We start from the raw sequence: 60,948 nt of genomic DNA, 5'->3' as shown, positions 1-60,948 counted from the left end.
TAGAAAGCTGGTGATCCATAGACAGATTGGGGTGGGCACGGAGAGCTGGGTCAGTTTTGTTGAGCGAAGAACAGGCATGATGATATTGAAGGCTGAACTGAAGTCATCAAATAGGATCCTTGCATAAGTCCCAGGTCTGTTGAGGTGTTGCAGGATATAATGCAGTCCCATAATGACAGCATCATCCACAGACCTGTTTGCTTCATATGAAAACTGAAGGTGGTCCAGCAGGGATCCAGTGATGTTCTTCAGATAGGCCAAAACCAGTCTCTCAAAGGACTTTGTGACCACAGATGTGAAAGCGACAGGTCTGTAGTCATTAAGTCCTGTGATTTTGGTTTTTTTGGGGACCGGAATGATGGTGGAGTGTTTGAAGCAGCAGAGAACTTCACACTGCTCCAGAGATCTATTGAAGATCTGTGTGAAGATGGGGGCCAGTTGATCAGTGCAGACTTTCAGACAGGCAGGTGAAACACCATTTGGGCCTGAAGCTATCCTAGTCTTTTGTTTCTAAAAGACCTGACACACATCCTCCTCACGGATCATAAGTGCAGATTGAGTAGCAGGAGGGAGGTGGGGGGTTCCAGAAGGTGTTGGTGTGTGTGAAGTGAAGTGAAGATCAGAGGGGGTGAGGGGGGTGAGAATGGGCTTTTCAAATCTGCAGTAAAACACATTCAGTTCATCAGCCATTAGTTGACTCCCTACAGGGGTGAGGGGTGGTGCCTTATACTTTGTGATGCTTTTTAGGCCTTTCCACACAAATGCAGGATCGTTGGCTGAAAACTGTTTTTTCAGCTTTTCAGAGTAGCTTCTTTTAGGCACTCTGATTTCTTTAGTAGACTAAGTGTGTTCCTGGCCTTGTTGTTCAATGTTTTATCCCCACTTCTTATTCTGTAAGCATCCTCTTTGGTATAATGAAGCTGCCTTAGTTTTCCTGTAAACCATGGTTTATCGTTATTGAATGATACAAATTAATAATACAAAGTAATAGGGATGCACATATCCTCACAGAAACTGATATATGATGTTAGAGTATCTGTGAGCTCATCCAGGTCTGTGGCTGCAGCTTCAAAAACACTCAAATTACAGTGCAGTCAAAGGAGTCCATTGGTCCACTCTTTACAGTCCTTACTACAGGCTTAGCAGATTTTAGTTTCTGCTTGTAGGTTGGGAGGAGATGAACCAGAGAGTGATCAGAAAGTCCTAAAGCTGCACGTGGGACAGAGCAATATTCATCCTTTACAGTGATGTAGCAGTGGTCCAATATATTTATTTCTCTGGTGGGACATGTGATGTATTGTTTGTATTTTGGCAGTTCATGGGTGAGGTTAGCTTTTTTTTTTTTTTATCTCCCAGAATAATGATAAGAAAGTCCTGGTGTTGTTGCTTCGTGTCTGTGAAGTGATCAGCCAGCTGTTGCAACACTGTGTTCAGGCATGCTTGTGGCAGAATATAAACACTCACCAGAATGAACGTCTTCAAAGCTGTTACATCTAAACACCAACTTTCGTTCACCACCTCTTGTTTTCCCCGATAACACCACGATGCGATCCGCCCTGAACAGCTGGAAGCCCGGCAGAAGCAACATGGACAGATGCAGTCCGGGATGGCTTCAGCCAGGTTTCCGTGAAACAGAGAGCAGCTGAGTTAGGAAAGCACTTATTAGTTTAAGCGAGCAGAAGCAGTTTGTCCGTTTTGTTGGCGAGGGAGCAAATATTCGCCAGATGAATATAGCCTACGGCAGCCGAGTCCTAAAGCCGCGTTGACGAATCTTCACGAGCGCACCGGCTCTTTTCCCTCGCGTGCGTCTTTTGGATCGCTTGTAGAGCAACGCTGCGCCTCCAACTAAGATAATAAAACGTCAGAAATGTATAATCAAACACAGGCAAACAAAATTGTCAGGTATGCTCTGCTGAATATTCAGCAGTTCATCCCTGGTGAAACTGATCGGGTAATAATATTTATTCTATTGCAATTATTTTGCCCTATTGATTATATTCTAATGTAAAACTTGAAGTGATTTTTATTCTATTCTATACGTACAAATTTAAAGGGATGTTCTATTTTAGTCTGTCGCATTTAAAGGAATCGCACTGTATATTGTTTCCTGTCTGTAGTGTAAATCAGAGGCTCGTGCGTCCTCCCCTTTAAAGAGCTTTGTGGAGTCGCAGGGAGGCCAAATCTCCAGCTTCAATGTGCTTCTCATTCTTACACCGTCACATTCACATCGCTCGGGCTAAGCTTTTGCATAAGAAGTCCTGGAGCCTCAGATATCCATCCCAATATCATGCAAATGTTGGATCAGGTTTTAAAAGCATCTCTGGCACTGTCATATCTCGTCGTGAGAGGATGATCGCTGGAGCTCGCGCGCCTCTGGATGCAGTGCGTGTAAATGGATGCGTGCGTGTATGTGTCCTTGAGTTGAGCACCGCCAGGATGGAATGTTTCACCGATGCATGGCCGATTGCATCCTGAAGCAAAAGCTCAAAGAGATAAAATTAGAGTTCGTGTTTACGTTTGCATCCAGATGCGATTTGCATTGCTGGAATACACTTCGTGGCTCTAATGGAGGAGACGAGATGATATAGTCACTGTGTGTGTGTGTGTGTGTGTGTTTTTTTTTTAGAGGAATTCTTCATTTGTGCTGTGCATTATCAGTTACGGTGAAGATGCCTCGGAGTTTGCGCAGGCTGATGCATCTGGTGCTGCTCTGCCCTTTATCGAAGGGCTTACAGGTAACTTTCTTTGGTGAAATAAGACATTTTATATAAAAATATAACACTAACAGATAATAGCATGGTATTACCATGTTTTAGACATGCGCCATGGTAATATCATGGTTCATGAACATGGTTATCGTTCAGTTCCATTGTAGGGGACACTGGGGCAAGTTGTCACTTTTTAGTCCAGTGAATATGTCTTAGGGTTGGTAATTTTAAGTGAATGTCTGTAAATGCATTTACTTTACATTTTTGTCTTAAAAGTTTAATTTAACACAAATTGACCCTTAGTAAGGTCAATAGTGGGGCATGTTGTCACCCTATATAAGGTCTTAATTGGAACCTATCATTAAATAGCCTATTTTCAGGCTTTACAGCTACATTTAACCAGTAAAACAATTCACGAAACAGCTAATACATACAAAAATATCAGAAATTGTCATTCATACATTGTATAGAAGTACCAGATATTAAACACAGGTGACAACTTGCCCCATTAGAAATGTGGCAGCCTACTCTGACCTGGCATTTCTGTAAATATCCTTGTTTGTCCTAATAACACATCAGTGTATATGATGATCAGTGTATGTGTTCAGCCACAACATTAAAACCACTGACAAGTGAAGTGAATATTTTAACAGAATGTATTATACATTATATACAAACCTGTCACATTCATTGCTGAACCTTCTCTGAAGATGTCACAGATGATAGACCCATCTTTTGTCCAGCAAACAGCAGCAATTATGTTTTAGACAATAAAAGCAATTACATTTTTCTCCCCTATAGGTTACCATGGTTTATTGGTTTATTTCACTTTCATTGTTTGGAAAAAAATGCAATGAAAATGATTTTAACTATAAGTAACTAAGGCTAACATAAGGTGAAATACCTTTATTAAAGTATTTAATCAGTGATTTGGACATAATGCTATGCACAAATGAATGTATTTTAAAGTGCTGCGCATAACAGTTGACTGTAACAACAGACAGTAATAAAATGTCTCACAAAACATAACACAAACATGCACTTGCACACACTCTTTCCCACTCAGGCACAGGAAAATGCTAGCTGCTTTCGGCATTCAGTGCCCATTTACACCTGAAACTGTTGAAGAAACAACACATGTTAGCACTCTAACGTCTCTCTTTCTCTCAATGTAACGAAGAGGCTTGTTAGTTGTTTTGTCTCATTGTCTTATATGACCATATACTGTATATAGGTTAATATTGAGTATATACAGAGAAGTATGTTGGCTTGACAAAGCAATGTCTACCAAAGCTGGCACAGACCTTCAGACTGTTCTGCCTCGGGTTACTATGTACTGATCGGACTAACGGTTTTCTTGTAGCAGACAATGAAATATGCTCCAAATCCCTTAAGCCTTGCTGACACTACATGACTCAAGCTCATCTCCTTTGATGTTTTGAGTCGGTGACTGGTCTGTGAAGAGTAGTCCCAGATCTTACGACCAACGGTTGTGTAGTGTGCGCACTCCTGTGACACACACAGATAGGTTGCAGACCCTACAACAGATTTCAAACCAGCTTGATATCAAGAAATCTTGTTGCCAGGTGTGTGCACTGTCCCAACAAGTGAGAGACCAACAACGAGCAACAGCCAATGAAATATAGAGAGAGTGCAAGAGGAGAGCAATGTACTGGGAAGCAGGAGATAAAAAATTATTAGAAAATAAACTAAAACAAAACATCACCACATCTCCTTACCCGCTGTCTTCATTATTTTATTTGTTATTTTTTCCCCTCGGTGCAAATCAGCTCCAAAACGAGAAGTTCTTTCATGTTTGTTGACATGTTATCATGAATCAACTGCATGAATTTGAGAATGAATTTCATTATCGTAATTTTAAGATGCATTTTGGGTGATCTGTTTGAAGATTTGTCCACTTCTAACACATTCAGACATTGGGGTTCATTTAATCTTGCGGATTTAATGGGGAATTACCTTCCGAACGGAAAATTCGAAAATGCGAATGCAAGAAATTCTCATAATTCTTCAGTGCGTCTTATATCAACATGCAGGGACACATATGTGAAGCATGCATATCAGAAGCTCAATTAATACATGAGAATTCTGCCCTAAACTTCATGTTTGCCTTTATATTAAATGCAACTTTGTGCCGGTTTTAGCTCTTTCTTTTAATTCTTTAATTGTTAACATTTTTGCGCTATATTATCATGCAGTAATACACTAATTTATTGACTGATGTATGTACTCAAGAAATCAGAGACTCTCCCTTCGAAATTCAAACACAAGTGGTCAAAAGAGACAGCCCGTTGTAATGGTGATGTGTCTCGCTAGTACTCTTGTGATCGGATCACCCAAAATGCATCTTAATTCCAGGTGTACACGGGGCCTCTGTAGGGACCGAATGGTGGTACAGCTGATGCACCCGGTCTGTGTTCAGTTGTTTGGTGCACTTGACTTTTAATTTCCATTCCAAATTTCTAACTGTATTAACTCCTAAAGGATTGTCCTCCAAACTAAGTTTCAAGTGAGGACATAGTAGTGTGGACCCATCCATCCATCCATCCATCCATCAATCTCTTAGATTTTGAAGAATTCAAAGTGCATAGGGGCACTATGCAACCTTCAAACTTTATAAATGTTTAGGCTTTGTCAAGCCAACCTCAAATTTTGTCTCAACAAATTCATTTTGTAGTTATTATTGTTCTCTGATATTGTTCAATGTCATATTACATAACCAACAGCTTATAATGGTCATGTGTCATATTGTTGAGTTTAAATTGGTTTCTTTCTCTCTTTTAGGCCCATTTGCCTGCAGTAAAGGTCAAGTACCTGTTGGTGGCATGGTTTGGGATTCTGGTGACCAGCTGGGTGATCTACATGCAATATTCCTCTTATTCAGAGCTCTGCAGAGGACATGTTTGTACCATGCTCATTGTAAGTCACCTCTAGTATACACTACCCCTAGATACTCCTTAGGGTTTGATAGAAAGCTGACCTGATGCAAGCAATTGTTCGAGAATTCAAGCAATGTGCTATAGAATGAAGCTTTGGCTATACACTTAACACCATGTTGTAACTAGGCCCTAACCCTAACACAGCCTATATAATATCTAATATACAGCTATGTGGACTAGAGTTCTGACCAATTGGATTTCACTGTGAGCGGGGCAATGCAGCGTGACCCAATAGAAATAGAAACCAAGCGAACAACAAAATGTTTTTGAGCTTGTTGTTTGTCTGTATGGGCCGTGCATCTACAGACTTCTCTGGACTTATATGGATAGTGATGTGTGATCATTTACAATTTATTCACTATTTTTGTACATATATTAAACTCGTCATTGCCATATTTCGTTCTACATTTTAGGGGAAGCCGCTCTTCCATGGATATATATTGTTAATGCTGTTTTGCCCTTTGAAGTTCAAACAGTATTCATCAAAAACAGTAATTCACTGCAAAAAACTGATAGAGAAAAATTAAATAGATGAAGTGAGTTCATAATTATGACAGTATTGAAACTAAATGTAAATAACAAGTTGCCCCAAGAACTCAAACCGGCATTCTTTTAATCTCCACAACACACATAAATAGGGGGCACCTACCTCTTCAACACACTGCTACAAGCTTGACAGGGGCTAAAAAGATATACAAAGCATAGTGTCAGCACACAACATTTCTTATGAGATAATGCTGTTGGTCATGCAGGTTTTGAAATTAATAATTTGGACCCAATTTGGAAATTTTCACTTAGAGGTGTACTCACTTTTGTTGCCAGCAGTTTAGATATTAATGGCTGTGTGTTGAGTTATTTTGAGGGAACAGCAAATTTACACTGTTATACAAGCTGTACTCTCACTACTTGTACATTGTAGCAAAGTGTCATTTCTTCAGAGTTGTCACATGAAAAGATATAATCAAATATTTACAAAAATGTGAAGGGTGTACTCACTTTTGTGAGATACTGTATCAAGATTTGTTTAAATTGACTAATAATTTTGACCACTATGTGGCGCTGTCTCCAAACTGCTCAGGAACCCTCAGGACATGATATCAAAGACATATACCAATTTTCTTTCAAATCAGATAAAGTGTTCAAAAGATACAGTACATGACTTTATATTCAAATTCAAAATGCCGGAGAGCTGATATCATAAAAATTGGTATCGTCAAAATCCACATGACCAAAGGAATCCATATATTCAACCATATGGTTTTAGGAAAAAGTGTTCAAAAGGGCAAAAATGGCAATTTTAGATTTTTTGATCAATAAGTGGCGCTGTCACCAAACCTTGCATCTCAGATCATGGTCCAAATGAATAATATTAAGTTTCGCTTCGATATGATAGTCCACAGAATCCAAGATGACGGCCACTGTTATGTGCAGAGTTTTATTTTAAGGGGTCCATTACAATCTCAATGAGGAAAAAAATATTTTGTTTGTAGACCAAATGGTGCAAATTTTACACGCAAAAGAAAAGTGAATATTTGAACTTGTGGTGGCACTATAGAGTTTGTTCTAGAGACCCTACATTTTGCCAGGGGGCTATTCATACCTACCCCTATCAGTGTGCCAAATTTCAGCATTTTTCTCCATACGGTTCTATGGGCTGTCATAGACTCCAATTGCGAAATATTAATAATAATAAAGCCCAAAGTATTTGTTTAGATGCAGATATCTAGGCATTTGCGTACTTGATGCATGATGCAAATTTCATCATCAGTAGAGTTCTTGAGTACTGAACAGCGGCCAATTTTTTCTAACCGTGCATACTCTGAACGCGCAATATGTGCATGTGCCTGGAGTTATTTGCACTAATTAGTGCTTCCACAAGGTACTCACAGGTACTCACAGTCACAGTTGAGCCATTGCTGTCATGAAGAAGCACTAGAAGATGTCATTGCCCCTAAACAACAGGAGATAAAGATGAAAATAAAAACAGTAAATGTGCACATCAAGAATGTGTGTGTTAGGAGGTCAGAATATATTTGTATTATTTGAGCCTGAAGACGTTTTTATGGGTCTAAACTCCTGAAGGGAAATAACCCAGTCTGTCAAAGCAGTCGCAGTGTGCATGCACCAACCACCTATTTGCGCACAGTCAAATGAAGTATACTTTAAAAGGCTTGTCTTTGACTTTACGCAGACGCAAAGTGTTGCCTTCATATGACATCATAATCCCTGCTGTCCAGTTTGACACACTTGATAATGGCTGCTAAAACAAGTTTATATGATATTTGTGATTAATGTCTTGCTGGTGTTGTGTGTGTGTGTGTGTGTGTGTGTGTGTGTGTGTGTGTGTGTGTGTGTGTGTGTGTGTGTGTGTGTGTGTGTGTGTGTGTGTGTGTGTGTCAGTGTGATCATTACCGCAGGGGCATCATCTCGGGGTCAGTGTGTAAGTCTCTCTGTGAAGAAAAAACTCTTTCGCTTCAACACTGTCTTTCAACGTCACCTACACACCAGGTAATCACTCAAAAAACACACACCCTTGGCCAGGTCACATTTCATTCCAAAATAATTATTATAAATTATGGAAATAAAAATAGAGATACATTTTTTTAAATGATTTTTTATTGTAATTATTTTCAGATATACAGTGCTGTATGGAAGGAGAAAGCCATACTGGTGAAGTGTGGGATTGAAGAGAGTATGAGAGGGGAGAACAGCCCTGACTCGCCACTGCGGCATGACAGCAACCTCTTCGACAAACCCACCCGCGGAACATCCATAGATGAATTCAGAGCCATGCTGCATTCCTTCCTCAAGGTCTCTTCATCTACTAGTCCTCCTTTTGTGTTAATTTATGAGGCCTCACAATAGTAACTCTGCTCATACAGAGTTCTACAATTGCCTGTTTGTAAATTAGGAATGCACAAAACTACATATGTTTTAAAATCTAAAAGGTGATAGGTTAGTTTGGGGTTCAACTGACCCTGATCGGACACACTTCTTATAGACTGTTTGCATAAGACACAGTTAAATGGTGAGCAATAGAATGGAACAGAATGCTGGCGTTGAGACACAGTGTTGTGACTGATATTGGAGATGTCCTGTACAGGAAGAGCTAAAGACGGCCTTAACCTAACACTTATTCCTCAAGGTCCCCTGTAGGAGGGGGACAAATGGAGAGAGAGAGCAGGGGAGGATGTGGGGGAAGGGGAAATAGAAGCCAAAAATATCTGAAGGCGCTTGAAAAGGTCACAGCCAGAACAATACACTCACTTTCAGTGTCACACCGAAGAACGGCGCAAACACACACACACACACACACACACACAAAATGCAGTAAACATCCATTGACGCAAACACTTGTTCTCAATGTTAAAGGGACTTTTCACCCCAAGATGGAAATGAACTCACCCTCATGTTGATCCAAAGCCATCTGACTTTCTTTCTTCGGTGAAACACACAAGGAGATGATTTGCAGAATGCAATAAAAACTGCTATTTTCCAAACAAAGTAAACAGTGTCCAATGGCTGTCAACTCCAAAGAAGACAAAAATATCACCAAAAATGTACCATAAATGTTGTCTATTGTATATTTATCGTACAACACAACAAAACAACACAAATTGCTAACAAATTTCACAAACAATTTCCTACACATTTTCCTCCGTCTCTGACAAGCGTTTGCACGACTAAACAAAACAGCATTCCCATGCTTTATTGCAAAATACAACCCATTTGACAATTTAGATGCACTTCAATAAAGCTGCTTTATCTCACAGCTACTTTATGACTCATTTTAGGTTTTACAGTCTCTTCTTCTCTCTCATTCACTCACAGGACAGTGTCGGGGAGCAGTCGTCTCTTGGCACCCTTGTCACTCGTGTGATTTCTCTGGCAGACGTTAACGGTGATGGCAAAGTTTCGTTAGCGGAAGCTAAATCTGTTTGGGCTTTGCTTCAGATCAACGAATTTGTTCTAATGGTGGCACTACACGATAAAGAACACGCTCCTCGCTTGCTGGGTTTCTGCGGTGACCTTTACGTGACCGAACGCATAGCACATAGTGCCCTTTTCAGACTGGAGGTTCCTGGCTGGCTGCAGCCTGTGTTTCCCGAGCCGCTGGGCGTGGCACTTAACCGATGGCTCGCACCCGCATGGCCACAGCGGGCCCGAATCACTATTGGCCTGCTAGAGTTCATAGAAGAAGTTTTCCATGGTGTGTACGGAAGCTTCTATATTTGTGACGCTAGCCCGCGACGGGTCGGCTACAATGCTAAATACGACTTTAAAATGGCAGATCTCCAAAGCCTAGCATCTGAGGCAACCATCAAGGGGTTTTTACGAGGAAGAACTTGCGAAGCAAATGCAGATTGCACATATGGACAGGATTGTACAGCGACATGTGACCGATTAGCGAGGCAGTGCAATGTGGAAGTGGTGCAGCCTAATTTGGCTAAGATGTGTGCGTTAATGCAGGATTTCCTGTTGTTTGGAGCACCTTTGGATCTGAGAGATGACCTGGAGAAACAGCTACGCACCTGTGTGACGCTCAGCGGACTTGCCTCGCAAATGGAGGTACATCATTCCCTAGTTCTCAACAACCTGAAAACTCTACTGTGGAAGAAGATCTCGAATACCAAGTACTCTTGAGAGATACCAAGTACTCAAAGAGAACGATGACCAAGAGAAGGGCAACTAAAGAAACTAAACTAAAAGAATGAAAGCAGGAACAAGAGAAAGTAATAGATGTAGGGTCAGGACAGAAGCTTCTGAAGGATCAAAAGAATAGCTGAACTGCCAGCCATCATGGACTTGAAATTATTTTAACATCAATCACTTTTGAGAGTGTTGATAAGAAGTTACAGAATGGAAGCCCAGAGTGGACAGTCACTACATCCATTCCTGCTTAATTTTACTTGAGTGACTTAACTGAAGACCCTTTAACCTATGAAAATACCTTTGGAGGATTTAGAGCACATTAATCTCACTTTAGAGCACAACAGTGCCCGTCCACTTTTTCAGCCATCATGGTTCCGAAAGTATTTTTCCCATTAATTTCCTTCCATTGGGATTTCATCAAATCCTTCATCAAATATTTCTGAGCCATGAACCAAACCAGCCCTGATGTGAATCATAACATTATAAACTGTGTTCTGAAGCAAAAGAACAGATACAATAATGTGCACTTAATGTCTGTAATGAGGGAATTACTGTAACTATGATCCCATGAAGCATTGCGAATGACGTACTTGAATGAAAAATTATGGAAACATTTAGATTTTAAAGGGCACCTATTATGGCATTTAAAATGTTCCTAATATTGTTTTGGGAGTCCCTAACAACAGTTTTACATGCATGCAATGACAAAAAACACTTTTGTTGTCTTATAATATGCATTTATGTTTACCTGATTTGCTCACCGACTCCCAAATGATTCGTTCAACGACTCATTTTTCCAAACCCCTCCTTTGCGTGACGCTAATCTGCGGTGATTGGTCAGATGACCCAGTCAGTTGTGATTGGTATACTCTGTGCAGAGATTGTCGGAAACGGAACGCCCATCACCGCTTTGTAGTAAAAAAATCAAAATCAGAGAAGGAATTTGAGTTGATTTATGTTAACGATCATAGCCCAAAGTTCGGTGGTAAACACCCAATCAGTTATTGTTTGCGTTAGCCGAACGCATAAACATATTGATAAAGCACTGCATTACTACAAGTTATTGCTCTCTATTCTTTATGACAACTCCAATAACATCGACAAACATTTCACATATTTAAAAAAAATTGACATTGGAGACCTAGAAGCTGCTCTGAGCGTAACATACACAAAACACACAAATACCTATTAAGCATGCTAAAAAAACACATAAAAGCAACAATTATTAATAATACTTACAGGTTGTGATTCGTCGGAGGAAGCTGATCCAAATAAACTTGTTACTGAACCTTCCTTCAGTATCAACCGCTCATGAATCCACACTTGAAAGCATTCATGTTCAGTAAAGCAATCGTCATTAAAATGAGGCGAACACAGCACAAGGTTCGGGCTATACTTGTGTGGTATAGTTGTAAATATAAACTCTAGCCACTGATTCTTCACATGCTCGTCCCTGGGCAGTGAAAAAAAGGTCGCTTTTGATATGCACTTCAGAACACAGCGTCTTGTTGTCAACATGATGTTTTCAAGTTTTCCCTGGGCCAATTTGATAATTTTTCGTCTTGACGTCACAACGAAAAGGAAAATGACTCATTGGAAAAACGATTCATTAAATTGACTCAGAGTCGACTCCTACTTTTGAGAGACAATAACTTTTCTTACGGTGAACTTTCATATATAAAACTTTGCAGGATGTTTTTGTTCACTTAAATCCATGTTACACACTACATGAAAGGTCATTTTCAAAATTCCATAATAGGTGCCCTTTAAGTATAGAAACAATTTGTTGTGTTTTTTATGCCACATTTTCTGATATTTACTAATATATAAGTTGTTTGAGAGTGTAAAGAATGACTTGATTGCATCATTCACAGTGTGGTCACTGCAGAGCTCTTTTGGTGCACTTAGTTTACTGCAATTCTCTGATTTGTGGAGCATTTTTCTTCAGGATTCATGGGTAGTGTTGTTCTTCACCAGGAATTCTGCTATTAAAGGTGCAGTATGTAACAATTTTCATGTAAAATTCACAGTTTCTTTTGCCAATGTGTGAATGGCTTGTAACACAACTTCCCGGACTTCCTAGTTTGCCTATTAAAGCCTGCGAAGGGAGCGGGTCGGTTTTGCCGGGAAAATTAAAAGGATGTCACGTTTGTGCTTCTGCTATTCAACAATGACAACATACTGCAACACTAGGTAACGTTATCTTAGAGATGGAATCCAGCAAACGTCGCACAACACTGACTCCTACACAAACTCGGAATAAGCCATAAAAAATATTGATATATATATTTATCTAATGAATCCCGACTGGCTAAACGGGAACGTGGTCGTTGTCGAGCGAAAACTAGAGTGAACATCGGCAGGGCATTTGATTCCTGGAGGGACATTTGTTTGGTTTTGGCAATCAAAACCGACCCTGAATTGGCATTCTTCTTAATTGGACAGGTAAGCTTACATAACTGCAAAGCATGTGAAATATAGTGCCATAATGATTGATCTGTGTAATTTTAGCTAACTTGATCTTGCCTGCTAATGCTAACAAATTGCAAGCTACCTTGTTTCAAAACGTTCAAATAATTTCAACTATCTTCTCTTTATACTAAAAGTCATGTATACAGGATATATTTAAGCAAATATGCTGGTTTCTTGATCGTAGTACAACATATGACATACAAGACATACAATAGTGCAACATAACTGCAGTGCAACAGTAAAGTGTCTGGTAGTATGTAGCTGTATGTGTGTATCAGTATACTATGTTCGCTGATAAGTAGTTTGTATTTTTAATTATGCCACCTCAACTGTCAGCATGATGCTGGTGAATCACGTTCAGCCTCTTTGTACGTTACGTCATTGTTTTGGCTGATGCACGCTCGCTCGCGTCCCTATGGATTGTGTGCAAGTGCGCGAGCAACAGGCAGCTGGCTGCAGTTCACTTAACGGCCACAGGTGTCATTAATAACAAGGCTTTCTGAATCTTACATACTGCACCTTTAAAAATAATGAAAAGAAAAAAAGGACTGAAGAAAATACCATCGATTAACAACTTCGGACCTCATGGTTGGTCTGTTTTTAAAGGTTTAATAGTTATTGTTAAAAATGGATTCGCCTATGGAAAAACAATTATTGGATTTTTACATCCGGAAACAGATTGTTGCGCCCTATACCCTTAAGAAACAATGAGACAGAGAACACTTCTGTGAGTTTCTTCTTAATGGACAGAGTACAATCACACCTGTTTTGATTTATTGGATGGAACAAGGATCTGGCATCTTAGCAATGTTTGGAAGCACCATTCATTTTAAGTGAGGAAATGTCAGGAATCTCTGGAAAAACCTGCGAAACACGACTTAAAAGATAGTTCACCTAACAAAAAAACTATTTAAAAATCTGTCATTATTTATTAACCCTCTTTTCTAATGTATATGACTTCCTTTCTTCAGTGAAACACAAAAACGATGATCCTTTTGTGTTCCACGGAAGAAAAAAAGTCACATTTGGTTTGCATCAACATGAAGGTGAGAGAAAACATTTTTGGTTGAACTACCCCTTTAAAAACTGAATGCATGAATGTGAATGAGTAAACTGAGAACATTTGATATATTATGTATTTTTAGTTTTACAGAGTGTATGTTGTGTTTTTGTGATTGTTCTTGTTTTATGATGATGCTTTTCCCCAATTTGTACTGTAGTGTCATTAGAAGGAATTTATTTTTTCCAAGTGGTTTTGCTAATTAATTCGCTAGTTATGCTTGAACTGTGGGGTTATTTTGTGTTTGAATTTGTTTCTTAGGGTTTGTGGATGTCTGAATGTGTTTGTAGTGTGCTACTGTTCACATTAAACATAGCTGAGACAGAATTATGACATTGTATGAGGAATTACGGCCATGTAACTGTGTGTATGCAGGTATACAAACATGTTTGCACATCAACATGAAAGTGTGGGCATTAGTGTCAACACATCTCCCCTTGACTGATGTCATCTATAGTAAGCACTATTACAAACATCCCTCTTACTAGTTTAACTGCATAAAAGACAAAAGTGTACTATATGAGATAATATGAGAGCGTTTTCTAAATGCTCAGCTTTCGCTTAAGTAAAATGGCATTCTAGTGTGGATGTGAGGAATATGTTTACGGTAAGGGTGACAAGCTTCTCTCTTTTAGTATGCACTTGGCTTTAGTACAGTTTACAATACTCCTATGAATGAAGTGGCTTAATAGGCCGTTATGACATGTTTATTCCTTTAACCTGTGTCTCTGTAACACCAATAGCGTTTGGCCTTTTTCAGGCTTGTACACTAATTTATTTGACCTTCATCAAAGGGGTATCTTCATTTTATCTAACTATCACTCCATCAGTAAATGTTTAAGACTGAAATTGTGTGTACGTGTGTTTTATTATTATGCGTGTAAGCTAGAGATGGTTATTTATAGAGAGACGGGGTGGGTAATTTGGTGAATGCACAGACACACAAAGACACAGCACATGGTTGAAGGGTATTTATTTCTAAAGGACAGTCAGATCTGCCTGTATCCTTTTACTGACCTTTGAAATGAAACAAGGAATCAGCATATATTAGTGCAGGGAGGCATCCCAAATCCACCTCACATTTAGAAGGACTACTTACAGGACCAAACCTGTAAACTTATAAACATATTTCAAATTATAAAAAAAAAAAAATTGTATTATTTGTAGTACTTCCAGGAAAACTGGCCAAAATGTTGATGACTCATCCTGCACAACACCAATTTTTGTCCAGGCAAATGCTGTCTAGAATAGAAATGTCCCTTCCACTAGTACCGCCTGCAATTTACTAACAAGTAACAAATCATGGTTCATGGCTTTGTCCCACCCAAACAATCTGTTTTAACAAAAAATACATTAACATGAAAAGGAAAACTGTGCCTGCCCTCCAAATTCATCTTTAAGCACAAAGAATAAAAAGAAAGTTCCTTAATCTTTCATCCATATTACTGTTAGCGGCAACAATGCAAAATACAGTGTAGATGATGTTAAAGTCCCTCTGCAAGAAGGTCTTAAACAATAGTGTTGAAATGAAGAACTTCTCAAGTTCAGCATCTGCTGATATGTTTGAGATATGCCACTTACCTGGTTTAAAGCTTACGGATTAAATGTCAGGAATGTCATGGAGTTTAAACACAAAGGGGAATCAGTTGTGTAATATTAGTCTATAGAGTATTATATAGGATTATATTTAATATTATTACAGTATTTTCTGTACAGCTGTCAGATTTTTAGTATTTTGTAAACACGTGAATGAATAACTGTGTCTTAGCACTGTGCTTCTATCGTGGTGGTGTAGTGGACTAAAGCACATAACTGTTAATCAGAAGGTTGCTGGTTCGATCCCCATGGCCACCACCATTGTGTCCTTGAGCATGGCACTTAAATCCAGGTTGCTCCGGGTGGAATGTCCCTGTAATAAGAGCACTGTAAGTCGCTTTGGATAAAAGCATCTGCCAAATGCATTAATGTAAATGTTCTATAGAGACAGATCAGGATTTCTTTTCTATCAGGAAGACTCACAGCCGGAGTGAAATTAAGATGACATTTATTTGACGAATATAAAACAGAAAAGTAATGTCTCTCTTTGGTCTGACGGTCCGAAGAAGTTGTACTCGGAACCGTCATATCCTGCTGGAGATCGGAGGCAAGGGCGAGGAGCCTTCCCCCATGCAGGACGGGACTCAACCTGTGGTGGTGGGGTGGTGGAGGTTGCCGTGTTAGCACACTGAAACAGCAATGTGATGGATTGTGAGCAGACTTATAAAGCAACGGCTTACATGTGTTTGGCTGGGAATTACCCAGCAAATGGTGCGATGATGTACAGCTGCTAGCTTTCCCGCTAGAACTACGCTGCACTTACATTGAATGTGACCATTAAACAAATATATTTTTGTGCTTTTTCTGTTATGACACATTGCATAGAAAAGAGAGCAGCTACACTTTTAACTTCAGTGTATCAGAGTAAATATGGGAAACCCTCAGGAGAATGAGTCCAAGCTTTAATCAAGTAATGACATTTTTCTTTGTCTCACTTAACAGACAAATGCAAATAAATAAAATAGGTCAGCTTATAGCATAAGGAATGATGTCCTACTGAATATGTATGCATGAATCCCCATAAATAAACACCAAAATGCACAATTACTCCAATTTAGGAAATGTTACACTTGTACACACATGCAGTGTTTTAATTATGTAATTCAATATGTATGTATGTATGAACACTACTGGTCAAAAGTTTAGGGTCACTTACTCATTCTTTATTATTATTTTTCTCTTCACATTTTAGAATAATAGTAGTCATCACAACTATGGAGTAACAGAAATTGAGCTATGGGAATTATGTTGTGACTAATAAATAACAATTTTAAACAGTATTTTAGCATCTTCAAAGCAGCCACCCTTTGCCTAGAGTTTGCAGACATCTTGGCATTTTCTCAACCAACTTCTTGAGGTATCGCCCTGGGATGCTTTTTAAAATCCCATCTATGCTGGCCACTTATTGGCTTCTTTTCTTTATTCTTTTGTATTATATTATGAATTAATATGTAGGCACAATTATATTTTTGTCAACAAAACTCATTTGAAACATTTTAGCATACGCCTTCAGATCAAAAGGTCAGAATCATGAGAAGTATTTCAGTCAAGTGGCCCCAAACTTTTGAACGGCAGTGTATATATATATATAAAAGTTCCTTCCAAAATCTAGTGAGCTGCACTGGTTCGTCTATGACAGTATCCTGACTGAAATGGAACCAGAAGTGACTGATTTTAAATGCTTAAATGTGCGTACACACTGCCAGCGGCATCGCGCGCGACAGCGACTCAATACCATTAATTTTCAATGTGAGCACAGCGACTTCCGGCGACACGAGCTGTCGCGACCGTTGGCGCTAGATGTGGGCGTGTCCAGCGACGCGACAAAGTTGAGAAAAGTTCAACTTTGGAGCGACTAACGGAAGCGACAGCCAATAGGACAGAAGACGGGAGAGCTCACGTGTTCCTTCTCTCTCTCTCAGCTCCTGCAGTAACGGAAAGATGGATGAAAGGCTAATTCTTGCTGTTAGAAATGTTCCAGTGCTCTATGATATGTCTCTTCCCACGTTCAAGGACATTTTTAAGAAAAATACAGCGTGGAAAGGTGTATCTGAGATCGCGGGGATTTTATGGACTCAGACAGACCGGCATTTGCATTTTCGCTGCAGATAAACAGCCGCTATGGCAAACAGCACGCCTTGTTTCTCATTCATCTTTGATTTAAAGCATTTTATGTACTGATTCCATTTATATTTAGTCTTTTCCCTCCAAAATGTTTGTTTTTAGTGGCAAGAAAAGCAATTCGCTGTCAACAGCAATGGAATGGCATCCGTGAATGTAATTTATAAACGTTACTAGGCAACCAGTAGTGGGAATGCCCACTAGCGACTTCACCGCCAGCCACTGGCGACCTGCAGCGATAAAGTCGCTGGCAGTGTGTACGCACCTTAAAGCTGCATACACACTGCCAGCGACATCGCGCGAGACAGCGACAACATCCCATTAATTTTCAATGAGAGCACAGCGACTTCCGGCGACACGAGCTGTCGCGAGCGTTGGCAACTAGATGTGGGCGTGTCCAGCAACGCGACAAAGTTGAGACAAGTTCAACTTTTTTAAAATGAAGAGCGACTTACGGGAGCGACAGCCAATAGGAGAGAAGACAGGAGAGCTCACGTGATCCTTCTCTCTCTCTCAGCTCTTGCAGTAACGGAAAGATGGATGAAAGGCTAATTCTTGCTTTTAGCAATTTTCCAGTGCTCTATGATATGGATATGGTATATCCAGCTGCAGCTCTTGCTCCAGCCAGTGGTACTCACCATGCTGACTCCGAGATTGGATGGTTTTGTGGACCCAGACAGACCGGCGTTTGCGTTTTCGCCACAGATAAACAGCAGCTATGGCAAAGAGCATGCCTTGTTTCTCGTTCATCTTTGATATTAAGCATTTTATGTACTGTTTCCATTTAAATTTAGTCTTTTCCCTCAAAATGTTTGTTTTTAGCGGCAAGAAAAGCGATTCGCTGTCAACAGCAATGTAATTACATCCGTGAATGTAATTTATAAACGTTACTAGGCAACCAGTAGTGGGAACGCCCACTAGCGACTTCACCGCCAGCCACTGGCGACCTGCAGCGACAAAGTCGCTGGCAGTGTGTATGCAGAGAGAGAAGGATCATGTGAGCTCTACCGTCTTCTGTCCTATATCCCGTAAGTCAATCTTCATTTGAATAAAGTTAAACTTGTCTCAAATTTGTCGCGTCGCTGGACACCCCACATCTGGTCGCCAACGGTCGCGACAGCTCGTGACGCCGGAAGTCGCTGTGCTCTCATTGAAAATGAATGGGATGGTGTCGCTGTCTCGCGCGATGTCGCTGGCAGTGTGAACGCAGCTTTAGAATTAGCAGAAAACTAAGTATTTTAGGAGGCAGCATAATTAAGGTAACTGCAATCTACACAGGCCGCTCACTAAGTTTTAGAATGGTCCAACTGTGTATATATTGAGAAAGGTGGTTTATTCAGGAAACATACAGTTTCTTGTAATCTAATAAATGGTTATGTTTTAATGTCTGCACGGCAGGCTTCCCTTACTGGTTTCTTGACCTTTATGTTACTGAACACATATCACCCTCTTCGGGCTGACTGCAGCTGGGATTTCCGGTGTCGCATTTCCTGTACAGAAGATTCTATATGTGGGACAATTCTCAGATGGCTTAACTACAGTGCTAAATAAATATTTTTCAGGGACTCTTATGAGGGAGAATGTATGAGACGAATGCAAACTTCACTTATGAGCCTGAAAGTACAGCGACTGATTGGGGAGGTGGTGCAATTTGGCCAGGAGTGGCCAAATTGAAGGGGTACCTTTATTTTCAGCACCTGGTGGGAAAGTATTTGTAAAGGACAACTAGAACTGCCTGTATCCTTTAACCCACCTTTAGAGAGAAACAAGGAGTCTGCATATTGTAGTACAAGTATACGCCCAAAACCTCCTCACCAGGTTTGGAGGACAAATGACTAACCCGTACACTTAACATGCTGGACTCAAACAGATATAAACTGGAAATGAAACTGTGATTTACTTTATTGCAATATACTTTATTATTGTATTAAGAGTAAAACAAGGTTAATTTCAGAATTAGTCACTGAATTATATCATACTTAAAGCAGTTAGTGTTGTGTCGGTCATACTGATCAGGTGTTGATGTCAATATTTCAGTCTGCATGGTTTGTGTTTTTTTTCCCCATGTCTCTGTAATTATTAAAGAATAAATATTAGTGATGCACCATTTTTCATAAAGTCTAAATAAGTAAACCTCACACAAAGTGTGCCGTTTCATAAGTTTGCAGATTTTGGGCGATACTCTGTGGAATGGAATTAAACATGATAAAATGTGTTAAAAATGTACACAATATATTGAATAAACACTCAAGAGCAGGTCATTTTGCGGACCCAGTACTGTTTTTACTACTCAAATATTTAAAGCCGAACGAGTACTCGATTAATCTCGCACATCTTTAAATTAAAGATGACCCTTTATGATGCCATTTAATCAAGAGCCGAAATTGCTGGTTTAGCTTTATGTGCAGGAATGAACATTAAACTGTTAATGTTCATTCCTGCAATGTTCATTTTGTACATTTTGTACTGACAAAACTTACAATGGAAGTGAATGGGGCCAATTCTTTGAGGATTTAATGGCAGAAATGCAAAGCTTTTTCATTTAAAAAAGTACTTACATTAATTACTTGGTTAAAATGTATTAAACAAAGTATTATTTTAGCTGTGAAGCTGTTTAAATGCAGTTTTATGGTCGTTTTAGGGTTTATGGCATTATATCGTCATGTCAATGAAGTTGTAACTTTACACAGAAAAGGTTAGTCAAACAGTTCATCACACTAAAATCATGTTAACACGCATACTGTTTGCGTCTATGTGGCTAACAGTAAGTATTGTAAGGTTTACGGATTTTCCCCATTTACTTCCACTGTAATGGCCTTACTGGAACCATGATTTTTGCTTTTTATTTTTTAAAGAAAAGGAGGGGGAAATCTAACTGTTATTTGTGGTAATCAACATTATGCCACAAATGCTGTTGATTGAGCTTAACTTGTATTGAACCTGGTATATTCCTTTAAGATTCAGTTCAGAAGCAACACATGCTTAAAGCGAATCATATCATATTGTGTTTGGTGTTTTACATGCATCCATCATGTCATTGACCAGAACTTTGTTGCTCCTAAAGTGTTTGCACTGCAGAGCTCCGTTTACACTCCATTTCACCGTGACGTATTAGCATGCATCACGTGGGCGGGTTCGTCCATTTTTAAGCAGGGAAATTATTATATTTCGTCTGTGATCATGTTATTATATTTACGAAATAACTGGGAAACTTATATAAGTCAGAATAACTTGCTTCATTATGTATTGAGAAATATAAAACCTACTTAAAAATGAACACGTCATTGTTCTCACCTTCATTGTACACGGAAAAACGAACAGCAGTGGCCAAAAATATTTATATATAACTATGGCAAGCAAATGGGTCTAATTGTCCATTTTTGATTTGCACCGTTCTCAAATTTACATTGCATAATGCCTATATGGCATAGGAATATATATATATATATATATATTTGGGTACATAAGTATTCAACGTAAATTAAAGGGCTAGTTTATATGTATATAAATATATATATATTTGGGTACATAAGTATTCAACGTAAATTAAAGGGCTAGTTTATATGTATATAAATATATATATATATATATTTGGGTACATAAGTATTCAACGTAAATTAAAGGGCTAGTTTATATATATATATATATATATATATATATATATATATATAATCTCATCATTTACTCACCCTCATATTGTTCCAAACATTCTTCTGTTGAGCACAAAAGGAAATGTTTGGTAAAATGTTAGAGTCAGTCACTATTCACTTCCAATGGACCTTTATTCATACAATCAAAGTGAATGGTGACCAGGGACAGATTGGGACTAAAAAGTGGCCTGGACTTTCTGGTCGAGAGCGGCCCACCAAATTTGGTCCGCAACACACCACACCATAACACACTGGCTCATTTAATTACATTTTCCAGCTCAATTTCAGAAAAAAAAAAAGGTATTTCTAGTCATGACAACAGGCCCAAAAATTGGAAAACATAAAACTAGGGGCTTGGGTAGCTCAGCAAGTAAAGGCCCTGACTACCACCCGTGGAGTCGCGAGTTCGAATCCAGGGCGTGCTGAGTGACTCCAGCCAGCGACTCATGCCTTTAGTTCTGGGTTCGTCAATGTATTATTTTTATGAGGGTGGTCAAAATGTTAAACAAACAAATATAACACAATATCTGAAACGGTGTCATTTGTTTATTGATTACATTTGCATTTCAGATTCTTAAGGTGTTGAACTTTCAACAACACTCGCTGCATCCCTCCTTCATATGGAGAAGGAGATCCCCTTTAGCAACTCCATCTGCCTCCTCTTGTCCTTTGCCCTGTTGATCGTCATTTTAAACAGCCGACAATACATCTCCATGGCAACAGCAGTGTCATCGTTGCCTGGCACCGGATATGTGAGGAGGCTGGGGTTACAATTGGAGTCAACAATCCCGACCGTGGGAATATTCATCTTGGCCGCGTCCCTGATTCCGACGTGTGGCTGAAAAACGTTATTGAGCGTGGAGAGGAATACAATGAGATCTGGCAGTCGGATGCCGGGACTGTACTGGACAGGGGCGTTGGTGAGCAGTCCGCCCTGCCAGTAGCGTGTATGAGCATACTCTCCGCACTCTCGTGCCATCGTCTCCACCAAATGACTAAACTGCCGTCTTCGGCTGATGAACAGGATGATGCCGCCACGGTACGCCACATGCGCCGTGAAGTTTAGCGCACACTGGAGGTGCTCGGCTGTTTGATCGAGATCAATGATGTCCATATCAAGACGAGAACCAAACAGATACGGTTCCATCAACCTAGAGAAGAGGAGGGAGATTTTAGTATTTTGAAACAAAGGTCAAACTTTTTTTTATTTAGTTTAATAATTTTGAATATGGTTATTATTAATGGAGTTGAAAAAAGTATTGAAACCTAATAAATATAATGTTAAAAAAGAAGGGTCCATTTTTTTTTTATACCTGATTATTTTACAAATAATGTCCAGTAACTTCAAGCCTTTTGATTAAAAATGCTTATGTATAAGAGGTACATTTAAAATATTTTAGGTGCATTAACTAGTCACCATTAAACATTTTTAAGCATATTTTTGCATTCACTTAAATAGTCCTATAGTGTGATGATAAATTCATTTTTAAGTGCACCTTCTCAGAATATTCCATGTCATCCCTCAAATAATTAAGTCATACAAACCAAAAGGGTAATGAAAATAATAATAACAAAAGTTTTAGACCACTAGATTTGTACAAGTGCATTTCATGTTAATTACACACCTATGTCTGCAGCCCTTCTTGTGTCCAAGATGTACACGGGCCTCAAACAGGTCCTTTAAGGTGAAGAGCTCAGACAAGCGGAAATAGTCTGGCTGCGTGAGGGGGAAGTTCAAGATCTTTTCAGTCGCAGCTGCAAATATAAAGCAAACACACAGACACAATCAAGGGGCAAAACAGTTAGTTATTTGTATAATGCTCTTCAAAATGCATATTTTTCCAACGCAGCTTTACAAGCCAATGACAACTTGTGCAAGGAAAAACTCTAATTATATTTAGATCGGATGAGGATGAAAACTAGGGAGGAAATTTCAATAAATCTCCAAATGCCAAATATTAACTAACTACAGAATAAGCATAACTCTATATACAAACTACTTTATACTGCATGTTTATTAGGGTAGTTGATAAATATCATGGCTATGAATGTTTTTAAAATCCAATATCAAGATTTTAATTTGAAAGTCTCTGAATGTATAAGGGAAAGTGTATATCTCCATTTGTTTTAAGTTGCTTCATAATTTTTAATCACTGTTAAAGGGATAGTTCGCCCTAAAATGTATACTCATCATTTACTCACCCTCATGCCATCCCAGATGTGTACGACTTACTTTCTTCTGCAGAACACAAATTAAGATTTTTAGACGAATATCTCAGCTATGTAGGTCCGTACAATGCAAGTGAATGTGACCAAAACTTAGAAGCCCCAAAAAGCACATAAAGGCAGCATTAAAGTAATCCTTATGCCCCCAGTGGTTTGATCAATGTATTCTGAAGTGATCCAGTTGGTTTTAGGTGAGAACAGACCAAAATATAACTCCCTTTTCACTATAAATCTTGCCATTGCAGTCCCTAACATGAAGGTCATTAATTCAAGCTCCATTACACTTCTTATTGCTTGACGCATGCACAGAGTGACGAGTGCTACGCTTGGAGGTATTATCATGAAATCCAAGGAGACGGTTAATGTCAAGATTTATAGTGAAAAAGGAGTTACATTTTAGTCTGTTCTCACCCAAAACCAATTGGATCGCTTCTAAAGACATGGATTAAACCGCTAGAGTTGGATGAATTACTTTCATGCTTCCTTTAGGTGCTTTTTGGAGCTTCAAAGTTTTGGTCGCCATTTACTTGCATTGTATGGACCTACAGAGTGGAGATATTCGTCTAAAAATATTATTTGTGTTCTGCAGAAAAAAATAATGAAGACAAACACATGGCATGGCAGTGAGAAAATGATGAGAATTTAAATATTTTGGTGAACTAACCCTTTCTATTTCTATGGTGTGGCACTTAACAAATATTCTTTGTTGCCTTTCAATTGATTTTAATATATACGAAGTGCATGCATAATTATTATACAATAGTTAAGTACAGCTTGGTGTACGTATAACTAAGTATAACTGCTTGAAATATAATGTAAATTATCTGTTATTTTATGTGAAAAACAGACTTCTCACTTAGAAATGGGTTTAACTCTTCTCTCTGTACTTTAGTTATTCTGTATGCATCCTTCACACTTATTAGCACACATATATATGCAGTCATGTCACACAGTCTCACCGGAGTCATCCCTCGGTGCTGGCGGCGGTTTGACTTCAGCCGCGGCGGTGCTGAATGACTGTCCATGACACGAGAACGCAGCGCCGACCAACCGAGGACACCGGAGAGCCTGGGTTACTAAAACCAATTTTAATGCAATTAAATACATGTGCCTTTTGTTGCAATTAACATGAAAGTCAAGATTACAAGCTTAATATGAAAATCATATTGATCATTTAATAAAATGCACTAAAAATACCTCAACATTTAAGAAACTACATGTTTTATTTCACCTCTAGTCAGGATGCCAGCTGCCATGCTTTATCCTTAAGCTCCTCCCACTGAGCTGCAGGAAGAGCGCAGAACTTTGGGTAATGTAGTTCCATGCAATGTTTTTGCCAGTCAAAACCGCTCAATTACACAACTACATGAACTACAAAGACCACAACGAGTTTAAATTCATAAAAACTTTATTGAATGAACAGTTAATGTTTTCACACTAAACAATTCAAATTATGTGTCATAAAATAAGAAATTGATTTTTTTTCTAAAACAATTATAAAACAACTAACTAACTAATAATGTTTTGCAACTGTTTTTATTTTCAAAAGTAATTAAATCAGATTACAATATTTTTTGAACATAACAACTTCCTTTTCAGAAAAGCTTCCAGTGGCTTCAGTTCATCTGTAATGAAACAAAACATTTCCTGTTACAACTGTTTGAAAGGTAGCCTCAAAAATATTTTGGACACTTAAAATGTCTGACTATCATAGTATTAGATAAAATATTAAACCCAGTGCCATACCCATGCAATTACTTATTACCAACTGTTCCCAGAGTGATTTTTAGTAGACATATAAAGCCAGTACCCATTAATGGGATAGTTCACCCAAAAATGAAAACTCTCATCATCAACTCATCCTCATGCCTTCAAATGATTCACACATCCCAGATGTGAATGACATTCTTCCTTCTGCTAAACGCAAACAAAGATTTTGAGAAAAATGCCTCAGCTCTGTAGTTCCATACAAGGCAAGTGAATGCTGGCCAAAACATTGAAGCTCTAACATTAAGGTAGCATAAAAGTAATCCATATGACTGCAGATCAATATCTCCTGAAGCACTTTTTTACTATAAATCTCCACTTTCACATTCTTTGTGCATATTGCCACCTACTAGGCAAGGAGGAGAATTTATTGATTAAAAGTAACTAAAAAATTGATCTGTTTCTCACCCATATCTATCATATTGCTTCTAAAGACATGGATTAAACCACTGGGGTCTTATGGATTACTTTTATGCTCCCTTTATGTGCTTTTTGGACCTTCAAATTTCTGGCCATCACTTGCATTGTATGGACCTACAGAGCTGAAATATTCTTCTAAAAATCTTCATTTGTGTTCTGCAGAATAAAGAAAGTCATACACATCTGGGATGTGTGGATAATTTTGAACAGTATAGCTGTTGTTTAATCTTTTAAAACATATCTTCTCTAAAAATGTATGCAACTTGATTCATTTTTTATTTCTAATGCAGTGATATTGAGATTTGTAAGTGTGGCTTAAATGTCCAAATATGTTTTGTAGCTACTGTAATTCCATACATAGAATTTCCCTCCATCTCATGCTGATTTACCCAGCATAGGACACCTATAAACTAATCAGTTCTTCACAGCTTCAATCTGTCTATATGAACCATGCATGCATTAATAAAAATGAGCATAAGGCTGGTCAATTTGTGAATTACCTGTGAGTATGGAAACAGGTTAATTTACCTGGTTACACTGACCACAAACTTTAGCTTTCTTTTCACAGTTATGCTGCCCTACAACACACACACACACACACACACACACACACACACACACACACACAGAGAGAGAGAGAGAGAGAGAGAGAGAGAGAGACTCTGAAATACTTTCTCAAGCTTCTTAGCTTATTGGCACAGAACCAAAAACAACTACAAGAAGGAATGTATTCTCTTATATGTACTGTCCATGTAAACCTATTAATTTGGAATATAGTCTTTGAATGTACCTGTAGGCGTCTTGCTTGACATTTCAGAAACATTTCCTCTGTATCCAGGGCGATATATGGACTTAGTAAAAACCCTGGATCTATAGATGTGGACAAAGGCCTGGAGCAAAAAAAGACAAAAAACATTATGTGCGAACACACAATCTAACTGCATGCACCAGAAAGCAAATAAGTAAACTCTTAATTAATAAGAGATCATAAACGATGTGTAATAATTATATTAGATTTAGAAAGTATAGCATGTCTTATAAGTTAAGAACTGAAATTCATCAGCTGCAATAAGAGAATCAATAATGCCCCAAAACAAACACTGTAGATGGGTATAGCCAGTACAATACTTCACATGGATGCACAAACACAATATAATCTGACATAAGACAATATATATATATATATGGAGTGGTGGTGGCGTAGTGGACTAAGCACATCACTGGTAAGCAGAAGGTTGCTGGTTTGATCCCCACAGTCACCACCATTGTGTCCTTGAGCAAGACACTTAACTCCAGGTTGCTCTGGGGGGACTGTCCCTGTAATAAGTGCACTGTAGGTCGCTTAGGATAAAAGCATCTGCCAAATGCATAAATGTAAATGTACTCTATAATGAATATCTTATATTCTTATATCTTATTTATTTTTATTGAAGCATGTGTTGAGTGTTTTAATGGCACTAAAAAAGTAAAAACATTTAATATTTAGCAAGACAGACCTATTAACAATATCTTAATTAGTCTTTGTCGATACAGTCAGTTAAACATTACACAGTTTTGGAGTATTTTTCTTTATAAACTGAAAGGGAGCTAGATTTATAGATAATGATCAACCACCAAACCCTTCGGTTTTTGAGACATCTATGCCAAAGGAAGCTCATTATAAGATACAGATTACAAACATTCACACTTCAATGCACTTTACACACACACACACACACACACACGGAAGACTCATTCAGCCTGGTGTCTCAAAGTCCATTTTTATTATACATCTTAAGACATACAGTTCGAGTTTCTTTTCTCTGTGCAGAGCAGGGGACAAAAAAATCCTTTGTTTCATTTTTGCAAAATATCTATGAAAACTGGCAATGCCCAGCATAGTCAGCATGAGTAATTTTTTAACGTTCTTGTCTTCTATAAAACAAAAATAAATAACATTCTTTTCACATCAGAGACAAATTACATATGATAAGCAACAGAAACAGAGACTAAAAAAACTGGTGCAGAGAGAGAGAGAGAGTGAGAGAGAGAGAGAGGGTGTGACCTATGAATAATGGGTATTGTTAAGTATGCAAATATCTGCTGACCTTTGAGACAACAAGAGACTTCTATTCTTTCAATCTCAAAATAAGCACGTTTTTACACGATTATGCTTAATAAGCCGATAACATGTGTGGTCATGTAAATGCATAAAATGGCTTTCCTTTATCGGTTCAAAAGTTCAAAAACAGCGTAAAAATAAACAGATCGACACAGGTAGATGTTTGCCCATTACCCCGATTTTGCGTTGCATTTACCAGCATTCTTAGTGGCTTATTTAATGTAAGCATGCCTCTTCATGGTTTGACGTCAGAGAATAACTCATTTATTTCAAATATCATGCAATCGCGGGTTTCTTGCTTTGTCTGATTTTTTAAACTAAGCTGATTTTTAGGATCTATCAGCGTATTGGTGCGCATGTAAACTGGCTCATCATCTCAAAGTCCAGTGGTTAGAAGAAAACCTGGTTATGAAGACAAACATACATACGTACAAGAATATAAAGAAAAGCGAACATCACAGAAATGTGTTGTATGGTGAGCAATTATTGGATTGCTGAGAGTAAGTTAGTGATTGAAAATTTACAAATGGCAAGGATAACGATAATTGTAGCTTGACAGCGTTTTTCTGTAAAAAATATTTCATTTTATACCAAATAAATGGCTGTTTTCTTACACATTCTTAGGTAAAGCGAAACATTAAATTAAATGCAACAATTCGCTTAAGAATAGTTTTGAGCAATTTACGCAGAAATTTGTTCGTCTTACATTTCTTGAACGAGGCCCTTTATTTCTTAGTCATTCACTTCTGCACTGATATTTTCCACATTTTAAATGCTTCAGGACAGATTTTGTTACCGATAGGTGACTCAGACCGCCCTCTCAGAGGTCAAGATAATGTGCTATTCTGGATGGAGTCTGAATCACCCATCTGGAACATACTGCAAACATTTCTGACAACAATGTTTCGGTTCATGACTTGAAAATCGTTGAATACAAGAATAACTACTTTCAGTTCCTGATAATAGATGAGTATACATTGGTGCACACAAAAACAATTTCATTCTCTTGGGTTTTACATTCTGCAGTCCTTCAAACATTTTCGTCGTTTAAGATACAATGAGTGTTTTATTTAACTTTTCGTCATGTTTCTGCAAAAACGTCCCTACTGCATGGGGTGAATATGCGATCCCAGGAAAATACAAATGTAAACTCACCGACAATATTGTAATCTTTTCACCTTTAGGCTAGTTAATCATTGCAGTTACGTTTCATAGTCCAGAATAAGACAATATCAAAACAATATGCGTCTAAAAAAGTTGTAAAGCAAACTTTGTAAATTTGAAAAGCAGAAATGTTGCAGCTGCTGCAGAGAAAATACAATAATAAAACAAAGTTTTAATCTTTATTTATGACATCATGTCCGCTCTTAAATATATTTATAAAATGTACAAACATACAAAAAAGAATGTGGTACGCTCAGAGTTCTATGTGACGATCCCAAACATATTACAGAAAGATAGAAACTCTGAAATGTGAGATGTGATGCCGCAGGTCTATTGCAGTCCGTCAGGCTAATGCTATAAGAGTAAAACACAACTAACGCTTAAAGAAATGTTCTGGGTTCAATACAAGTTAAGCACAATCGACAGCATTTATGGTATAATGTTGATTACAGCAAAAATGTATTTCAACTTGTTTTTGGAAAAAAAGCAGTTACAGTAAGACACTTGGAAGTGAATGTGGTCAGTCCATAAACATAAAAATACATACCGTTTCAAAAGTATAGCCACAAGATATAAACACTGTATGTGTAAACATTATTGTAGTGTGATGAAATATACTGGCCTTATTTGCGTATGGTGATCTCCAAAATTACAACTTTTGTCATGACAACGTAACGCCTGTAAACCCTGTAATCCCAGTACGTGATTTTATTACTCTGAAATAATGTAGAACAAAGATTTAATCACACTTAAATCCCCAGGTGTAATGTTTGCGTCTAGTAGCTATACACTTGTAAAAATGTGCATTTCAATGTTTATAGACTGGTCCCATTCAATTCCATTGTAAGTGCCTGTGGCAGGGCGGAGGGCAGGACCGGGTCGTGATTATACACACCCGGTCCCTTATCAGGCTAATCAAGCCTCTGAGAGGGATAAAGGCCAACTGTGGAGGATTGTGTGGGAGAGATGGATAGTTTACGGACATGTCCGGTCATGTGTGTGTTTTGTCTTTTTAAGTTTATCATTAAAAATATTATTTATATTGACAAGCCGGTTCTCGCCTCGTCCTTTCCATTGACTTCTTTGCAGTGCCTTACTGTAACAACCATTTTTGCTTTTTTTTTTTTTTTTTAATTAGGAACGAATCAAGTTTTTTGGTGGTAATCAACATTATGCTGTCAATTGCTGTGCATTGTACCTGCAACCTTCCTTTAAATATATTATATTTTGGCTACAAAGGATACTGAGCTTGAAGCATGAATGGGAATATTGCAAAGATCCATAATTTTGCTCCACCTAAAGGCCAAATCAATAAGGAAAGGCTCAATCAGATAATGAAGTCTTTTGTATCTCAGATGGATGGAACAAGAGCATGGATACATACTGGGCTTTTGGTGACTACAGTTCCCTCAACTGATACAGTATGTGTCTGTGTTTGGAGAGAATGAGTATTTACTCACTGATTGGGAAGCTGCTTCCTCCTGCCTTTTACCTTCTGATCTTTACTTTCCTCATCTGATTCTACATCTGTCTCATCAACACATTTATGTTCCTCATCTTCTTCCTCCTCCTCCTCCTCCTCTCTTGCCTGCACTTTCTCTTCTTTGCTATCACTTCCTCCCTCCCTGTGTCTTTCTTCTAAACTTGTTTTGGACTCACTTGTCTCAGTTTGTCTGACCTGCAGGGGGTTTGCTTTTTGCACTGTTTGGTCCCGCTCTACCTGGTTTTCACTACTGCCCAGGAGGGGCTGCAGTACAAATGAGGGCTGGCACAAGTGAGAGACAGATGGGGACAAGTGTGGTTTATCAGATAGGTATCTGTCCCTTTTTTCAGTCTTCACGTGATTATGTAGGTTAAGCCCCTCTGTCCTGCTCCTAGGGGTCGAGAGGTCACCTGTGGTGACCCCAGGGTTCTCTGTTGGGGAGTTCATGGGAGGTTTCGTTTTGGAGGCTGGTGAGGGACAAACAGAGATGATGACGTCCTTCAAAGGTGTCCTAGGAGCTAATCTACTCTGATGGCTGAAGGCAAGTTCCTTACAGTCTGTTGAGGAACAATCCTTAACTTCGCTCATACTGTTGTTGACAGGCCTCATCAGGAACAGGTTCTGGTGTTGGGGTGTTCCTGAGCCGACAGAGGGCGTTGGGAAGAAGGTGGATATGATGGCATGACTTGCTGGAGTGGCTTTATTGGAAAATACATCTTTTCCTTCCAGTGAGGAGGTGCAATTTTTGGGATCTCTCGTGGTTGACATCTCAAATTTTTGACTTACAGTCCTCCTGAAACCCATTATGCAAGAGCTGCCTGGTGTGAGAACTGGTCCCTTATCGAATTCAGCAGGTGAGTCCGTTTGTCTTTGAGCAACTATGGATTCCTGTCCCCAAAATTCTTCGTCATTCCGTAGTCTACCAGAAGCTTCTGCTGAAGCAGACAGAGGAGTTTCGACTGGAATCTGTTGATGTTCTGATTTAACACCAAACTCTGCAGTTGAGGTCAAGGATTCTCCTACATCCTCTTCTTGTTTGATGCTTGCAGCTGTAGGTGCGGCCACTTTGGCTCTCTGAGCCAAAAACCTTTGGATTTCTTGCTCAATGCTGTCGTCGCTGTCCACAGAACTGTCGTCATCTGGAATGTCATCTGCACGTGGATTGGAAGAGGGTAAGTCACAATCTGGGGTACTTGCATTGAGAAATCCACCATTCCCTGTGACTCTGTCTGTGCGTGTGAGGCTTTCCTGGAATTCTGATTTGCTCTTAACTGTTTTGCTTTTGAGACCCTTGTCATTTTTACCTTGAACGTTCAGTGTTTCTTTGCCACCTTTTAAAACGCTTGATTTTACAGCCTTAACAGGTGGGATGCTTTTCTTGTCTGTCGTAGGTTTATGTTTCATATCCAAAGACGATGTCTCTAAAGTTCTGACACCTTTTCTTGCCTTTATGTCCCTCACTTTCTTTTTCACCTTTTTCTTTGTCTTAAGCAGGTCTTTAATTGCAGCATCCAGATCCTCATCGCTGTCCAATGAGCTGCTTTTGTCACTGCTGTCATTTCTCTCTGAACCAACTAAAGTCCTTAAAGAATTAGTTGGGCTGGACGAACTGTACCTCGAACCTTTGTCTTTGGGTATGAAACCATCTGTAATCTTACGAAAAGGAGAGGTCTGTTTTGGCTTGTTATTTTTCCCGGCAGTTAGACAGCTTGAATGTGATGCCATGGTAGAATGCTCAGCGGATGAAATTTGAGATCTGGTGGTGTCACTATGGACCAGAAGTTTCCCAGATGGCTCCTCTTTAATGTTACAAACCATGTCGCCAACTCTGAAAGGTTTACTTTGCTCCTCTTTGAATTTACGTTTCCTTGACAGGGAGAGCCTTGTGACTTTATTCAGCTGGGTTTCCTTCATCTTTTTCTTGGGCTCTTTACCTGCCATAGGATCTCCTAAACCTGGTGAAGGTGTGCCGGTTGTCGTTGGCAGCTCTTTATTCATCTTTGCTTTCAGCTCCAAAAAATTCCTTATCTCCTGTTCGATTCCGTCCTCACTGTCAACAGAGCTGTCTTCACTTTTATCATCAGATGGTGCAATAGGTGGGAAAGTTGGAGTCTGAAGCAAATTTCTGTTAGTGATGCTTAGGTTGGAATCAAACTCCTCGTGCATGACTGTCTTTGAGATGTCTAAAATGGCTTCTGCACACAACAGTTCAGCAGTATTAACCTTTAAACTGGTGCTGAACTGATGTTCCGTGTGGGTTTGCTTGGGGTTCGTAGGGGACACTGTAAACCCTTTAACTTTGGAGTTCTGGGAGGAACACTTGTTCAAAAAGTGGCTTACGGCCAGTGGTGTAGGGTGAGCAGACTTCTTAGCTGTCAATTTTTTCTTGTTCTTCTTGGACATTGTTTTGACTGGTTGAATGCTTGTGCATTCAGGAGAAACAATGTCCATTTTGCTACGTTGTGCAGGCACAAGTTGGACAGGTTTAAGAGGACTTTTCTTTTTCTTCTGCTGGTGTTTTTCTTCCTGGAAGGAACAGATGGCTTCCTCAATACCTTTTTTGCTGCTGGAAACAGAGTCATCATTTTTTTGCGATGTCAAGGCATCTTTTCCACCTGCCTGTTTATCTTTCTTCTCCTGCTGGAACCTCTGAATCTCCTCTTCAATTCCATCGTCGCTGCTTGAATCGAGCCATTCCTCCTCTTCCTTTATGACAAGACGAGGTGGAGATCTGTCCATTTCAGAAGACGAGGAAGATCCTTTTTTACCTCTGGATGAAGGAGGAATTTTCATGGGCAACACTTTACTAGTGTCTGCTTTTTTAAAGGGATCTTCTTTGCTTAGCTTTTTCTTTTTTACTTTCTTCTTTAAGGGCAACACACCAGTTGAAACTTTCTGGATATGATTGCTAGCAGTTAGCACCTTGCCACTACTGGAATGTGTATGCTGTTTGGCAGTGTCTGGCATGCTTTGTTCCATCCGCTGAAGTTTGGGCACTGGGGATGCATTTGTCACAGGATCCCCTTTGCGCTTATGGTCCACTTTCTCTTTCAAGTACTCCTGGATCGCCTCCTCAATACCCCTGTCCACAGAGTCATCACTATCTGAATCTTCTCCAGTATCAGACCCGTCCTTCCATAGTTTAGTTTCTGTTCCTTGTGGCCGGGATATCACTGACATGTCCATGACTCGCATTTGACTCTTGAAGCCAGTCTCATGGCTGGAGTGAGCAGCCTTTTCGGTCTGCACGTTATCACTCATGTCCGAAGACTGGGTGCTGTGGAGGCTCTCTATGATCATCTGGATCTTTTGTGGGAGGGGGGTGCCACTAGCAGAGGCAAGGTCACTGTCAGAGGCACTGTCATTGAAAAACAAAGGCAGGCTGCAGCTTTTACTGGATCTCCATTCTGTGTGAATAGCCAACACCGGAGGAACCGTCTTCAGGAACATTCTAGAAGGTCTGAATGGAAGGGATGTAGGTGCATGGAGAAGCTCCACTAGTTATCTTGTTCACATTCTAAAATAGAGATAACAGAATTATTCATTTTAACCAAGTCAATTAAATTTACCTAAAAAAACATCTGATCAAACTATAACAGTGGACTTAAACTTGTGCAGAAAACATTTATACTCATCCTACAACTAAAAAAGTGCAAATTTATTACTGGCAACATGTTTTATATTCATCAAAAATGTATTTACATTTTTCATTCTTGACAAAAATAAATAAATACTACAAATAATTCATACGTTTTTCATTTGCAGTGCAAGCAAAAAATAATACAGCTACAATAAAACTAAGAATCAATCTGCCCTCTTTTGTTGGAAAAGGATAGAATATTATGAAAATTATTACTATTGTGCTTGATGCTTCTCTTGTTATTCTGGCAATTTTTCAACAAAACCTCATCCATGTGAGCCATCCTCTGGTCCATGACACTCTCATGCTGGCTTTAATTATTGTTGAGCCCTGTATTACATCCAAACTTATGTTATGTTCCATGTGTTAGGCTGGTACATATATCTTCAGCTGTTGTTTATGCATGTATGAAATTGTAAATTTTCCAATTCAGTCTATGTCATGTTAGTAAATTTGCACATTGTTAGACATAGTAAATATAAGACAATTTAATGTGGTGGTTTTAATATTGTGGCAGATCGATGTATTTCTAAAAGTCACTAGTCAAGGTTATATTAAAGCTGTGGTTTCTGGGTCTGGGTAGCTCAGTGGTACAGACGCTGGCTACCACACCTGGAGTTCACTAGTTCAAATCCCAGGGTGAGCTGAGTGACACCAGCCAGGTCTCCTAAGCAACCAAACTGGCCTGGTTGCTAGGGAGGGTAGAGTCACATGGGGTAACTTCCTCATGGCTGCAATTAAGTGGTTCTCGCTCTCAAAGGGGTGGGTGGTAAGTTATGCATGGATTGCGGAGAGTAGCATTAGTCTCCACATGCTGTGAGTCTCTGTGGTGTCAAGCACAATGAGCCACGTGATAAGATTTGTGGATTGACGGTTTCAGAAGTAGAGGCAACTGAGACTTGTCCTCTGCCACCCGGACTGAGGTGAGTAACTGCACCACAAGGACCTAGTAAATAGTGGGAATTGGGCATTCCAAATTTGGGGAGAAAAGGGGATTCAAAATACATAAATAACCCTTATTATAATGCATGGAAGGTCTGATATAATATTTTTTTGCCGCTGCACCAAAAGGTTATTATTAAATATCATAACTTTTGAAAATTTTAACATAAAGCCTAGCGCAAGTCCACATATTTTAAAAACCATACGGCAAGTCCTGCAATTAGCAACACGTGCATCCGCGCGCACAGGAAGAACAAGCGTTTCAGTGACATACAGTACGATGCTTTACACCCGCCAATACCTTTTTGTTATGAATATATAAACATTGACCACAAAATCTCAAGTGCATACAATTCATTTCTAAAAAAATAAAATAACGCGACACTTACTGAACAACCATGATAACAGAAACATTTTAGTGCATTTCTTAAATATGTTGCATTTCATATACGATGCCCGACCAATAAAGTAGCCATAACCCCCCTCAGCCGCTTTCAACAAATACACCCGTCATCTCAACCGCTTCTATCCCCTCAAGACAATAAACGCTCTTAAAATGTTACAAAATAACTCCCTCCACTATATTGTCACAATGAAACTTTCGCCAAACTGATACATTGTATTTCATGTACACCTTACTAGAAACAACGTGTAGTGTTTTTGTGGTTTTGTATCCGTCAGACCTCCTCGCGGACCTGCCGTCTAACCGGGCTGTCCCTGTGCGCAGCTCGCGGCTCTGCCTGCACCAGCGGCCGGGGAGCAGAGCTAAGAGACTCCGCAGCGGATCCAGCCTCTTCCGCCAACCGGCCGGCTGGCTATCCACGCTCCTCCAGTCGTGTTTACACACATTTAATATGAATAGAGGGTCAGTTATGGGAAAGTTTGAGGGACTGATGTTACATTTGGAACCTTAATAAAATAAACACTTAAAATGTGATTAAGAACGGGCTGGAGGACAAGGTAAAGTTCGCCGAGGATGCGGTGAGACGCTCCCGGGGCCTCTACACTTCTCTCGCCGGCTCGTTTCTTTCATAAACCCTCTTTGTGTTGTGTCTCTCTAAAGAAAAACATCACATAACTAAAAGCCGTGAATATGAAAGTTAAAGTGTTAAAGCTCACCTTACGACCGATGAACAGCTGGTGCGTTGATTCTGAAGTGTGTAAAAGATCCACCTTTTGAATTTCTTCACAATTTTTAGTGTTCACATACGGGGTCGCGCTCGCAGCAGTCTCGCGCAGGGGCGTAGCAGTCATTTACAAAGTGGGGGGACACAGTAGGTGGCTCGCACAGACCCAACAAATACAGAGCAGTATTAATATATTACAATATATATTAATATATGTATTATTTACTTTTAATATTTGTAGTATTTTAAAGATTCAGGTATTGCAAAATAATTGCAATTTTTTTTTGTTGCATTTTTCACACATGACAATAAAAGACTGAGCACAAGCTGGTCCTGAATACATTATTTAATCAATTACAATAATGACAATTGTGCATTTGCACAATTTTATTTTTACTCAGTGCTCGTGAATTGTGGGATTTAAATGTATCCAAGTGGCTCCAGTGTTTTGACTACGTTCACCAGTGACTATTTCTGGCGATGCCAAAAGGTGGTGACAAATGGGTGTCTTGTGTGAAATGAGTTAGTCACTGAATCAACGATCAAACTAAAATTGTAATCCTTTAATATGTGTATGTATACAGACCTACAGAGAGGTTTTAAGCATTATAAGAACAAAGCAAATCTATCATTTCCCTACAGTTTGTGAGCTGCTGAGCATGACTTTTATCAAAAGACAACATAATAGTCTTATAATAGTTATAGTGAGTTTCAATAACAGCCGTACGTTTTCATGTGTGTCTACATATCTATTTACTTCAGTAAAATGTTTCTAAGAACATGTTTCCTACAGTTTGTCGACTGCTCACCAACATTGATGTAAAAAACAGGAGCTGATATTAAAAATAGCTTTACATATTTAACACAGATCTGGTAATCTGCTTAAATTGGCTAAAACAACTGATTAAACTATTACCTTACAAACATAATGTAAAAAGCATAACTTAATGAAGACTCATGCGCTGAAATCATGCATGATTGTCCTTTGTTTTGTTTCAGTAGTGAATTTCACATAATGCTGCTAATCAAGAACAATATGCCGATAAATAACTCTCATTTGTGTGTTAATCATCTCTAGATTATTCATTTAGATCAACATCACTGCTGATAAAAACATGGGTAAATGAGCATTGTTGAAAGCAACTTAGTAGAAATGAACGGAGCCACGTTGATTAGACTGTCTGACTGAGGGCCTGTTACGTAAGGGATGTTTTGGCTCATGAAACTCATCTGTGATTGGCTGGATGGTAGCTCAATCAACCCCAAAGTAACAAAACGCAAAGAATACTGTATACAAATCCACCATTTGGACTCGTTATTGGTTTAGCTTTGAAAAGTGCTGGGGACAAAAATCACATTTTTAAAGAGTGTGGGAGACGTGTCCCTCACGTCCTTCGTGACTGCTTCGCCCTTGGTCTCTTTTGCCCTCCATTTCAATAATACCCTATATATGGCCAACAAATGTCTGTTTTTTTCCAGATTCAATAAAGATTTTGAATCCCATTTTCAATGTGGTCTCAGACTTCTGGACTTAAAATAAGAGTAAATCATTATCCACATGGGTGAAAAAGGTTTAAATGTTTATAGAGGCCTGTTTATGTGTGATATCATTGGATAATCAGTTAAATCATGATTGTGACATCATTTGCATTAAGATATCACCTAGATGTTGCACTAACAGCTTGGTTTTGCATCGAAGACTGTGGATTTTAGTACAGTTGTTATAGAGCACCTTTTTCTCTATTTTCCTCAACTAATCATTTACATTTGATCAAGGGCGTAGATTTGGCATGAACATTCGGGCTTGCAGCATGCAAACCTCAGGGTTGTACTTGCTTGTTTTGATTGTAGGGGGATAGTCCATATTTGGTGAATCAATATGGAAGTAATCTCAAATCTGCAGAACTTCTTCAGCATTTTCATTTCTCACACTTCGTCAGTCTGCCTTGAAAACCTCTTTCTACTGTATTATTCACACCTCACTTTGAACTTCACTCCAGAGAGGAATGAACTCTACTACACCCTTCGCCTACATTTAACATAAACGGAGCATAAATGTCACGATTGAGCAGCAAGGCAGACGAGGAGATGCGGATCTAAACGCAGTTACACTTTATTAAATAAACAAGCAAGAAAAAACACAAAGGAAAACCCTCAATGGGGAAATAAACATAAAACTAGAAAACACAGGCAGGGAACACACACCAGGCTAACAACATTCAACGGACGACAAGGTGTGAACAAAAAGCAGGGCTTAAATACATAGGGAGTGATAATACAAATGATAAACAGGTGTGAACAATGACACAAAATGGCAGTGAAGATGGCAGGAGGATTCTGGGAAGTGTAGTTCTAAACAATGACAAGTGAGACAGTGGAGCTAAACAAGGGACAAAAGTGAAAACTATGGAATGCAAAGGTGACAAAAATGGCAGACAGAGGGCAACAGTGAAACAAGACAAGGAATTCCTAACATAGCCCCCCATCAAGGATCGGATTCCAGACGATCAAAGTAACATAAAACAAAACAAAAAATGTTCATGACTGGGGGGGGAGCTTGAGGTGGGCAGACAGACCAAGGGGGCAACGAGGGGCAGACAGACAGTCCAGGGGGCAACGAGGGGCAGACAGACAGTCCAGGGGGCAACGAGGGGCAGACAGACAGTCCAGGGGGCACAAAAAGCAAGCAGGAAGTCCAAGGGGGCACAGATAGCAGGCAGGAAGTCCAAGGGGGCACAGATGGCAGGCAGGAAGTCCAAGGGGGCACAGATGGCAGGCAGGAAGTCCAAGGGGGCACAAAAGGCAAGGACAAGTTCAGGTGGTCAGGGAGCTGGCCACCGGGCAAGGACAGGTTTGGGGAACCTGGGAGGAGGCCACTGGACAGGGACTGGGTCAGGGGGCCTGGGCAGAGGCCACAGGACAGGGACCGGGTCAGGAGGCCTGGGAGGAGGCCACAGGACAAGGACTGGGTCAGGAAACCTGGGAGGAGGCCACTGGACAGGGACTGGGTCAGGGGGCCTGGGCAGAGGCCACAGGACAGGGACCGGGTCAGGAGGCCTGGGAGGAGGCCACAGGACAAGGACTGGGTCAGGAAACCTGGGAGGAGGCCACAGGACAGGGACCGGGTCAGGAGGCCTGGGAGGAAGCCACAGGACAGGGACCGGGTCAGGAGGCCTGGGAGGAGGCCACAGGATAGGGACCGGGTCAGGAGGCCTGGGAGGAGGCCACAGGACAGGGACCGGGTCAGGAGGCCTGGGGGAAGGCCACAGGACGGGAACAGGGTCAGGAGGCCTGGGAGGAGGCCACAGGACAGGGACAGGGTCAGGAGGCCTGGGAGGAAGCCACAGGACAGGGACAGGGTCAGGAGGCCTGGGAGGAAGCCACAGGACAGGGACAGGGTCAGGAGACCTGGGAGGAGGCCAGAGGACTGGAACAGGGTCAGGTGGCCTGGGAGGAGGCCCTAAAGGCGGTGACCTGGAAGGCTCTGGCGGCGGAGCTGAGGGAGGCTCAGGGGGCAGAGCCGTGGGAGGCTCAGGGGGCAGAGCCGAGGGAGGCTCAGGGGGCAGAGCCCTGGGAGGCTCGAGAGGAGGAGCCCTGGCAGACTCGAGAGACTTGAGAGATGGAGCCCTGGGAGGCGGAGCCCTAGGAGGCTTGGGAGGAGGATCCCTGGGTGGCTCGGGAGACTTGAGAGGTGGAGCCCTGGAAGGCTCAAGAGGAGCCCTGGAAGACTCGAGAGGCGGAGCCTTGGGAGGCTTGAGAGGCGGAGCTCTGGAAAGCTCGGGAGGCGGAGCCCTGGAAGGCTCGGGAGGCGGAGCCCTGGGAGGCTCGGGAGGCGGAGCCCTGGGAGGCTCGGGAGGCGGAGCCCTGGGAGGCTCGGGAGGCTTGAGAGGCGGAGGCCTGGGAGGCTTGAGAGGTGAAGCTCTGGAAAGCTCGGGAGGCGGAGCCCTGGAAAGCTCGGGAGGCTTGGGAGGCGGAGCCCTGGAAGGCTCGGGAGGCGGAGTCCTGGGAGGCTCGAGAGGCTTGAGAGGCGGAGGCCTGGGAGGCTTGAGAGGTGAAGCTCTGGAAAGCTCGGGAGGCGGAGCTCTGGGAAGCTCAGAAGGCGGAGCTCTGGGAAGCTCGGAAGGCGGAGCTCGGGAGGCTCAGGCTCTAGGACGGGCATGACCATTGGCGCTGGCTTTTGGTCAGTCCTGGCTATTGGCATTGGCCCGGGAACGGTCGAGGCTACAGGCGCTGGCTCAGGGACGGTCGAGGCTACAGGCGCTGGCTCAGGGACGGTCGAGGCTACAGGCGCTGGCTCAGGGACGGTCGAGGCTACAGGCGCTGGCTCACTGACCTCTGAGGCGACAGGCACTGGCTCACTGACCTCTGAGGCGACAGGCACTGGCTGGGTGACCGTGGTATGCGCTGGCTTGGGTTCGCTGACCGTGGCTGATGAGGGCTCTGGCTCGCTGACCGTAGCTGATGAGGGCTCTGGCTCGCAGACCGGGGCAGGAGAGGGCTCTGGCCCGCTGACCGTAGCTGACGAGGGCTCTGGCTCGCTGGCCGTGGGCTCTGGCTCGCTGGCCGTGGCAGGCGTGGGCTCTGGCTCGCTGGCCGTGGCAGGCGTGGGCTCTGGCTTGCTGGCGGAAACCGGGATCGAGAGAGGTGGTTCCCCGGCAGCGAGTACTCCCAAGACTAGATCCACATATTCCCTCCACGTGAGGTCTCTGGAGTTCGGCAATCCCCTCAGCTGGTACGTTGGTAGCCCGAGCTGGTAGATGGTTTTCAGGGATGTGTCGTCGAAGCCGGTGTGGATGGCAACAGCGGAAAAGAAGTGGGAGTACTCGCGGATGGTCAACTCCGCCTGGGTCAGTTCCATCAGGTAAGCTGCTAGATCCATATTGGGTCGTCCTTTCTGTCACGATTGAGCAGCAAGGCAGACGAGGAGATGCAGATCTAAACACAGTTACACTTTATTAAATAAACAAGCAAGAAAAAACACAAAGGAAAACCCTCAATGGGGAAATAAACATAAAACTAGAAAACACAGGCAGGGAACACACACCAGGCTAACAACATTCAACGGACGACAAGGTGTGAACAAAAAGCAGGGCTTAAATACACAGGGAGTGATAATACAAATGATAAACAGGTGTGAACAATGACACAAAATGGCAGTGAAGATGGCAGGAGGATTCTGGGAAGTGTAGTTCTAAACAATGACAAGTGAGACAGTAGAGCTAAACAAGGGACAAAAGTGAAAACTATGGAATGCAAAGGTGACAAAAATAGCAGACAGAGGGCAACAGTGAAACAAGACAAGGAATTCCTAACAATAAATTCATACCACTCCCGTGGTTTAATCCATGTCTTCTGAAGTGATCTAATAGTTTTTGGTGAGAACAGACCATAATATAACACCTATTTCACTGTAATATTTACCATTGAAGTCTCTATGCACAATCATGATTTCAAGCTTGACGCATGGGCAGAGCACTAGGAAGTGTAATCGATCTTGAAATCATGATTGATTTCTTTTTGAGATTTATAGATTTATTTTGATAAAGGAGTTGCATTTTGGGCTGTTTTCACCCCAAACTGATTGGATCACTTCAGACGGCATGGATTAAACCACTGAAGTCATATGGATTACTTTTATGCTGCCTTTATGTGATTTTGGAGCTTGAAAGTTTTGGACCCTATTCACTTGCATTGTATGGACCTACAGAGCTTAGATATTCTTCTAAATCCTTTTTTTGTGTTCTGCAGAAGAAAGAAAGTCACACATATCTGGACTAGCATGAGGTACGGGTGCTTTCACACTAGCACATTTGGTGCACACCCAGGGTCGAATGACGTCAAAGTTTGGTGAGTTTGGATAATATGAAAGCTGTTTTCTGAACTCAGGTGCGCACCCACGGACCGCACCCGGGTGCACTTGAAAAGGTGGTCTGGGGTATGGTTCATGTGAACTCGCTGCTGATATGAAGGCAACCGTACAAAATCGTGGAATGAACCTCTTGTGATGATGTATAATTGTTAAACTGCCAGCAGGAGGTGAAGCCACCGGAAGTGTTCGATCAGCCATCTTGGAATGCCCAAACTCTCATAGAGCATCATTTACTGACAGATGAAAACACCCCCGTTTCACCGTCTCTGACCTGTGAATACGAAAGTTGCATTTCGCCCTCTAGAGACAATAATGTTTAATTAGCTTGTTATGGGTTATTCGAGGTTAGGAGGGAGAAGATATTGGAGGATTGCGATGTTCAGTCTATCAGTGCAGCACAACGATTACCAAAGGAAGCGGCAAAACTGTCCAAAAGTTGTGTAAGAAGGAAAAGCTGTAATATCTGCTTTGTTAGAGTGACAATACGCCCTTACCCCCGAAAAGGACTTAAAAAAAAATCGAAACATTTCTAAATCGCCTTAAATGCCCGGGATTTGCTTGTTTTCACATTGAAGTGGAGCTCACATTCTATCAGAAACTAAGAAACCAAATTTTATTAAAAAAAGATCCACTTCAATTTGACTTACAATCAGTGATCCGGCTGTTTATGTGGAAAAAGCCTCTATTATGGAATTTACAAGGATAACCTTTTGAAATACTGTATGATTGCTAAGCAGAAGATTTCTCTCCAAAATGATTCACAGATAGCCCATATATTATATTATGTTATTCATAAGGTTTGGAGGTCACACTTTATATTAGGTGGCCTTATCTACTATATACTAACATAAAAGACAATGCATTAACAGTGCAAAATATCCACATTTGCTGCTACTTTGATGTTGAGGTGCGGGTAGGTTTAGGATTAAGGGTGGATTAGGATTAGGAGTTACAGTTTGGTTTAGGGGTAAGGGTTGGGTTAGGGGTGAAGTTAACTGTGTAACTATAAATGTAATTAAATGCAAGTACTTTAAATGTAATCACAATACAACAACATATATCTACATAATAAGTACATTAGTACATAGTAGTTAAGGCCACCTAATATAAAGTGGGTCCGGTTTGGAAGTGCAATATAGTTTAATTACATTAACGGTGTAGCAGTCTGTAGGCACGTGGTGGCGCTGTTCACTAGTATGAGAATCGAGGCAGATTGGCTGTCGTGTGAGGCCTACAAAAGATATTCTTCTTAGCTATTTTTTTATTTTATCTTATAAACACTACTTGGTTATCTAGTGCAATGACATTCATACATTTTAACTAAGATTTAAGTGTCCATATATTTTGGTTTATACAAGATACTGTAGATATGTTTCACTTGTATAAACATGAATTGATGAAATGATAATACTATTTGTGTGTTGTGTGTATTTGTTAGAAAAATCATTATCATTATCAAACACTTTTTATTTTGTAAATGTATGTGTGAAGTATGCTATCAATGCAAATAGTGAGTTTGAATGGATGTTGTTTTGCCTACATTGTACAGACCAAGCGTCCCACAAGGATAGTAAAACCTGAAATCACTTATATAATAAACTTAGTAAACATAATAAATCATGTCTTAATTAAAATGTAAAAATTCAGAAAGTTTTATGTGAGAGTACGGTTTAGGGTTAAGGAGTAGAAAATATAATTTGCTCTGTATAAAAGAAATACAAGACCATGGAAATTCCCCGCCATGAAAAATAAATATGTGTCATTATGGCATTGGGACTTTTTTGTATGCAATTTTGTATGCATGTGTGGGAGGAAGGAGATGTGATGTACAGAATCCGAATGATTCAGATGTGTTTAACTATCGTTATATTTTTACCTGCTGTCTCTTTCTCGTCTGTCTATAACACCCACACACACAATCTCAGACAATTTGTCTCCCCTTTTGTTATTTCTCTCCAATCACTTCGTTTTGACTGGGTTATTCTGGGCTGTATGTGTCTGTATATTCTGGCAGCACCTGCACATAAAAGATATCCTGCCAGATCAGTGATATTGCACTGAATTTATTAATCGATCACACACACACACACACACACACACACACACACACACACACACACACACACACACACACACACACACATACACACACACACGTAGTGTTTCCATGTTTTATGGGGACTTTCCATAGACATAATGGTTTTTATACTGTACAAACTTTATATTCTATCCCCTAAACCTAACCCTACCCCTAAACCTAACCCTCACAGAAAACTTTCTGCATTTTGACATTTTCAAAAAACATAATTTAGTATGATTTATAAGCTGTTTTCCTCATGGGGACCGACAAAATGTCCCCACAAGGTCAAAAATTTCGGCTTTTACTATCCTTATGGGGACATTTGGTCCCCACAAAGTGATAAATACACGCTCACACACACACACACACACACACACACACACACACACACACACACACACACACACACACACGCACGTAGTGTTTCCATGTTTTATGGGGACTTTCCATAGACATAATGGTTTTTATACTGTACAAACTTTATATTCTATCCCCTAAACCTAACCCTACCCCTAAACCTAACCCTCACAGAAAACTTTCTGCATTTTTACATTTTCAAAAAACATAATTTAGTATGATTTATAAACAGTTTTACTATCCTTATGGGGACATTTGGTCCCCACAAAGTGATGAATACACGCACACACACACACACACACACACACACACACACACACACACACACACACACACACACACACACACACACACACACACCTGGCCTGATAAAGATGTTCAACCAAAAATTTTAACTTTAACTTTACAAATTTTAATTTTAACTCCCTTATTGTTAAAAACCCATATTATTTCCTTTTTTATGTGGAACACAAAAGATGTTTGACAGAGTGGCAGCTTCAGTCACCATTTACTTTTGTTGTTGGTAAAGTTAATGGTGACTGAAACTAACATTCTGCCAAAATACAGGCAAAATACAGCCATCTCAATGGGAATCCGTGTGATTGTTAATTTCGAGCGATGGACTTCTAGTGGTGAAGTATTTCCCCTCACGGATTTCATGTGGAGTTCAAGTTTGGTGAACTTTGACAGGCAAATTCGCCATGTTGACCTATTGGCAACTGCTTGGTTTGGCATTACACAGCTAAACTAAATATTCATTTAAATGGCGAGTTTCTTTTTAAATGAACTCTCCCAGAGTATGCAGCATTAAAAAGAGGCTGTTTGACAAATAGTTTTTTTGCTGGTTTCAGACATGCTCAATTATCTGCACACGCCATCTTTTATTTTTGCCATGCAAAGGTAAATGTGAACGCGCTTTAACATCTCCTTTTGTGTTCGACTGAAGAAAGAAAGTCATATGGGTTTTAAAAAACAACAAGAGGGTGAGTATGACATTTTTTGGGTGAAGTATTAAGCTATTTACTAATGACGATTTGAGAACAATTCATTGTTTTGAGTCTGATATTTTTCATGGTTTGTTTGATCCAGCTTGCAAAACCAGTCTGAACAGTTTGTTCACAATTTGGACATTTAAACTTCTTTTATTAACACGCCACAAATAGCTAGGGGTGGATGTTAAGATTTCCAGTTAATAACAATTAAAATTAAAATTAAATTGCTCCTTTAAAGTCAGTTTTTCAACCAAAGCTATCGTAGGGCTTCAGAAAACTTGGACTATAGTGCACAAGTTTTATGGACCACTTTTACACTACTTTTATGGTGCTTTTGCCTCCTTTTTGAAGCTTTTTGAAACCATGGAAAATTACAAAGGTCATTCTTAAATATTTATGCTCTTGTGTTGCACAGGAAAAAGGGAAGTCATAAAGGTAAATGATGAGAGAATTGTAATTTTAGGGTGAACGATTCCTTGAAGACATTACTTTTCTGTTTTACATTTATCAAATAAATGGCATCTTAAACCTCACTCAAGCCTGCGTGTCTTCCCGATAGAAATAGAACATGTATGTTATCCTAATGTTTGTTCCACAAGAGAAATTCAAAGAAATGCCAAAGAATAAAACTGATGCCAACCACCAACCCCTGTCTTCCCTGCTGTAGCTGAATGTCAATCAGTGGAAAGAATGAGAGGGGAAGAGAGTCATTTAAGTTGAAAGATGAACAGCATGAAGGAGTGATGAGTATTTAAATGAACGTCTTAGTATTCAGAGTGATGTGTAAGAGAGAGAGGAATTCAGGAAATTACACCAGAGCTGAACACTACTTCATTACTAATGATTCACTGATTAAAAGAAGAGAGAGAGAGAGAGAGAGAGAGAGAGAGAGAGAGAGAGAGAGAGAGAGAGAGAGAGAGAGAGAGAGAGAGAGAGAGAGAGAGAGAGAGAGAGAGAGAGAGATGAGAGCACATAAGCAACATTCAATGAAGAAAATCAGATATAAGCATAAACAAGCATGTTTAGACACTGTTTCCCTGTGGTTTTAGAAACTGCCAATTCACACTAATGAAATATGTCCCAAAGTTTTCCCCAGCAGCAGATTTATCTTGCTGATAATTGTCCTTAGATTATGGATATTTTTGGAGTGATTTATAGCAGGCAGAATGCCCCTGTAATTTTGCCCCTTTGTAATTTACAAGGGCAAATTTACCCTCAGTGTTTGTTAATATGCCCAGTGCCTATCCTATAGCCTTTAAACCAAAACTTTGTTTAGCACAATGAAATCGATCATTTTAATTGACAGATAAATGCTCTCCAAAACAAACACTCTATCGCCATCTAGCTTTCTGAGAAATTATAACACGCATATGAGTAGGTTTTTCCAGCCACATAATTGTGATGCTGGTCTGATAAAACAACTGTAAAAAAATTGAGAATGTGGAAACTAGCAAAACTTCAGTGAAGACATCGTCTTACAAATGTGAGTTTAATGCTTTTCCATCACCTCATGCAGTGTGGATATATTCATGACTTGTGATATAAGTGTTGAACTGAGTTTGGCTAACGCGCTAAAGCTAGCAGCGTCACATCAGGTCCTCTTGAAACGTCACTTCCCTCAACAGTTAAACGGTAAAAGAACACCGTTAAGTGTTCCATTTTGGACGATATTACACTTTTAAATTTCATACACTATATGGCTGATTACATTGTGTATTTTCGTAATTACCAATTTAAACTCCTTTATTTAACATTAGTAAACATGTAATAATGAACAGTTTGCTATTTGTCAATGCTTGATTTCCCCTCTCTGATTGATAGTCAATACTGATAGGTAATTTAATCGATAAGTAATCATGGAATTCATAAAAAAGTAACTTTAATCTGATACTTAAATTTTGTTTTTTACTGTAATATAATTGCAAGTACTTGATTTTTGTAATCTGATTACATAAGCCAAATGACATGTAGTCATTTACTAACCAACACAGTGTGTTTATTTGGTGTGTCCACCTTTGCCTTTAAAACAGCCCCAATTATCCTAGATACACCTGGAGACAGCTTTTCTTGGTTGTTGGCAGACTAGGATGTTCCAAGCTTCTTGGAGGATTTGCCACAGTTCTTCTGTCTATTTCGGTTGTCTCAATTGCTTCTGTCTCTTTATTTAATCCCATACTGACACGATGTTCAGTGGGGGCCATGACATCTGTTGCAGGGCTCCCTGTTCTTCTATTCTAATCTTTTCTATTTGCAAAAGTCATGAAAATATGCTACTGTGTTTCAGAAGGGCCAAATTATTGTCCTGCATCAAGCAAAGGAGATTGCTGAAATCACTGGAATTGGGTTAAGAACTGTCCAATGCATTATTAAAATCTGGACAGATAGTGGTGAGCCATCAGCTTCGTGGAAGAAATGGAGTCGTAAAAAATCTTGATTGATCGTGATCGGAGATCAACAAAACGCTTGAAGACACATCATAAAATATCGACAGTAGAACTCACGGCTCGTTCAATAGTGAAAGTAAGAGCATTTCCACGTGCACAATGTGACGAGAACTTACAGGATTGGGACTAAACAGCTGTGTGGCCACAAGAAAGCCAATTATTAGTGAGACTAATCAGAAAAAAATTACTTAAATTTGCTAGGGAGCATAAAGACTGGACTGTGGAGCAATGGATAAAGGTCATGCGGTCTGATGAGTCCAGATTAGCCCTATTTCAAAGCAATGGGTGCGTCAGGATAAGAAGGGAAGCGCATGAAGCGATGCACCCGTCATGCAAAGTGGCCTCTGTACAAGCCTCTGGAGGCAGTGTTATGATCTGGGGTTGCTTCAGTTGGTCAAGTCTAGGCTCAGCATCATTATGTGGCAATAAAACGAAGTCAGCTGAGTAACTGAATGTACTGAATGACCAGGTTATCCCATCAATGGATTTTTTCTTCCCTGATGGCACGGGCATATTCCAGGACGACAATGTCAAGATTCATCAGGCTCAAATTGTGAAAGAGTGGTTCATGAGCATGACGAATCATTTTCACACATGAATTGGCCACCACAGAGTCCTGACCTTAACCCCATTGAATGTCTTTGGGATGTGCTGAAGAAGACTTTACTTTAGTGGTTCATCTCTCCCGTCACCAATACAAGATCTCAACCAAAAACAAATACAACTCTGGAACGAAATCAGTTTTGTGATGTTGCATAAGGTTGTCGAAACAATGCCACAACGAATGCGCGCCGTAATCAAAACGAAAGGCGGCTAGAGAAATATTAGAGTATGCAACTTTTTTTTTGGCTTGGCAGTGTACTTGAAGGTGATTCATATCATAAACATTAGTATCTATCTTCTGAAAAATTCTTGTTATTCTTAAAATCACAGAATATAACCTCACCTCTGGCTTGGAGACACAGGAGGGATTTCTAGGAGAAACTATTTTTTGACACGGATGGTCAGTGTAAGCATGACAGTATTGCTGAGCCACAGCAGAAAGAAGGTTAGTGACCGTGTCAATGTGACAGACCTCAGGTCATTAGACTGAGAGTTTGGACAAGAGGGATTTGAGATATATTGCCCATTCTTCACAACTTGTAGATAAGATTCAGGTGAACTGTCTGCTACACATCAGTTAAGAACTCCTGGTAGTATAGCGTTGGGAACTCAGACTCATTTAAATACATCAACTTTTTCAGATGGTCTGTTTCAAAGACCTGGTACAAAAGAACAATTCACAAATCTGAGTCTTCATTTAACCCTTAAATGCATGGGAATTTCACCAAACACTCCTTCATACAGTATTCGGGCCTTTAGAGATATCTATCACAAATGGATGTACAAAATGCCCAGATAGTGATAGTTTTATTTTTCATAAATTAAAGAGATAATGCAAGAAATCAGGACAAATCTAGAACAGGATTAATTACTTTCACACTGAAATTTCATGAGGTGCAACTGGCTGTCAAACACATATTGAGCTATGCAAGAAACACATAATCTACACATATGTATTTTCTCAGGCACTTATTAAGTCTAAATAGATAATTTCATATAGTACATCCGATTGACAATAGTCAAATCATACTGTTTATGTGTTAAACTTGCTATAGTTTACTTCAATGTTGTTTCTTCATCAAATAGCAATGTCAAATGTAAATAAAATCAATCACTGTAACAATAGCGCCACCTTGAGTTAGAAATAGCATGTACTGTATATTATGCATGTGTACACGCTTATGGAATAATGATAAATCACCATTGTTGCACAGAAAATCAATTTCATATAGAATTTCTTTTTTTCGTACTCAATGACCTTGAACACTTTTGGTACTCAAGCCATTATATATATATATTTTTTGGTGTGTTACACTATTTATAATAGAGAGATTGAAGAATACTAAAGAGGTGTGGGCTAAACTCCCAAAAATTTATGAGGTACAGAGGGTGGAATGAGGTCCCGTGTCACTAAAGAACGAAGTGTGCGTTTAAGGGTTAATAGAGTACAACTAAGCCTGTCAATTTGTTTAGTTGTCTTAGTTTCGGAAGTATTTTCTCCATTCATTAATTCCTTTGGGATTTCATAAAATCCTTCATAAACGAGTTTCAGCTCTGAGGTGAATCGCATAATTAGAAATCGTACAAAAAGACGACAGTACAAGACTGTTTACTTAACGTCTTTAATGAGGGAATGAACTTCAATCCCATGAAACATTGCAAAAGACAATACAATAGGCAAAATTAATGGGACTTTTACTTCAGGAACTGTTGTATTCTATTGTGTTCATTGGCTGTGCTCAGAATTGTTCTGCTGACTTTGTTAGGTAGTGTGCTTATTGGCCAAAAGGGGGCACTGTTTTCCTGCCTCTATCCTGTGTGATGCTGGCTAGAGATTAATTTACACTTCCTAAAATCACATTTCTGCTACAAGATAGAACAAGCCTCTTTTGTTTATCTTTTGATGTGATTATATTTCATATTAAATAAATAATTCCATACAAAAATTCCATATTACAGGGAAGATATATTTGGGTTGTGTGGTCTTATTTTCCCCTCCAAGGAATTAAATTTTAAGCAGTTAAAAAAAGCAGGAAAGGAAACAGGCTAGCGAGTGTCTTAAAGCAGTACAGCAGTTATTAAGCTCTCACGTGTAAAGGCTGGGATTTGTCCAGTGGCACCTGCAGCTGTACGGCCGTATGCACTGTGTGTACAATGAGCACTCCAACTGACCTGAGAAATATTTACTCTCAGAATATTTCACCAATCATGAAATGCGTTCCGGATTTCTGTTGGCTGTTTAAAAGAACTAGCAATGCCCAATTTGCGAATGAATAATTATTTTCAGTCTGTGAATGGGCCAAACAGGCTTGCAAAATGGTCTGAATCGATTTGCGATTCAGTAGAAGTCGTTCAGACCGCTCTCTCACTGAATCATTTGGAGTAGTTTCTCTTCTCACACAGTGCTTATGAATACAAAGAACAAACAGCACTGGATACAGTGGAAATGTACCAACAATCAACTGAAACAAAAATCTGACTTTTTGAGAGGTAACTTTGAGAAACTCAAGCTATTATATAGTGAACAAGGGGCTGTTCAAAACATACAGGTTTTTGCATCCCTTCGCACTGTTTTTCAATCGTTTCCCATGTAAACATTTGCTAGATGGATGTTTTTTGACAACTGCATCACGATTCACTGTGTTTTTATCATCTCTCACAGGAGCGCTGCATTTTAGACACTGTGTCAAGTTAAAAAGAACTTCTACTGATAAAAACACATCTCGAGAGTCGAGTTCTGCTCTGTTCGTTGTGGGGCGTTTCGCTTTTTTAGCAGAACGGTTACTGGGAGAAATGCTTAAGCCAATAGTTACATAAATGCTACTCATACTCGAGAAAATCTTAAAGTCATCAGAATTTAATCCTTTGATGTTTTTTTTTTTGCAACAACAAAACATCTCCTGGGGGAGCATGCCCCGGACACCCCTAGATTTAAAGTTTATTAGGCAGATTCCTCCACAGATTTAATATTAGCAAATTTAGTTTTGGCATTTAGGACATCTACTTTGTATATGACACCAGTAATTTTTCCAACAATTGTTTACAGACAGATTGTTTCACTTTTAATTGACTATATCACAATTCCAGTGGATAAGAAGTTTACATTCACTAAGTTAACTGTGCCTATAAGCAGCTTGGAAAATTCCAGAAAATTATGTAAAGCCTTTACACAATTAGTCAATTAGATTCTAATAGCAGGTGTACTGAATTGGAGGTGTACATGTTGATGTATTTTAAGGCCTACCTTCAAACTCAGTGCTTTTTGCTGAATATCATGGGAAAATCAAAATAAATGAGCCAAGAAAAACAATTGTGGACCACCACAAGTCTGGTTCATCCTTGGGAGCAATTTCCAAATGCCTGAAGGTACCACGTTCATCTGTACAAAAAATAGTATGCATATAAATATCATAGGACCATGCAGCCATCATACCGCTCAGGAAGGAGACACATTCTGTCTCCTAGAGATTAACGTAGTTTGGTGCAAAAAGTGAAAATCAATCTTAGAACAACAGCAAAGGAGCTTGTGAAGATGCTGGAGGAAACAGGTAGACAAGTATATATATCCACAGTAAAATGATTACTATATCGACATAACCTGAAAGGCTGCTCAGCAAGGAAGGAGCCACTGCCCCAAAACCACCATAAAAAGCCAGACTACTGTTTGCAAAGATAACAAAGGGACAAAGATGGTACATTACATTTTGGAGAAATGTCCTTTGGTCGGTTGAAACAAAAATGTAACTGTTTGCCCTTAATTCCCATAGTTTGGAAGATCCCAACCGGGGTGGCAGCATCATGTTGTGGGGGTGCTTTGCTGCAGGAGGGACTGGTGCACTTCACAAAATAGATGGCATCATGAAGAAGGAAAATTATGTGGATATATTGAAGCAACATCTCAAGACATCAGCCAGGTAGTTAAAGCTTGGCTGCAAATGGGTCTTCCAATGACCCGAAGCAAACCTCCAAAGTTGTGGCAAAAATGGCTTAAGGACAACAAAGTCAAGGTATTGGAGTGGCGATCACAAAGCCCTGACCCCAATCTGATTGACAATTTGTGGGCAGGACTGAAAAAGCATGTGCAAGCAAAGAGGCCTACAAACCTGACTCAGTTACACCAGTTCTGTCTAGAGGAATTGGCCAAAATACCAGCAACGTATTGTGAGAAGCTCGTGAAAGGCTACCCAAAACATTTATCCCAAGTTAAACAATTTAAAGGCAATGCTACAAATACTAACAAAGTGTATGTAAACTTCTGACCCACTGAGAATGTGATGAAAGAAATAAAAGCTGAAATAAGTAATTCTCTCTACTATTATTCTGACATTTCATATTATATAAAGTTGTGATCCTAACTGACCTAAGACAGGGAATGTTTTCTATGATTAAATGTCAGGACTTGTGAAAAACTGAGTTTAAATGTATTTTGCTAAGGTGTATGTAAACTTCTGACTTATATATATATATATATATATATATATATATATATATATATATATATATATATATATACAGCTTTAAAATGTAAGGTGGGCCAAGATACAGATATGGGATTAGGCTCGTAATTATGTGGGCCAAGCTCGTGAATGTGTCCCTGCACCCATTTTTATTTTATTTTTTTATTTTGTCAACAGCTCCATTTCGAACAATTATAATTAGAACAAATAAAATAGACTAATATTTCATCATCAAGCTTTATAGAGATACATATATAGAGAGAGATAATTTTTTTATTCATGTCATGTATAAGCACAGGGATGTGTTTTACTGGAATTATTTATACAATACACATTGTGCATAACTTCAGTACATGAAGGTACAGTACGTCATTCTAAATTGAATCATAACCTCAAATGTTTCAGAAACACATGATTATTTGTCATCTCGAGAAGGCCTCTCAGATCGTAACTAAACTGAATTAAAATATCTTTGCAAAAGTGCTTGTGAGGATGTTTTGTGAGTGATATTGCCTTGAAAGTGCTCAGCAAAAAAACACACAATTCAATTACACACCATTTAGCTGCCATGATCAGACACCCAATACTCATAAACTGGCCCAAGAATCAATCTTTGTCTTGCCCTCTCTCTCTCTCGTTCTTTCTCTCCGGTTGCTAGGAGACAGTGTAAGAGCAGGTGCATAAGGCTTTATGTTCTTGAAGGAACTTGACTTGGAGATGAGAACATGATGCTCATGCTCATACTGTATCATTCCACCTTTCAATTTCTCTCTCCTCCTCCTCTTTCTCCTCTGCAGTGTCAAAATATCAAGTTATATCCCTGTGTGGAGAGCAGAAATCATGCATTAATGTTTTTATGTTGGGATACTGGTTATAGAAAAATATAACCCACATATTTCTCTCTCTCTCGATCGATCGATGATGATAGATAGATAGATAGATAGATAGATAGATAGATAGATAGATAGATAGATAGATAGATAATACAATGAAAGGAAACCAGATGTACAAAATTGTTGAAATAAAATAAACACTTATTTTACACAATATTTACTCAAAAGTTCACAAAAATGTAATTACAAAATTGTTTTTTTCTTCAAATGCAAAACTCTGAAGTCGTTGGATCCATTCACCAAAGAGTCGTTCACTGATTCGTCCAGTAATGAACTCCTTGGTTGCACAAATGAACATTGCCAAAACATAAACTAAAAATAGCCATCCAAACCACAGTGCTAAGCCACTTTTTTCATACTCGCATCAAAAACAAGTACCGCTAAGGATAATTGACAGTAGACAATGATTTAAGACTAGCTGTTATGGTTATTGATCCATATAGATAAATAGAAACATGCTCTCAGAAACAGACTCAACCATCACACTGAATACGGTAAGAGATCTATATATTTATGTATCGTATGCGTAAAGCGTGCATACGTTTAGTTATATTATAGAGATATTATGTTAAGTCGTTTGTAAGTGGTGTTAACTGATATCTGGGTTAATAATTCCATGGTAACAAGCATTACCCAAAAAGACACATTTTAGTGTGTTGGGCCATTTTGGTTCCATTTACTGTCAATTATTTTAGTGTTTCTTAAGGTAATGGGGTGCCTATGGAGCGCATGGGATTTCAAGGGAAACAATACAAGCCTTCAAACATACTGTTGGACAGATGGATGGACAGACAGACAGATAGATAGTTCATGATTGCTTTCCTGTTTATAAAGGTGTTGTGACCACTTCCTGTTAAGGCTGTGAAGTTGACATTCAGTTTACATTTATGCATTTGCATTTGGCAGACGCTTTTATCCAAAGCGATTTACAGTGCACTTATTACAGGGACAATCCCCCCGGAGCAACCTGGAGTTAAGTGTCTTGCTCAAGGACACAATGGTGGTGGCTGTGGGGATCGAACCAGCAACCTTCTGATTACCAGTTATGTGCTTTAGTCCACTACGCCACCACCACTCCATACAACACTGTACATTTTTAAAATGATTTAGATAGTGATTACACACGTCCTTAGATCTTAAAGAAGATTACTTGAGGATTAAGTATCAGTTTGAGATAAAGAAAAAAAGTCAACACATCATTGAGATGTGTTGCGGACAACACCTTACAGACACACATCTAAACTTCTACACACATCTAAGGTTAAAGAAATAGTTCACTGTGGCAGCGGGGGCATGGTCGAGCGCTCGTCCGGAGAGAGATAAAGCGGTAAGGGCGCTTACACCTGAGCTAAATTATGTCTAACACCTGTCTCTAATTCCAGTGAGCATGTGGAGAGCGGGATATATATAGCCACGCCACTACCAGACGGCAGAGAGAGGGCAAGCCAGAACGAGGCCGACTGCCAAAAACGTATTCACTGTGTGGCCGTGGAGCCTGTGTTTGTGAAAGAATAAAAGTCTGACCTTGGAGGAGAGAACCTGTGTCCTGGGCCCTCCTTCCCTTGAACATCCCTAAATTCATCCAAAAAAAGAGAATTCTCTCATCATTTACTCACCCTCATGCCATCCCAGATGTGTACAACTGGAGTCATATACATTACTTTTACACAGCCTTTATGTGCTTTTTGAGCTTCAAAGTGTTGTACCCTGTTGACTTGTATTGTATGGACCTACGGAGCTGAGATATTCTTCTAAAAATCTTAATTTGTGTTCAGCAGAATAAAGTAAGTCATACACATCTAGGATGGCATGAGGGTGAGTAAATGATGAGAGATTTTTTATTTTTGGGTGAACTACAGTGGCAAGAATAAGTTTCCGACCCCTTTGGAAATAGCTAGTTTTCTGCATTAATTGATCATAAAATGTGATCTCATCTTCATCAAAGTCAAAGAAACATGATTGGAGGTGTGGGTTAGAGCTACTTTTAAAAAAGAGATATCAGAAGGCCTACAATCAAGAATTGTTGCTGGACAGGGTTGCAAAGTTATGCTGAAGAGCTTAGAAATACATCTGTCCACAGTTAGAGAAATTGTCTATAAATGGAAACGATTTAGTACTGTGGCTACTCTCCCTAGAAGAGGCCATCAAGCCAAGATTCAAAGGGCACACTGCAGAATGCTCAATGAAGTGGAAAAAGAACCCTAGAGTGACAGCTAAAGACATGAAGGAAGCATTGGAATGGGTTACTATCTCTGTTCATGAGTCTACTATATGGAAAACATTAACAGGCATGGCGTCTATGGCAGGATACCACAAAGGAAGCCACTGCTTTTCAACAAAAGCATTGCTGTGTGTCTGAAGTTTGCCAAAGACCACCTTGACACTCCACAATGCTACTGAGAAAATGTTTTGTGGACTGGTGAGGCTAAGGTTGCTAAGGTTGAATTGTTTGGGAAGAACATGCAGCACTACACATGGAATAAAAAGGGCACCGCATACCAACATGATAACATTGTGCCAGCAGTAAATTACAGTGGAGTGAGCATAATGATTTGGGGCTGCTTCGGGACAGCTTGCCATCATCAAGGGAAAATGAATTCCCAAGTTCATCAAGATATCCTACAATATATTGTCAGGTTGGCTGCGCACCAGCTGAAGCTCAGTTAAAGTTAAGTGGTGCAGCAGGACAATGATCCTAAACATCGAAGAAAATCCACAACAGAATGGCAGAAAACCAGCTAATTCCAAAAAGTTCAAATAACTTTTCTTGCAACTGTATTCCTTTAAAGGGTTATATCATGTCTTGAACTTCACACATTACACATGTTCCTCTGTTATTCAAATAGTCATTTTCTATGCTCTATTGTGGGCAAACTAGCACCGGAAAATAATCATGTACTACATGACATCACAAGCGCCTCTGAGAATGTGCATTTGCTGCTAAAGGGTCTAAACCAAACAAACCACAAACAACTTAACTAAACTTTCTTAATAATACACAATGTCTGCGGGTGAATGTTAGCAAGCAAGAATTAGAACATGCCATCTCTCACTGAATTGTACAGCACGCTCTCGACATATTAAAGTAATTCTGCAAAACAATTGCGGTATGTTTTGTGGTCAACAATAACAATCTTCGTTAGCAAACCGATAATTCTAGACCTTTTCACTCACATAGCAATGAACTGTGGGTAAGCTAAATGCAATGTATTTATTCTTAATCATAGAACCTCAAAATGTATGAAATATTACTCACAAATATGGTTGAGAACTGTCCTGTATTAGCAGGGACGTCCTGTATTTTAACTGAAATAAAAATGTTCAGTACGCGACGGGGGTGGGGGGCTTATATCTCCATCAAAATATCTTTGTTTGTATTCCGCTGAAGAAAGAAAGTCACTGAGATGGCACAAGAGTGAGTAAATTATGAGAAAATAAAATGAGAATTATTTTGAGTGAACTATTCCTTTAAGCCATCACCCTTTTATTCATTGTACAGCTTGACCAGAAGATTTAAGAGATATAAACTAGATCATTTTTGTGGTTAACGTTTTGGCACTCAAGCAGTGAAACTCAAGGAAGTAATGACAGTTGGTGTGTGTTTTATTGTGAGCGGAGTTATCAGTGCTGATTTTAGTTTAGAGGGTCATCTAAACACTCAGAAGATGAAGATTTCCTCCATTCTGATCTGTATTCTTATCTGGTTCTGCTTTTTTTCTAGAGGTAAGTGTCAATCCAACCTATACATGTGCTTCAAAACATTTTTACAGATATCAAGACCCTCAAACCATCAAATCAATGAGTTGATGAGTGTAAAGACTCAAAGAACATACAGTAAAGGGAATTGTATTGTTTTTTATATATACTTGTGGCATTACAATATTTGATAAGTTATGTGGCCATAGTGTTAATTTGTTACAGTTTCTGTTGCATTCTGTTTGATGAACACGATTGTTCTTTTTGGGGTAGACATTGATGTTTTTGCTGTACATTTCAAAATAGCTGTTATTTGTTATAATTGGAACATACTATATAATATCGGTAAGTTATTCAAAAGTAGTAATCCACCTAATTGCAAATGACTTCTCTAAAATTGTAATTAGATTACTGATTACTTTATGGGGGAAAGAAATCATATTATTAATTACTTTTAAGTTATTCTCTAAAAACAATTTCACAGAAACATTTTAAAGTTTGAATTCAAAATAATGTTGATGTTTCCTTGTTGATTGTTGTTGTCCCTTCAGCAGTCAACGGAACACAGACATACACCGGAAATACTTGCTGTAAAATGTAATTGTAACGTATTCTGTTAGATTACTCAAGGCCAGTAACGTAATATAAATACTTTGGATTACTTCTTCAGCACTGGTAGATTTACTCACTTGTTTTGACTATAACAAATCTGCCAGTATAGTAAGACAAAAAAAACACATGTTAAAAAGGCTAAATATCTTCTGCAGTGTTGTTTCTAAAACAAGATAAATACAATTGAAGGATTTTTAGACATTTTTACAGAAAAAAAAAATACAAATCAAATATGATTTTTGTCCTAATATCAAAAGTTTTACTAGATCAAATAAATTATGATGTAACATGAAATAGCATTTTAGCTTACTTCAAACTTACTTCTCTGTCTGCTTGTATGAATGCTCATTTATATGTATAAATGTTTTCCAACTGAATAAACTAAATATTAAATAGAACAAATGACAATCAATGCAAAGTAATCCCTTCAGTAATCAAAATAAATTTGGAATGTAACTGTATTCTCATTACCATTGATTTAAACTGTAACTGTAGTGGAATACAGTTACTAATATTTTGTATTTTGAATATGTAATCCTGTTACATGTATTCCGGTTCTCTCCAACCCTGGATGTACACATGCACACAATTGATGCTTTAAATGTATTCTACATAAATATTATTCTAGAAATATGTAACCCAAGTAATGTACTTAAAAGTATTTAACTGAAAGTCAGTAACTGTAATCTGATTTCAAGAATTTTAAATAAAGAAGTAATTAGATTACAGTAACTATTGACTTTGTAATCATGTTTACACCCAACACTGATTACTATCTACCTCTTTGTGTTGTTTGGGCTCTTTATTGATGTTGCCTATTTTACCACATCTCTAGCTTTCTATTTCAACTCACATTGTGTTTTTCAATATGAGCCTTTACTGTATTTCGTTCACTTTTCATTCGTCTTTAAGGTTCAAACCTCTATTGTATCCCGCTCGATATTAAACTTTTTTAAATCTCTTATTAGTGTCTTGATGATTGTTTCCTGTCTACTATCTTACTACATAAATAAAGCCCCCTTTCTCCTTTACACCTTAAATTGTCTTGAGACCCCTGTCTGAAGTTTAATACCTCTATGTTCAAAATGTTTGTGTAATGAAAGAGATATTTCCCTATAGAGTGGTCTTCAAATCCAATTTTGCAAAATGAAAATAAAAAATGTCCATGAAGCAGATCTTATAAAAAACAAACAAACAAACATACAAAACACAGTCAAGGTTTAACACCCACTCTTGATATCATTTTTAACATCTTTCCTAACAGTTTTCAATTTGATTATAATGTAAGATGTTACATCTGGGTTATGAAGATACATCTACAGTAGATCTAAATAATCTAAATTAAACAAAAGAATCATAGAACATGTTACACACTTTTTATACTGGACATACTATACTTACTTTCATACTGGAAATAAAAATGGCTTCAAGCCTTTATGTGTGTTTTTGTTGCTCAGCCACAGGTTCAACAGAGCAGTTATCCGTGATACAGCACCCCGCCAACATTACTGTATATGAGGGAACTTCTGCTCAAATCAAATGCTGCTGGATTAACATCAGCCGTCCATTGAAAGTTAGTTGGCTTAAGAATGAGAAAACCATTTCAGCTGGAAAGCAGCACCTCCAAGAGCAGAACTGTTCTACACTAAACCTCACAAACATAACTATAAATGACACAGGAGATTATGTTTGTAAAGTGATTAGAGACATACCATACCTGCTTGAGGTGATAGGAAATAAAACAGTCCTAACAGTCATTCAAATTCACACAACAACTGAAGGTGAGATTTTTCTTTAACAGGATCCCAACATAATTCCACTATCAGTAGCAACAATTAAAGACCATTGCCCGGAAACATAAAGCACCTTCAGTTACATTTTCCCTTAAGATTGCACAAAAGTTTCCCTTAAATTTAACGGTGTTGCAGAAAACAACCCTTAAGTTTTACTTAAGGGCCTTTATAGGTAAAACGTCATAATCCACTACAGTTTCCCTTAAATATTTTTTTTTTTACTTAAGTACTCCCTTAAGCGTTGCATACTGTAAAGCCCCTTAACTGGCATTTTCCTAAATAATCCTTAAGGGTAGTAAAACTTCATCTTATGTGTTGGCTAAGTTTACAAGGTTTCCAAAAAAGGAGAAACAGTATAGTATACCAATGCAATTTTTTTGCGATAGGAAGAGCTCTTTAGACCATCTTAGCAGGATTACTATGGGAGTTTGCTAACATGACGAAAGGCAATCTAATATTACATCTAACACCTCAAAATCACCTCACTATTCACTATCAAAGGTGTCTTTCTGAAGTGGACACTCACCGGCCATAAAAGCAGATTTAGGTAGAATCCTCAAAATGAATACATTCAAACACTTTGTGTGTGTGTGTGTGTGTGTGTGTGTGTGTGTGTGTGTGTGTGTGTGTTAAATTTTTTTAGGTGTGAATTAAAAAACGTTTTTATTATTTTTATCAATAATTTTTATCGAGTTTATCATGCGGAGCAATTAATGGAGGATTCTGCTTTTATGGCCGGTGAGTGTCCACTTCAGGAAGACACCTTTGATAGTGAATAGTGAGGTGATTTTGAGGTGTTAGACGATTGTCTTTCGTCATGTTAGCGATTCCCCATAGTAATCCTGCTAAGATGGTCTAAAGAGCTCTTCCTATCGCAAAAACTTTGCATTGGTATACTGTACACATCAACTGATCTATAAACTTCACCATTTCTCCTTTTTGGAAACCTTGTAACTCTTAGCCAACACATAAGGTGAAGTTTTACTACCCTTAAGGTTTATTTAGGAAAATGCCTGCTAAGGGGCTTTACAGTATGCAACACTTAACCTATAACACTTAACCTTA

At 39.3% G+C, this 60,948-nt stretch overlaps 3 protein-coding genes across 3 annotated transcripts; 1 reads left to right on the top strand and 2 right to left on the bottom strand.

The window, feature by feature from the left end:
• The first annotated feature begins 1,695 nt into the window (after nucleotides 1–1,695).
• Nucleotides 1,696–11,529, top strand: dipk1b (divergent protein kinase domain 1B). The gene is made up of 5 exons (XM_052104101.1): nucleotides 1,696–2,735; nucleotides 5,511–5,645; nucleotides 8,066–8,173; nucleotides 8,300–8,476; nucleotides 9,497–11,529. Exons 1-5 carry the CDS (start codon nucleotides 2,670–2,672, stop codon nucleotides 10,307–10,309), a joined length of 1,299 nt encoding a protein of 432 aa, XP_051960061.1. The 5' UTR covers nucleotides 1,696–2,669; the 3' UTR covers nucleotides 10,310–11,529.
• A 9,891-nt stretch (nucleotides 11,530–21,420) lies between these two features.
• mrps2 (mitochondrial ribosomal protein S2) lies at nucleotides 21,421–24,729 on the bottom strand. The gene is made up of 4 exons (XM_052104123.1): nucleotides 24,675–24,729; nucleotides 24,403–24,519; nucleotides 22,843–22,972; nucleotides 21,421–22,368 (listed from the first exon to the last, which is right to left on the bottom strand). Exons 1-4 carry the CDS (start codon nucleotides 24,697–24,699, stop codon nucleotides 21,834–21,836), a joined length of 807 nt encoding a protein of 268 aa, XP_051960083.1. The 5' UTR covers nucleotides 24,700–24,729; the 3' UTR covers nucleotides 21,421–21,833.
• Nucleotides 24,730–27,179: 2,450 nt separating this feature from the next.
• On the bottom strand, nucleotides 27,180–36,194 carry ppp1r26 (protein phosphatase 1, regulatory subunit 26). The gene is made up of 2 exons (XM_052104075.1): nucleotides 36,080–36,194; nucleotides 27,180–33,895 (listed from the first exon to the last, which is right to left on the bottom strand). Exon 2 carries the CDS (start codon nucleotides 33,826–33,828, stop codon nucleotides 30,352–30,354), a length of 3,477 nt encoding a protein of 1,158 aa, XP_051960035.1. The 5' UTR covers nucleotides 33,829–33,895; nucleotides 36,080–36,194; the 3' UTR covers nucleotides 27,180–30,351.
• Nucleotides 36,195–60,948: the final 24,754 nt, after the last annotated feature.

Source organism: Xyrauchen texanus, chromosome 34 (genome assembly GCF_025860055.1).
Source record: "Xyrauchen texanus isolate HMW12.3.18 chromosome 34, RBS_HiC_50CHRs, whole genome shotgun sequence".
Classification (NCBI taxonomy): Eukaryota; Metazoa; Chordata; class Actinopteri; order Cypriniformes; family Catostomidae; genus Xyrauchen; species Xyrauchen texanus.
Note: the sequence above shows the minus strand (reverse complement) of the source record. Positions and strands in the feature narration are given on the sequence as shown.

Excerpts from the sequence above, each read along its gene's own strand:
- dipk1b (XM_052104101.1), top strand. The coding sequence starts at position 2,670 with ATGCCTCGGAGTTTGCGCAGGCTGATGCATCTGGTGCTGCTCTGCCCT. Across the intron at positions 5,646-8,065 it reads ATGTTTGTACCATGCTCATT|TGTGATCATTACCGCAGGGG; the intron begins GTAAGTCACCTC and ends TGTGTGTGTCAG. Across the intron at positions 8,174-8,299 it reads CAACGTCACCTACACACCAG|ATATACAGTGCTGTATGGAA; the intron begins GTAATCACTCAA and ends AATTATTTTCAG.
- mrps2 (XM_052104123.1), bottom strand. The coding sequence starts at position 24,699 with ATGGCAGCTGGCATCCTGACTAGAG. Across the intron at positions 22,973-24,402 it reads AGCACCGAGGGATGACTCCG|CTGCGACTGAAAAGATCTTG; the intron begins GTGAGACTGTGT and ends TTATATTTGCAG. Across the intron at positions 22,369-22,842 it reads AAGAAGGGCTGCAGACATAG|GTTGATGGAACCGTATCTGT; the intron begins GTGTGTAATTAA and ends CCTCTTCTCTAG.
- ppp1r26 (XM_052104075.1), bottom strand. The coding sequence starts at position 33,828 with ATGTTCCTGAAGACGGTTCCTCCGGTGTTGGCTATTCACACAGAATGG.